This window comes from Glycine max, chromosome 3 (genome assembly GCF_000004515.6).
Source record: "Glycine max cultivar Williams 82 chromosome 3, Glycine_max_v4.0, whole genome shotgun sequence".
In the NCBI taxonomy this organism is placed as follows: domain Eukaryota; kingdom Viridiplantae; phylum Streptophyta; class Magnoliopsida; order Fabales; family Fabaceae; genus Glycine; species Glycine max.
In genome coordinates, this window is record NC_016090.4 from 15,236,999 (window position 1) to 15,309,087 (window position 72,089).

A 72,089-nucleotide genomic window follows, 5' to 3' on the forward strand; every position below is an offset into this window, starting at 1 on the left:
TAAAGATGGCACCCGAAGATGTAGAGAAGACCACTTTCGTCACCCTATGGGGACATTCTGCTATAAAGTGATGGCCTTCGGGCTGAAAAATGCTGGGGCAACCTATCAGCGTGCCATGGTGGCGTTGTTCCATGATATGATGCATAAGGAAATAGAGGTCTACGTAGATGACATGATTGCCAAGTCTCGGACTGAGGACGAACACCTTGTCAATCTGCGTAAGCTGTTTGGAAGGTTGCGGAAATACCAATTAAAACTAAACCCAACCAAATGCACCTTCGGGGTAAAGTCGGGGAAGCTGCTAGGATTTATCGTAAGTCAGAAAGGGATAGAGATAGATCCCGAGAAAGTGAAGGCCATCCTTGAAATGCCGGAACCACGCACGGAGAAGCAGGTTTGGGGTTTTTGGGCAGGTTGAATTATATCGCGAGATTTATCTTGCAACTCACCCCTACCTGTGAGCCCATTTTTAAGCTATTACGTAAGAACCAGGCGGTCCTGTGGAACAGTGACTGCCAAGAGGCCTTCGAGAAGATCAAACAGAGTCTCGCAAATCCCCCGGTGCTCATGCCACCTGTAACAGGAAGACCTCTTTTCTTGTACATGACCGTGTTGGACGAGTCTATGGGGTGCGTGTTGGGTCATCATGATGATTCTGGGAAAAAGGAGCAAGCCATCTACTATCTGAGCAAGAAGTTTACTGCATGTGAGATGAATTACTCAATGCTGGAAAGGACGTGTTGTGCTCTGGTATGGGCATCACATCGGCTTAGGCAGTACATGCTCAGCCATACCACATGGCTTATTTCCAAAATGGATCCCGTGAAACCCCAACAAAGCTCCAACCTTTGGTGCTCATTTCTGCTCCAAATCGCAAAAGGAGGGCATTTTCGGGGTCGTGAAGTGCGTGGCTACGAGTGGGACTTCGAAAATTCAGGTTTGGGTGGACTTCTTTCTCTCTTAAATTTCGTGGGTATGGGGTTTTGGTAGATATGATGGGTAGTCTTGCTAGGTTTCTGCTGTGTGATGATCATTTGTGAAGACACTTGTTGGAAGCATGTTAAAATTGCCATGTTTGGATGAGTTAAACATACCCATTCTGTTTTAGGGTTTTTATGATGATGCTTGTGATGTTCATGTGCTGAAATTGCTTATGGAAACTGTTAGAGATGAAGGGTAGAGTTAACTTGGGGTTAGAAAGTGAGAATGTGGTGTTGTGAGTGGAAAAAGAGTGAGGGTTTGAGAGTCGGAAGGTTAAATCTGGATTCTGTGGTAAATGGAGGTTAAAGTGAGTTAATCTTAGCTTGAAATGCCATTTAGGACTTATGAGAAAGCTTGGACTGTGCTAGAGAGAAAAACAAATGACCAAAGTGAACCAAGAGCCATTTCTAGGGCAAAATTGGGTGTTGAGGAGTCAAATTTTGATTCGGTGGAAATTTAGGTGTAAATCCAGTTTGAGCAAGTTTAGATTGATGTTATAGACTTGTGTGAGGTGAGAGTTTGCTCCAAATTAACCTCATTCTCAATTTCACTTTTCAAACCTTGAAAATCCATTAAAATGAGGGGTTTTGGACACCTAGATTTTGTGTTGTTGTGGTTTGAAGCTTGACTTTGGTTTAGACATGATTGATACATGATTTGGGACTTGTAGGATTTGATTTGGGCAAGATTGGATGAGGGAAGTGTGGTTTTCGAAATATGCTCTTTGTGCAGATTTTGCTGTAAAATTGTGCAGCAGAATTTTGCACAAGTGCAGAAAAATTCATGTATTTGCTGGTTGTGGAAAGAGTAATGTAGAATGAGTTCTGGATGTTTTCTAGTAGATCCCAACGGTCAAAATGTAGGCTTATGCACTATAGACTTCCAGTAAAATTTTGGAGTCGATCCAACGGTTAACGAATTGGATCGAAGGAATTGTTACTGGGGTCTTTAAGTGAGAAAAGCTGTGATTTTGGTTAGTGTGTTGAGCAGAGTTTTCTGCCTTTGCCCTGTTTTGCTTGGCTGTGATAGCTTGTGCTGTTTGAATTTTGTTTTGCTTGGATGTTGTGGAAGCTTGGGAGGATTGATGGGGACCCGGTGTTGAGAGAAACGAGGATATGGGCTACGTGGGAGTACGTGCGCTCAGTTGGAGGTGGGCAACAGGGGATGGTGGGTTTATGCGCACATTGTGGATGTGGAAAACTTGTTGAGCACCATCGCCCGACCGCCACCTAGTACCACATGTGATGGGTACCCCATAATCCTACAAGCTTGAGATGAGGAAGTGTTGAAGGGTGAAACTTCCTGCTTTTATTGTTGACCACAGAGTGGTACCTGGAGATATGTCGCGGGGGTCAGGAGACCTTGGGGACGTCAGGTGGGGTGCTATTGCCCAAAACCAAGCTTGACCAATCCCGACCCAACCCGGGCATAGTCGTCAGTGAGAACCTGTGATGTACCTAAGCAGGCGAGCTCCTGGCAGTCAACAGATAAAAGGAACAAAGACCACAAAGCAAGGAGGCTTGTGTGGTGGCTGGCCAGCTGTGAATTTTGTGTGATATGTGGATTATGGCCTCTGGTAATCGATTACCAAGGGTGGGTAATCGATTACAAGGCTTAAAATTGAAGACAGGAGGCTAAGATGGTCTCTGGTAATCGATTACCACGGGGTGTAATCGATTACCAGGCTTGAAAACGAGGTCAGGAAGCTAGGGAAGCCTCTGGTAATCGATTACCAAGGGGTGTAATCGATTACCAGGCTTAAAAAGGGAACTGGGAGATGGTGGAAGCCTCTGGTAATCGATTACCAGCCTGGGTAATCGATTACACAGAGGAATGGGTCACTGGTAATCGATTACCAGGCATGTGTAATCGATTACACAGTGCATTATTGCATATTTCATGTCCTGAGGCTGTGTAATTCAAGTTTAGCCTCTGGTAATCGATTACCAAGGCTGTGTAATCGATTACCAGAGATGGAAAGCCTTAAAATACCCTTTTACTTGCATGTAGTGGTTATGAGACAAATGGTGTGCAGTGCAGTTAGATTCTTGTGAAAGAGTCTACCCCTTTCTTTTCTTTCTTGTAGATCGTGATGGCGGCAACAGCTAATCCGTGATCGAGTAGAGATGGAGTGCCTAGAGGGAGCTTGGGAGACCCTCGAAGGCAACACAAGGTGCTGATTTCGGGGCACCATTCGATTCACGGCTACTTCTTTGGTGCATCCAGATGAACCTGCACGGACGCTTCAGCGCACGGTGGAGTGGACAGCTCCTTGGATTAGTTTTGTGTATTTTTTAGGGTGGGTGTATCTAGGACTGACTGTTAGGTTTACTCTTTTGTTTTGTATGGGTAGACTTGATGTATAGGAATTTGATTATTGTATACTTGTGGCTGAAGCCACCTCTATGGACACCTTTGCTCTGGATGACACTATATATTTTGTAAAACTCCCATATTTTGGACAGCTTTAAATGATGAATGCATTTATGATCGATCTTATTATTTGAAAAGAAAGCGTTAGCAACTTTATTTGTAAAGAGTTTATCGACCGTATTTTATTCTTTTATTTTCACGTGACGACCTAAAGTAATGGCTGGTACATTCTTTCTTTTGAAAAAGCAAAATAGTTTAGAGATTATGAGCGGTGAGAAAGAAATGACTCCGAATAGAGTTGTGAACTGGTCATTCAGGACTCTGCAGTGAGGATTTTCCTTCGAAACCTTGTTTTGGTGAAAAGAGAAAGAAATGAAAAAGAAAAAGAAGAAAAAAAAATTACCATGGTTTTTGTTAATTAAATCATTACTATTAAACCAGTCATTATTTTGGGGATGCCACAGCCCTCATGGGACGAATCGCTAGGTGGCAGGTACTATTATCTGAATTCGATATCGTTTATGTCACCCAAAAGGCGGTAAAGGGAAGTGCCTTAGCGGATTATTTGGCCCAGCAACCCCTCCAGGATTATCGGCCGATGCACCCCGAGTTCCCAGATGAAGATATCATGGCCCTGTTTGAAGAGAAGCGGACACACGAGGACATAGACAAATAGATTGTTTGCTTCGATGGGGCATCTAATGCTTTGGGCCACGGAGTAGGGGCAGTCCTTGTATCCCCGGATGATCAGTGTATTCCTTTCACGGCTAGGCTAGGTTTTGATTGTACCAACAATATGGCCGAGTACGAAGCATGCACCCTCGGGGTTCAGGCGGCCATTGATTTTGATGTGAAACTACTCAAGGTGTATGGAGACTCAGCTTTGGTGATACGCCAGTTGAAAGGAGAATGGGAAACTAGGGATCCGAAGTTGATACCCTATCAAACTCACATCTTGAGGTTAGCCAAGTACTTTGACGACATTTCCTTCCACCACATACCTCGGGAAGAGAATCAAATGGCTGATGCATTAGCCACCTTAGCATCCATGTTTCAACTTGCCCCACACGGGGATCTGCCGTACATCAAATTCAAATCTCAAGGCAGGACGGCATATTGTTATGCAATAAAGGAAGAGCGGGATGGGAAACCGTGGTATTTCGACATCAAACAGTATGTCGAGAACAAAGAATACCCACCAGGGATTTCTGACAATGACATAAGGACGTTGAGGAGATTGGCTACGGGTTTCTTTGTAAGCGGTACCATCCTGTACAAACGAAACCACGACATGACCCTCCTACGATGCGTAGATGCCAAAGAGGCGAACTTCATGATTGAGGAGATCCACGAGGGTTCCTTTGGGACACATGCCAATGGGCATGCGATGGCCAGAAAAATCCTTAGGGCCAGTTACTATTGGCTCACCATGGAAAGCGATTGCTGCGCTCATGTAAGGAAATGTCATAAATGTCAGGCATACGCGGACAATGTCAATGTTCCGCCACATCCTCTGAAAGTTATGTCCGCCCCTTGGCCTTTTTCCATGTGGGGAATAGATGTCATTGGGGCCATCGAACCCAAAGCGTCGAATGGTCACCGCTTCATTCTTGTGGCGATAGATTACTTCACCAAATGGGTCGAAGCAGCTTCTTATGCTAATGTCACAAGGAATGTGGTAGTTAGATTCATAAAGAAGGAGCTGATTTGTCAATACGAACTCCCCAGGAAGATCATTACTGACAATGGTACCAATCTGAACAATAAGATGATGCAGGAAATGTGAGAGGACTTCAAGATCCAACATCATAACTCTACCCCTTATCGGCCAAAGATGAATGGGGCTGTAGAGGCTGCGAATAAGAATATTAAGAAGATTGTTCAAAAGATGACAGTGTCATACAAAGATTGGCATGAGATGTTGCCTTTCGCCCTGCACGGATACAGAACCTCGGTGCGAACTTCTACTAGGGCAACGCCGTATTCCTTGGTTTATGGGATGGAGGCAGTACTCCCATTTGAGGTGGAAGTTCCTTCTCAGAGGATAATAGCAGAATCCGGCCTAGAAGAGTCGAAATGGGGTCAAGCACGCTACGACCAACTCAACCTCATTGAAGGTAAGCGTTTGACAGCCATGAGCCATGTGCGTTTGTATCAACAAAGAGTAAAGAACGCATTTGATAAGAAGGTACGTCCGCGCAAGTTCAACGAGGGGGACCTCGTGCTGAAAAAGATGTCCTATGCAGTAAAGGATAGTCGAGGCAAGTGGGCCCCGAATTATGAAGGACCTTTCGTGGTGAAAAGAGCTTTTTCTGGGGGTGCTCTGATACTCACCAACATGGATGGCGAGGAGTTGCCTTCGCCCGTGAACTCCGATGTAGTTAAACGATATTACGCTTGAAGTCTGGGGCAATCGAGAGGACCGTTGCATGTTTTTTATTTTTGAGTTTTTCTCGTTCTTCTTGGTTTCCTCTAGGGATTCCCATTCACTGTATTTGTCTCGTTTCTTTGAAAAGAAAAGATGTGCGAGGTTTCAGTCCTCCCTTTGGTTTCAAACCTTGTGTTTTAGATTTGTTATAACTTGAGCCCTCTTCGCTCAGTGTATGGGGTGCCCCAAACGCTTATCTAAAATTGAATCTAACCAGCCTTCACTAAGAAGGTCATCGCATTAGGAACATTCTTACATGCACATACACATGCATATTTTGTGGTAACAGGGGCAGGGCCTTCTTAGGTCACGGTTAGAAGTCGAGACAAGTTGACTGCGGAAATCAACCGAGGTAAGACGATGACCGGACACGATTGGCCATTGGATTTTTTGTTTCCTACTTACAGGTACATAGGGACGGATGCAAGTGGGGATAGGGTCACGACCAACCGATCGTTGCCCCTTCCCGACGCTAAACAAGCAGAGAACGTCGCTGCAAGGCAGCCCAATATCCTTTGCATTCGCAGTTTCTTTTACTATTGTTTGTTTTAAATAAGTAATCGACACCTAATTCTAATTTAAGTAGGTTCAAGTGGGCAAACGCTAACCCATAAGGAAGGAGGAGACATGGTTAATGTTCCCCTAAAAAAAAAATGGCAGGTTAGCTCGCCTGGGCGAGCAACCCCTGCACCCAAATTATAAAAACGAGGGAGGGGAACGTTTTTGTATCTAAAAAAAACATCCCCCCCCCTCATTCAAAAGATAAAGAACACAAAGGCTTGCGTTTTTGGCTCCCCTAAGCCACTTTTGATCGCGTTTTGCTTTCGTTTTTGGTGTTTCTATTCACTCCAACAAGTAAGTATTCAATCCTTGATGTTTTTAGCTTCCCATTGGTATATTTTCTTCATCTTTTGGTGCTCCAAATTGTGAGAATGTGCTTATATTTGTGGGACAGTTTTGGGTTGTTTTTATGCTTGATTTTTTTTTTAGTTGAGGATTTGAATGAGAAGGCCTTAGGCCTATGTTGTATTCTGAAGCAATGGGGCATGCCACATTGCCCCCATTCTCTTGCAATTTATGTCCAAACATGCGCCCATCAAGTGCTCGGTGAAATGCCCCAATGATATATGAATATGATTTTGCAAAATTGGGATGGTAGGACTGTTTTATGTATGTAGAGACAGCGTAGGAAAGTCAAAATAGGTGCCCAAATGCAATCCCAAGCTTAGGAACCCAAACTTTTTAGCTTCAATGCAAGAAAACATACTCATGACTAGGAACCCAAAATTTGGTTTTAGAATTAGAAAAGCATGAAAATAGGGACTTGCTTGTAAGAATTTGGGCTGCCCCATGATTGGTACTTTGCACCTAAGTAACGTGGGAAATGCTATTCAATGGTGTGTAGATATATGTGTAAATATAAGGGGCATAAAATTCCTCGCCAAGTATGAATAATTGTTTTCCTAAATGAATGTATGATAGCGTGGAATGCCTTTTTGAATGCAAATATGTGCAGGATGTAATTAGCTTTCCAATATGCATATAAATAAATATGAGTGCAACAATAAAAATTTGTATGGTGTACTTCAAATGTATGTAGGTAGTTTGTGATAGCAAATGTTTAGGATATAAATTAGGTGTAAAGTTTGACGCAACACTTTGAGCACGAAAGTGTGTTTTCTTTTTCATAATGTATATAGGTGTATGGCAATTAGAATATATTAGATGTTCTTGTATGTTGACATGAGTAATAGGATATTTTCTACGCTTGCGCGTGTGCATAAATGGATTACATGAGTTTGGTCTAAATCGGAGGGGTTAGCACGACATTTTTGCGTTAAGATAAGCATTATCTTGTAAAACTAACTTCCAAATGTTTGTTCTCACAGGAGATGGCCCCAAGGAAACTTGCCTCAAAGAGATCTAGGAAGGATAAAGCGGCTGAAGGAACCAGTTCCGCTCCCGAGTATGACAGTCACCGCTTTAGGAGCGCTGGACACTAGCAGCACTTCGAGGCCATCAAGGGATGGTCATTTCTCCGGGAGCGACGCGTCCAGCTCAGGGACGACGAATATACCGATTTCCAAGAGGAGATAGTTTGCCGGCGGTGGGCATCACTGGTTACCCCCATGGCCAAGTTCGATCCAGACATAGTCCTCGAATTTTATGCCAATGCTTGGCCTACAGAGGAGGGCGTGCGAGATATGAGGTCCTGGGTGAGGGGTCAGTGGATCCCGTTTGATGCAGATGCTATCAGCCAGTTCCTGGGATACCCTTTAGTGCTGGAAGAGGGTCAGGAGTGCGAGTATGGCCAGAGGAGGAACCGGTCCGATGGGTTCGATGAGGAGGCCATCGCCCATTTGCTATGTATACCGGGGCAGGATTTTGCCCGGACTGCTGCCGGGAGACGGGTGCGGATCATGCGCACCAACATGACCACCCTGACTCAGATCTAGATGACTTTGCTGCTCAGCAACATCCAGCCCAGCGATCATAATTCCGACCTCCCCTTGCCGAAGTGTCAGCTGGTGTATGCCATCCTGACACGGATGAGCATTCACGTGGCCCAGTTAATCGCTGATGCCATCTATCTATTTGCAGGTATGGCGCCTACCAGGCACCCTCTGGACCCGAATAAGTCCAATAGGGCCCTGGGATTTCCCGCCTTGATCACAAGACTCTGCCAGTCGTTCGGAGTCCCCGTCGCACCTAGCAAGGTGATTCGGCCGCCCATCACCCGAGCTTTTATTGAGAAGTATTGCACACAGAGACAGGCCCAGGGGGATGCTCCGCAGGCCGCAGATGCACCGCCACCTCATCAGGCTGGTCCAGTCGGATCGTTTGATACGGAGCAGTATTTGCGGCATTTGGTTCGCCAGCAGGCGGCCAACCACCGGGCTCATATACAAACTCATGATTGTCTTTACCAGATGAGCCTCAGCCTGCAGAGCCAGGGTTTTACTTCTTTTCCGTGACCTACTCCGGACCAGTTCAGGGCAGAGGTCGCATGGCCTAGAGATTGGCCTGAGGCCCGGGCAGGAGAGGCGCCAGCAAAGGCACCAGCAGAGGCTCCCGACGAGGCAGATGAGGCCCGCGAGGACGAGGAGATGACCGATTTACTTGGTTTCTTAGGAGGAAGCGGGGCCACATGATTGGGAGATCCCTTGATCCATATTTCTTTTTGTTTCCATTTTTCCTGTTATATATTTTTTTGTTTGACTAAGGGACTAACTTTTGTTTCATGTTGATTGACTTTTGTTTTGTACATACATATCGTTTGAGTTGTTACGTCGGTACTTCTTTCATTGTTGTCAATAGTGTTTATTGAAATTCCGGAACCGTGTAGAGTTTTGCATTTAGGAACGTCGTCCTAAAAATAAAATGAACCAAAATCATGATAAAAAAGAGAGAAGTGTAGTGAATAAAATGTCTGCGTATATAAAGAAAAAGGAAAATATGCATAGAAGGGTTTTTATAAAAAATAATGTATGGAAAGAAATTCTTGTGTGTGTGAGCAACGAGTGTATATAAAGAAACTTTTGTATGAATCGTAGGTGTGCGTTGGAGAAAAACGACAAAAAATCTTTGAATGTAAATAGGGTTTGACCATGTGACGTAAAGAGAGAGAGTTCCAATGCATATACAGAAAGAGTTTGTCATGTATAAGAGTATAGATGTACAAAGAAAGGTTTTCCTCATAAAGGACCACAGGTGTATAATTTTGTGAATGAAACAAAAAGGAAAAAGAAAGAAAGACCGCGAAGGTCGACATGTTATAGTTAGGAGTATAAATCATTCGTAAAGAGCAAACGTATCTTCTGGAAACAAGGGACTGATGAGAAGAGTTTATTTTCCAGAATAATCGAGATAAGAATGGATGAATTCATTGAACTGATAAAAGAACATAATTGGGAAACGTTGGGTCTGTTTGTGTAAATTCCATACCGTAGTATCACAATGCCATAAATGAGATGCTTGAGTTCCCACCTTGCTGTAGCCATGACTAATTTTGCACGTTGTTTTCAAATCATAATTGTCACGCGTGCCTTGTGGAGTAATATGGGAGTTTGGCCCGAGACCGACACCTTGACACCCAAATTTGTTTTGCCCCAGATATCAAGATTGGGTTCCCACGATAAAAGACCCCATTGAAACACAACCTTAGACGTCAGAAACTGTCGCAACCTACCCTTCGGCGGGAGGGCGACACGTGACTCGCGGGATGCGTGTTCCACGAAAGGAATACGCGCGGAGTCGCCACCAACGTTTATTTGAGGAAAACGTCGGAAAAACCGGAAAAGACGCGATCTACGAACTTTTAAGTGAAAGGTTCGGGAGTTGTATTTACGCACGGGGAAGGTATTAGCACCCCACACGTCCGTCCCAAGGGACGACAACCTTTAATCGAATGTGCAAACATGACTTTGATTTTTTTTATGTTCCCTTTTTATGTCTCTATATCCTTTATACCCTTTTTATATTTTTCTCTTTTTGTGGTCGACAAGGGTGTTTCCCTTTGCTCCTGCGTATTCCTCAATTTGCGATGAGGAAATCAGACCTACGTAGTTCTTTCTTATCAAGTGATTTTTTTTTACTTAAAAGGTGATCATTTTAAGGCGTTGGACCTTGAAAATGATCCATTTTACTTAGTGAGAAATTGAAATGATAAACTTCAAAAACCTATTTTTATGGACGAGCTTGACTAGGCGAGTTGATTTTAGCCTTAATTTCACTTTAGTTATTAGTCAATTCAATTAAGAATGAGAAATCCCAAAGAGAAAACGTCCGATTGATTTTCCGCTTTATTTTACTAAAAGACGTTTTTTTTTATTATTATATTATCATTTTACCCTTTTTTTTTATTTCCAACGTGGTTACGGCACGACCGAACGGTCGGAATTCATTTTAACCGAAGTTAACGGATAATACAATTCAAACGATCGGTGGAAATTTATTTTATTTTTAGCTTAAGCGAGAAATGACTTAAGTAAAATGGCTTAAGCACGTCAAGAGGGGGTATAAAAAGTAAACAAAACGAGAATAAAAATGCACGAAACACAATGTGAACCACTACGGGTACATAGAATGAATCGAAAAGCTTGGTTCGAGGTACTTACCCATTGAAGATCGAAGAACGATGAAGAACGAATGAAGAACGTCGAAGAACGGTCGAAACCTTCGCGAAATTCTTCACGGAAAACGTTACGGAAGCGCCTCGGCTTAGATTTTCTTCACGGAAACAATTTTTCCAAGCAAATTCGAAAGAGAGAGAAGTGCCTAAGGGGCTGAACCCTTTTCTTCTTCACTTCCTCCCCTATTTATAGCAAAATAGGGGAGGTGGTTGCCGCCCAGCTCGCCCAGGCGAGCCAGGTTGCTTCCTCCAGAAGCAAAAGCCTTCTGGAGGAATATTCTGGAGGGCCCAAGTGGGCCTGGGTGCTATTTGCACCCCCATTTTTACTAAGTACACCCCCTCTGCTTTTTTTGGTGATTCTTTTTTCGTAAAGTTACGGAAACTTACGAATTTCGTAACGATACTTGTTTTCTTTCCGTAATGTTACGGAACCTTGCGGATTACATAATCATCCCTTTTTTGACTTACGGAATGTTACGGAACCTCACTTAATTATGCAACGATGCTTCCATTTGATTTCCGGTGTGTCACGGAAACTTACGGATTGTGCATCAATATTTTTTTTGGTTTTTCGGCATGTCCTGGAATTTCACAAATTGCCTAATGATGGATGCCAAGCACCTCACAAGGACCAAAGAAAGGTCGCATGTCATCAAGCAAAGGTCCCCGGACGAAATTAGGGTATGACAGTTGCCCCTCTTTACTTGTCTTTTATTGGAGATAAAAGGGAAGTAAAGATAAGACACTAATTTTGTTCCTCTCGATTTGACGAGAGTCGCTGGTGACCATAAAATCTCCACATGCAAATGACTTGATGTTCCCGGAATTTCACAAATTGCCTAATGATGGGTGCCAAGCACCTCACAAGGACCAAAGAAAGGTCGCATGTCATCAAGCAAAGGTCCCCGGACGAAAATTAGTGTATGACACTAATTTCGCTCCTCTCGGTTGACGAGAGTCGCGGGTGACCATGACTTGTCGTTCCCGGAATTTCACAAATTGCCTAATGATGGGTGCCAAGCACCTCACAAGGACCAAAGAAAGGTCGCATGTCATCAAGCAAAGGTCCCCGGACGAAAATTAGTGTATGACACTAATTTCGCTCCTCTCGGTTGACGAGAGTCGCGGGTGACCATGACTTGTCGTTCCCGGAATGACTTGTTGTTCCCGGAGGGGTGCCAAGCACCTCACAAGGATGTCAATCTCTGCATGCTATCAAGCGTTCTGTCTTACAGATAGCAAAAGAATGTTTATACGGATAACCACTCGGGTATTTCCGGGGGACCATTCTTTCTAGTTCTGGGGGAAGTCCCACATCCTCGTTTCCTTCATCTTCCGTTTGATTCATTTCTTGCTCGAAGTCGATAGGCGGGTCCCAGGTATTAGTACCTTCGGGGGACTAGTCATCGGATCTGCCGTTTCAGAAAAAGAAGTAAACATGCAAATGAATGAGAATGGGTAGAGACATAGGAACAGATGAAGAAAGATCCTTGCATTATAAATTCAAAAACAAAAGACACAAAGCCTTAACAAAGGAAAAACTCTAAAGCCTAGGCCCAACTATAGAGCTTTTAAAACCGTAAAGGTTTACATTATGCTCGTTGCGTAAATGCCGGGGCGTTCTTCCACTCGCCAATTTCCCAGCTGGAAATCAGGAGGGCATGGTCGTACCAAATCCAAAGTACTCGGAACATCATCTTCGCATATCGCGAACACTTGACCTTTGTCTCCCAGACCCGCGCTTATAAAGTTTCTACTTATGTGGCAGGGCAGGCTTCCTTCACTTTCTTGTCTCCAACGCGAGCTTTGACCACTGTTCTTCCTTCCCGCGATGCTTCTTTTCATGTCCGCCTGAGTGGGCTTATAGCCTAAACCATACTTCCCACGATTTCCTTGGGTATTTATCAGGCTAGTTATGCCGCCGTTGTCTTTGCCTAAACCCATCCCGGGTTCATAACCGTTCCCCAACATAACTCGGGCCATCATTACCGCTGCATCGGACAGACAAGGCTGCCCAAAGAGGGAGTCCACGGAGGAAATGCTGACCACCTCAAAAGACTGGAAAGCAGTTTCTAACGATTCTTCTACGGCTTCCACATAAGGCATGGAGGATGGGCAGCTTACCAAGATGTCTTCCTCGCCTGACACGATGACCAAGTGCCCCTCCACTACGAATTTCAGCTTTTGGTGGAGTGTAGAAGGCACAACTCCCACTGAGTGGATCCACGGGCGCCCCAACAGACAGCTGTAAGGGGGGTTAATATCCATTATTTGGAAGGTGACTTGACATGTGTGAGGGCCTATTTGTACTGGGAGATCGATCTCTCCCCTAACCTCTCGGCGAGTGCCGTCGAAGGCACGAACCACCATTGAACTTGGTTTTAAGTGGGAAGCATTGAATGGTAACTTCTCCAAAGTGCTCTTAGGCATCACGTTTAAACTGGAACCATTATCGATGAGCACCTTGGCTACGATATGGTCCATATACTTGACTGATACGTGTAAAGCCTTATTATGCCCTCTCCCCTCGGCGGGGATTTCTTCTTCGGCGAAGGCAAGATAGTTGTTGGCAGTGATATTGTTGACCAGCCCTCTGAAACCTTCTACCAAGATATCTTGGGCCACATGAGCCTCGTTCAGAACTTTTACTAGCAGAGCCCGATGAGGCTCGGAGCTCATAAGTAACTCCAACAGCGAGACCCTGGCCGGGGTTTTGTTGAGCTGTTCGATAACCTTGAATTCGCTCTGCTGAATTATTCGAAGGAACTCGCTGGCTTCCTCTAGCGACACCTCCTTTTTACCATCCTTTTTCTCCGGGGGGCCCTTTGCCGGAATATCTTTATTCGAAGCGTGGGGTGCTTCGCCATCTTGTTCCTCCACCACTTTTCCTTTTCCCTTGACGTCCGCGGGTTGGACTGGTAGGTCCGGAGGCGCGAACACACGGCCACTACGGGTCACACCACTCAGTCCCGTGATATTTGTTACTTTAGCTGACAGCGAGCTGACGTCAGTGGCTTCTTCTTCCTTCTCCCTCGGAGGTGTATATCTCCACGGGACCGCGTGGCTATTTTGGTACAGGAAAGGAACAGGTTTGGCTACTAAGGGGTGTCCAGGCTTTTGCGAAGCCGCGCTTTTAGTGAAGTATATCACCAAGGGTTTGGGCTTCGCAATACCGCTCCCCTCCGTAGATTGCATGCATATATGCTGCTCTTCTTTTCCTTCAATGCCGACTTCCAGTCGACCTTGATCTATCATTCGCTGTAACAATTCCTCTACTCCCAAACACGTCTCCATGTCATGCAGCTCGCCGGAGTGTAGCAGACAGGAATCCTCCTTACACCCACTATGGGGAATCACACCTCCTTTTTGTAGGGCCTCAAAGATAAACCTCCTAGGGGTTGCCACATCCCTTAAAGGTTTAGACCTGTGCGGCCTATCGGACTCAACTGCATTAACCGCTCCCCCTCCATGATTGGCGAGCGGGTTGGTTCTCACATTGGGCCGATCCTCTTGGAAAGTCAGCCATCCAGCATCCATTAAATGTTGGACCTTGTATTTAAGGGCCAAGCATTTTTCAACGGAATGCCCTGGGACACCCCCATGGTACTTGCAGGTCGCGTTAGGGTCATACCACTTCGGGAAAAGCGGTTCGAGAACCCTTCCGGGAGTTACCACGGCCAAATGATTGGCGATGAGGGATGGCAAAAGATCTTCGTACGTCATTGGGAGTGGGGTGAATTCCGGAAATGGCCTCGGAGGGAAGTTCCTTGTCGTGTTGGAATTACCAGCCGGTCGAGTCGTGTTCGGAGTTGGGACTTGGGGAGCTTCCCTCTGGGTGGGTGCCTTAGGCTGCACGGGTGTTGAACTAGAGGCGTTCCCAGTATGAGTCGAGAAGCTTGGGTGATGTTGCGCGTACTGATGGGTACCATGAGGTGTTTGCTGGGGTTTGACCCACGCGGGTGTTGAAGAGACGGCATGGGTATCTCCTTCCTTCCTTTTTGCCCCTGTTGCCCCGATTCTTTTGGCATTCGCATTTGCGGAGGAAACGTAATCAAACTTTCCTCTTTTCAATCCTACCTCGATTCTTTCCCCGGCGAACACTAGATCCGCAAAGCTGGACGGCATGTAACCTACTAGCTTCTCATAGTAGAACACTGGCAGAGTGTCTACCATCATGGTAATCATCTCTCTCTCAACCATGGGAGGAGCTACTTGTGCCGCCAAATCCCTCCATCGCTGCGCATATTCTTTAAAGGTTTCACCCTCTTTCTTGAACATATTCTGCAGTTGAGTACGGTCAGGAGCCATATCAGAATTGTACTGATACTGCCTTAGGAAGGCAGTAATCAGATCCTTCCAAGTACGGATACGGGAAGCTTCCAAATTAGTGTACCACACTACCGCGGCTCCGGCCAAGCTATCTTGAAAGAAGTGTATTAATAGCTTTTCATCTTTAGAATGGGCGCCCATCTTACGGCAGTACATCTTGAGATGATTTTTGGGACAAGTCGTCCCTTTATACTTGTCAAAGTCCGGCACTTTGAACTTCGGGGGAATAACAACATCGGGTACTAAGCAAAGATCCGTCATGTCTGCGAACGGATAATCCCCAAATCCTTCCACGGCCCTCAATGTTTCCTCAAGGAGATCGAGCTTCCTCCTTTCTTCAGTTGCCGGAGGCGGCCCTTCCGTGGACAAAACTATTGGTGGTGCCGCGATGTTGGGTTGAGGCAACGTGCCTGGTGCCGGCCCTTCGGGGATCAGGGGATAGAACTCGACATCCCTTCGAGCATAGTCTTGAGGGTCTTTGTGGACTTCGTCGGGCTACTGAGGAGGCTCTCCTTCAACGACGGGAGAAGCAATGTGGCCCGCATCTTCTTGCAAGACGGGTGGTGAATAGTTGGGCGGCAATCCATAAGGGTAAGCCGCTCGATTGTATCCCAGGTGAGGGCTGCCATCATGCCCCAGTGTGTCCCTTCCCCGTCCTACTATGTTTGAGGGAGGATGGTGCACAGTTGCCAAGAGAGTCGGGTCTGCTTCGGCAGCCGAACTGACAGCGGCGGCGGTGGCCGCGTTCTTCTCTATGAGCTACTTCATACTTAACATGGCCTCCATCATGGAGGCCATTTGTTCTTTCAGAGCCGACATGTCGGCTTTCATCTGTTCCTGCGTCTCCTCTTGATCACCCATCGTTCTAGATTTGGATCTGGTGCGATAGGGATACCTTGCGGCGCGTTTAGTTATGGTGTTTTTCCCCAAAAAACCAAACGTGAGGAGTGGGTAAAGAAAGAAAATGCATGCTAGAGATGAAATGTAGGAGTGATTTGCACAAGCTTTTTGGAGTAGAAACATGGGACCAACTCATTTTATTTCAAAAAGGAAGTCGTATCTAGTCAAGGTTTGAGAGACCATACAAGTTTCCTAACGATTTCTAATTATGTGGGCCATTAAGTCTATCATATGCTGACAATAGCTGAGAAGCCCATGAATCTCTTCGGGGGCGGAGTAGGTGTCTGCCATCGCCTTGGCCTTGGCTAACAAGCGGGGAAGTTCTTGACTCCCGTTCAAGGTAAAAGCAAACCGATCCATCCACATGGTTGCCTCTTGGTGTAAAGAGTCGATCACCCTTCCTCTAGCCTCTTTTTCCGCGTATACTTGAGCATACTCGTCCGCGATTCTATGCTCGTGGGCCGTGGCTAGACCTAACTCTTCTTGGTACTTGGCGATGATAGCTAGCATGTTGGTCTCCGTCTCGCATAAACGCTGAGACAAGCTTCTTTTGGACCTTGAACAAGCAATTAACTCCTCTTTCAGAACCATGCTATATGCTCGTGACTGGTCCCTTTCTTCCCTTCGCAACTTGAGTTCGCTATTGCTACCCCATAGAGCTCCGCGAAATTTATTCCGGCCATACTCTTCCTTGCGAGCCCTCTTGGTCTCTTGTTCAAGGGCTCTTGCGGTAATCGCATTCTCTTCCCGTAACCCGGCACACTCCTTCCGAACGTGTGTAGCGGCCAACTTGAACTTCTCCTTGGCAAGTTTCGCCTTTCCTAACTCGCTTTTGAGAGCTTGGACTTCTTCGTCCTCTTCCGGTGCTTCAAAACTCTCTTCACTGACGACTTTTAACTTGGGGAGCCAATCTAAACCTCGTATATGAACTTTCAGCCATTCGTGGTACCCACCAATGATGCCATTACGAATGCCTCTAAGTTCTTGATCTTTCCTTAACGGGGTTTCCCATGCCTTATGGATTCTTTGTATAGACTTGGAATTTTGTGCGCCGAAATCCCTCACAAGGAAATGAGACATGCTTTCTTCTGTCGGTGCTCCCCTCATGGGGTACCCTAGTTGTCTTATAGCGAGCGCGGGATTGTAGTTAATACAACCCCTCGTTCCTACCAGCGGAATGTTTGGGTATCCTCCACATGAGAAAAGGACTCCTTCTTTTCCTTCCTTCCATCGGGGGAACCAACTGATTGTTCTACCTCCTATCCCGGCCAAAAGCTGGTCCCAATCTATTCTCCTCTTTTCAGTACACGAGCGATGGCTCAGGAGCAGACATGGATGTCTTGTGTCTTGTTGGAACAAGTGCGAAACCAACCAAACACAGAGGGCGGGCAAGCAACAGATGATCCGTGCGCTACTCTTTTCGCACCTTCGGTCAAATGTGTCAAATAGATCTGCCAAGACAGCTACCACCGGACTTTCCTTGCTATGGTGGTAGGCAAGGAAAGCGTCGATTGCTGCTAGGTCCACCAAACCATCCACGTTTGGAAAGAGGACGACCCCAAAAATTAGCAAAGCTAACACATCCATAAACGGGACCCAATCTCCTTGATCGGCCATACCTCTCGCCTTGTCTTCTAGGTACCTCCGTGGTAGGCCCGCCATGCCGTTCCGAGTCTGTTTTATGCTGTCCAAACCTCTTGCTGAATCCTTGACCACAGTTGCAATTCTGCTCAAAGAGGGGAGACACCCGGATGAAAGATATGGTTTTCTTCCCCCGAGAGGACATCCTAGAATTTCCTCAAATTCTTCAATGGTTGGTACTAATTGGAAGTCTCCGAATGTGAAGCATCTCAAAGGCTGGTCGTAGTATTGGGTGAGTGATGCAATGGCTTCTATGGATACCTCTGCTAAGGTCAACTCTAAGATCTTTCCGTAAGTCTTGCGGAAGGCTTGCATTTGGAGAGGTTCCATCAACCGCCCTAATTCCTTGATGCTGGTGGTATCTAGGCTTTTAACCTTGACTTGGTAAAACCTCTTGCCGGTTTGATTTGTCCCCATGCTTACTAAAGTGAGACAAAAAGCTGGTGCAAATCAAAACTCTGATATCTCATGGGTGGAATGGATGAATGCATGAAGGAATGCATATAACACAGATGCAATCTAGGAATGCGGGGGTCCGGGGAATTTGTCCCCTTCCTAGATACGACGCCTAGGGGTAGCAAAATGCCCCAACGTACGTTTTTAAGAAGGCGACACGGACCCTCCGTTGGTTTGTTTACAGAAGGGATCAAGACAGAACCCATATGCGATGCCCATGCAAAAGACACAATGCGGGAATGTACACAGTATGACAATATTCACTGAACATAAGCAAAAGGGTATATGGTACTTATGCATGGCAGTTGTGAAAAATGGCACGCAGCGTATTCGCTCCGTGCCCCTATTTAAGGGACCTATAAGGGAGAGAACTAACTAGGCATTTTAGTGATAACCCCCCAAGGTAGTCATATCTCTTTTGATAGTTTCTAGAGGTATTATCCTTTTCGAAGAACATATTGTAGCAGTAGGGACTACTAGCAACAATAAGTTTTCAAAGAAAAAAAGCTCTAGATGAGGGTTCACTGTAATCAAGCAAGTCAGAGACCTAGCATGATCACAGATTCACCTCCACTCCTTATGTTCCCACGAACCCGGGTATAGGGCCCTTTTTCACTCACAGTGTGTGCAAATAGTGTTGGTGTTTGTGTGCATCAAATGAATAAATATTTACCTCATGCATACATTTTAAAGCGCACTAAAAGCAATACAGAGCTTATACACATAAGAATATAATGAAGGAAAACTAACAAAGGGATACGTCATGGTAAAACATTGCACAAGATTAAATGCCCTAACTCTCTAAAAACAGTCCCCAGTGGAGTCACCAACTGTCGCAACCTACCCTTCGGCGGGAGGGCGACGCGTGACTCGCGGGATGCGTGTTCCACGAAAGGAATACGCGCGGAGTCGCCACCAACGTTTATTTGAGGAAAACGTCGGAAAAACCGGAAAAGACGCGATCTACAAACTTTTAAGTGAAAGGTTCGGGAGTTGTATTTACGCACGGGGAAGGTATTAGCACCCCACACGTCCGTCCCAAGGGACGGCAGCCTTTAATCGAATGTGCAAACATTACTTTGATTTTTTTTATGTTCCCTTTTTATGTCTCTATATCCTTTATACCCTTTTTATATTTTTCTCTTTTTGTGGTCGACAAGGGTGTTTCCCTTTGCTCCTACGTATTCCTCAATTTGCGATGAGGAAATCAGACCTACGTAGTTCTTTCTTATCAAGTGATTTTTTTTTACTTAAAAGGTGATCATTTTAAGGCGTTGGACCTTGAAAATGATCCATTTTACTTAGTGAGAAATTGAAATGATAAACTTCAAAAACCTATTTTTATGGACGAGCTTGACTAGGCGAGTTGATTTTAGCCTTAATTTCACTTTAGTTATTAGTCAATTCAATTAAGAATGAGAAATCCCAAAGAGAAAACGTCCGATTGATTTTCCGCTTTATTTTACTAAAAGACGTTTTTTTTTTATTATTATATTATCATTTTACCCTTTTTTTTTTATTTCCAACGTGGTTACGGCACGACCGAACGGTCGGAATTCATTTTAACCGAAGTTAACGGATAATACAATTCAAACGATCGGTGGAAATTTATTTTATTTTTAGGTTAAGCGAGAAATGACTTAAGTAAAATGGCTTAAGCACGTCAAGAGGGGGTATAAAAAGTAAACAAAACGAGAATAAAAATGCACGAAACACAATGTGGACCACTACGGGTACATAGAATGAATCGAAAAGCTTGGTTCGAGGTACTTACCCGTTGAAGATCGAAGAACGATGAAGAACGAATGAAGAACGTCGAAGAACGGTCGAAACCTTCGCGAAATTCTTCACGGAAAATGTTATGGAAACGTTTCAGAAGCGCCTCGGCTTAGATTTTCTTCACGGAAACAATTTTTCCAAGCAAATTTGAAAGAGAGAGAAGTGCCTAAGGGGCTGAACCCTTTTCTTCTTCACTTCCTCCCCTATTTATAGCAAAATAGGGGAGTTGGTTGCCGCCCAGCTCGCCCAGGCGAGCCAGGTTGCTTCAGGCGAGCCAGGTTGCTTCCTCCAGAAGCAACAGCCTTCTGGAGGAATATTGGTGCTATTTGCACCCCAATTTTTACTAAGTACACCCCCTCTGCTTTTTTTTGGTGATTCTTTTTTCGTAAAGTTACGGAAACTTACGAATTTCGTAATGATACTTGTTTTCTTTCCGTAATGTTACGGAACCTTGCGGATTACATAATCATCCCCTTTTTGACTTACGGAATGTTACGGAACCTCACTTAATTATGCAACGATGCTTCCATTTGATTTCCGGTGTGTCACGAAAACTTACGGATTGTGCATCAATATTTTTTTTGGTTTTTCGGCATGTCCTGGAATTTCACAAATTGCCTAATGATGGATGCCAAGCACCTCACAAGGACCAAAGAAAGGTCGCATGTCATCAAGCAAAGGTCCCCGGACGAAATTAGGGTATGACAGGAGGAAAACAGAGTAATTCTCGATCAATGAAAGAAAGGGAATGGAAAATCTTCAGACCAGATAAATTTTCGACAAAAATAAGTGACTGTCGGCAAAGGAAAAGCCATTTTTGGTGTCTCTTCCTTTCGAATTGCCATTCAAAGTCATTCTCGACTGGTGATATCCCACCCCACATGAACAAAGAGGAAAAGACCTAAACACCCAGCTTCCTCTCCAAAAAACACTACCCTCGAGAAAATCCTATTGGTCTGTGATCGTACGTTTGATCTTTGATTCGATAGGAAGTCGTGTGCAAAATAGAGTCATGGTGCAGTTATGGTTTGGGAATAGGATAAAACACTTGCCTTGTGAGTTTTATACACTATGAGTGATTTATTTTCAGCTTAGCCCGATGTTTCCCCTGCATGTTCATTTAAAAGCTAAAAGTTGACGTCCTGCCCTTCATTCTCGGTTACAAGGAAGATTACCCTTGGCACAAGTATATTGTTTCTCTAAGATATGGTGCTCTCGCGAATGATTTATTTTTCTTTACAAAAAGCATGTTTGCCTTTCAAGTGGAAAAACCCGGTGGACCTTTCGGTCCCGCCAACCACCTTTTTCGGAGCCCCATGAATGTTATTGCCTAGCACTGTTCATCTGTCCTCCACCTTCGAGTTTGGAGCTATGCTTCATGATTGCCTAAGTGCGGACCCTCAAGGCAATCCTCCATTCTCCCCCTTTTTTCGGAGCCCCATGAATGTTATTGCCTAGCGCTGTTCATGTGTCCTCCACCTTCGAGTTTGGAGCTATGTTTCATGATTGCCTAAGTGCGGACCCTCAAGGCAATCCTTCATTCTCCCCCTTTTTCGAAGCCCCATGAATGTTATTGCCTAGCGCTGTTCATGTGTCCTCCACCTTCGAGTTTGGAGCTATGTTTCATGATTGCCTAAGTGCGGACCCTCAAGGCAATCCTCCATTCTCCCCCTTTTTTCGGAGCCCCATGAATGTTATTGCTTAGCGCTGTTCATGTGTCCTCCACCTTCGAGTTTGGAGTTATGTTTCATGATTGCCTAAGTGCGGACCCTCAAGGCAATCCTCCATTCTCCCCCTTTTTCGGAGCCCCATGAATGTTATTGCCTAGCACTGTTCATGTGTCCTCCACCTTCGAGTTTGGAGCTGTGTTTCATGATTGCCTAAGTGCGGACCCTCAAGGCAATCCTCCATTCTCCCCCTTTTTCGGAGCCCCATGAATGTTATTGCCTAGCGTTGTTCATGTGTCCTCCACCTTCGAGTTTGGAGCTATGTTTCATGATTGCCTAAGTGCGGACCTTGAAGGCAATCCTCCATTCTCCCCCTTTTTTCGGAGCCCCATGAATGTCATTGTCTAGCACTGTTCATGTGTCCTCCACCTTCGAGTTTGGAGCTATGCTTCATGATTGCCTAAGTGCGGACCCTCAAGGCAATCCTCCATTCTCCCCCTTTTTTCGGAGCCCCATGAATGTCATTGCCTAGCGCTGTTCATGTGTCCTCCACCTTCGAGTTTGGAGTTATGCTTCATGATTGCCTAAGTGTGGACCCTCAAGGCAATCCTCCATTCTCCACCTTTTTCGGAGCCCCATGAATGTTATTGCCTAGCGCTGTTCATGTGTCCTCCATTATCAAGCGCGGAGCCTCTAGTGATTGGGAAATATGTTCTTCTGTTGTTTTCCGGATCGGTTCCTTCGCCAAACATGTGTATATGTGTATATGTATATTATATTCGTTGTTCTTGTTGTTGTTTGTATTTTGTTTTGTGTTGTACAGCAAAAAAGAAGGAGTAGAGACGAGAATCATCATCACGGAAAGGGCAGGATGGACGAAATCAGTGTCTTATCTTTGATTTCCTCTTATCTCCGATGAGAGGTAAGTAAACAGGGGCAACTGTCACACCCTAATTTCGTCCGGGGATTATAATTTGATGATATACAACCATTGATTGGCCGCTTCGAGATATTTGGCACCCTTGGTTGCACAATATGTGAAGTCCCGAGACGTGCCGAAAATCAAAAGGAAGCAGGCTTACGCGATCCGTGAAAATTCCGTGATGTGACGGAAATCGAAAGGAGGAATTTTTCGCAATCCGTGAGTTTTCGTAACTTCTTCGAAAACTAAAAAAGAGTAAATACATAATCCGTAAGGAAAATAAGTATCGTTATGAAATTCGTAAACTTTCGTAACGTTACGGAAAAAGAATTACCAAAAAAGGTAAAGGGGGGTGCATTTAGTAAAAGGGGGGTACAAATAGCAATCAGGCCCACTTGGGCCTTCCAGATTCTTCCTCCAAAAGGTTGTTGCTTCTGGAGGAAGCAACCTTGCTCGCCTGGGCGAGCTGGGTGACAAGCTCCTCCCCTATTTTGCTATAAATAGGGGGAGGAGTGAAGGGAGAAAGGGTTCAGCCTTCTTGGCACTTCTCATTCTCTCGAAATTGCTGAGGAAAATGATTTCCGTGAAGAAAATTCAAGCCGAGGCGCTTCCGTAACGTTTCCATGAATAATTACGCGAAGATTCTCGACCGTTCTTCAACATTCATCGTTCGTTCTTCGTTTTCTTCAGTCTTCAACGGGTAAGTACCTCGAATCGAGCTTTTCAATTCATTCTATGTACCCGTGGTGGTCCACATTTTGTTTCATGTATTTTTATTCTCATTTTCATTCGCTTTTTATACCCCCTTTTGACGTGCTTAAGTCATTTATTTAAGTCATTTCTCACCTAATCTAAAAATAAAATAAATTTCCACCGATCATTTGAATTGTATCATCCGTTAATTTCGGTTAAAATGAATTCTGACCGTTCGGTCGTGCCGTAACCACGTTGGAAATCAAAAAAGAGGTAAAATAATAATATAATAATCAAAAAATACCTTTTAGTAAAATAAAGCGAAAAATCAATCGGACGTTTTCTCTTTGGGATTTCTCATTCTTAATTGAATTGACTAATAACTAAAGTGAAACTAAGGCTAAAATCAACTCGCCTAGTTAAGCTCGTCGACAAAAAATAGGGTTTTGAAAGTTTATCATTTCAATTTCCTACCAAGTAAAATGGATCATTTTTAAGGTCCAACGCCTTAAAATGATCACCTTTCAAGTAAAAAGAATCACTTGATTCACGCATAAGAAAGAACTACGTAGGTCTGATTTCCTCTTCGATGGAGGGTACGTAGGAGCAAAAGCCCCGCTTTTGTCGACCTCAAAAAATAAAAAGAAATAAAAGTTAAGGTAACACAATTTCCACGATTCTAAAAAATAGGTTGTTGTCCTTTGAGACAAACGTGAGAGGTGCTAATACCTTCCTCAAGCGTAAATACAACTCCCGAACTTAGAATTTTCATTTTGACCGGTTTCCTTCGGTTTTTCCGACGTTTTCCACAAATAAACGTTGGTGGCGACTCCGCGCATCTTTCCTCCTTTGGAAAGCGCACCCGTGAGCCTCGCCTTCGCTCGCCCGCAAAAGGGCACGTTGCGACAACTATATATATGTGACTTCATTTATCTCTACCTGTTTAGAAATGTGAGAACTCACTTCCTATGTGTTGTTTGTGTTTGGATCCTGTGATGATCTCAAACCTTGTGTTCGTGGGAGAAGATGACTAGGTGGATGACTTTAAAGAACCTCATGCTATAGGACGCTGGAACATAATGCTCTAATAAGATGTGACATTGGGGCACAGGTTTCTATTTCAATTGCATGAAGTTCCAAACATGTTATTTTGCTTTATTTTATTTCGTTGCTTAACTTGAGTTCTTTTGTAAACTTGGATGGCCTTGTTCTGAGCTGGAGATGTTTTTAATAAGTTTTATTTGGTAACAGTGAAGAGAATGTGACCCTTTTACCCATGTGAATTTATTTACGTGATTTGAATAGAATTGATTTAATTAAATTCAGCATTTTACATGTATGTCGGGGGTAAAGGGTTTAATAACCAAACTTTATCTATGCTGCATCAAACTTTGTAGTTGGTCACTTCTGGCTAAATTCATATTTGGGAAGATCAGATAAGGAAAGACATATTTGGAAGGTAATGTGGTGCGCAATAATTTTTCACATTTGGAAAGAAAGGAACAACTGCATTTTTAGTCAACAATTTATGGATTGGAAGCTTTTGGTCCAGGATATTATGTTTTTAGTTTGGTTTTGAGCTCTTTATCATCTTTGTTTAAATTCTCATACGTGCAGTGGTGTAGTAATATTCAAGCATGCTTGCTTTCGTGCAAGGGAGAGGATAATGGATTGGATAAGTTGAATGTATAGGATCGGTATAATTTAGGGTGGGATGACTTTGTTTTGGAGTTGCATGTGTTGGGTAGGAGGGTGAAATGACTGAACTTTTGTTATAGTTCTTAGGTTAACTCATATTTACACAAGTTGTTAATATTGGTTATAACCTAGTGCTTAGAGGTGGCCTCCTGCAGGATACTTGTATTTAGGTACCTCTAGTACCATGCCTTATTAATATATTATACTTATTTGCTTATTTAATAAAAATAAAAAATAAAAGAAGATAATATTATTTTAATTTTTTAATATACTAACCATATAATATTAAATAAAATAACATTATATATTGACAATAGTAATAATTATTCATTAATATATTTTCACTATACAATTGTTTTATTAAAAAAATGGTTCAACTTTGCGTTATCTAGTCATGAATTCAAAACTAATTCATTTAAAACCTTGAAATTGGCGATAACTTCATGTTCTCACATCACTATCATGAGTCTCATTTTTTAAGGAAAAAGGGCAAGCAAAGTAGGCAACTTTTTATCCTTGAAATTAGTCATGATGTAAAAAGTGAAAAAGTATCGTCGAATACTTACAAGCATAGTAATTAAACTCGTCTCGGATTGTCTAGTTGACCCATTGACTTGGGAACTAGGAAACCAACCAATTCGAGTCACATGTTGAAACAGTTTTGCATATGATCCGGTTTGACTCGACACGACCTAGTTGACTAAGCGAGTCAAGCATTTTTAAGGTTTTTTTTACAGTTGAACATCACTCATATTAGAAAAATAAATTTATACCTTACACTTGAGTTGTTTATATACTTATATGTTTTACCAAACATAACCACATCTTGAAATTTGAGACGATAAAATTGCTACCATTTTCAATTTTCTTTCACTAATTTTTGTGCGTATTAGATTATGTTTGTTATTGTACAACAATAATATATATATATATATATATATATATATATATATATATTAAATCCTAACTTTAGGTAGTTTATATATACTTTCTAAAAAAATATTTTGCATTCTCAAATTTTAAACAAGTTCATAGCTATGCTTCTAAATATGTTGAATTTTATAAAACTTTAAATCTTAAATGTACAATTTTACATGTTATTAATTTTTTATTATAGACCGAGTCATGTGGGACAACTAATGACTCAATGGGTAGACTCCTGACCCAGTGACCTAATACCTTGACTGAGTCAATGATTGGGCCAAGTCTGATAATACTGCTTACAAGTTACATACTACAATGTACTTTTATAGTTTTTTATATCTATTCAAAAGACGTATATAGCCTATAATGTCTATAAAGGATAGAGAGATTTCATTGAAACCCATCACTCTTTGTGTGAGTCTAGCTACAAAGAAACCCATTTTTTATTATTATAATTAAACTACATCAATTATCAGAAACACCCATTCATCATACTCCAACAATATGATGAGCCAAGATTCCATGGCAGCCACTTACAAGCTTTCTCACCCCAATACCATCTTCATCTTCCTCGTTCCTCCCTAGTGGTCATCATCCCGACTCACAACTCATAGGCTTTCTCACTCCCTCGTTTTATCTCATTAGGTTGTTACTAGCGCATGAGAGTGTCACTGTCACAAGGAAGCCTTTCTCATAGTCTATCGGTGCCACTGATTCATCTTCTTCTAACAACTATTTCACTAGTTCACATGTTTAACACAAGTTTTTCTGGTTTCTATCCGGTTCTTTAACAAGGTGGTTTTATGGTTCATTTGGACCGGCCATCAAGGTGATTCACAGTTGAACCGGCTAGTCCGATCCGATTTTGATAACCTTGAAAATTATGCTAATTGTTATGAGTTTCTCTGAATTTTCATTATTTTTGAGATTTTTTTGTATAGTTTTTCTTTGAAATTCAACATATAAATTTATTACCAGCACTAGTATCAACTTGATGGCACCAACCTTACCAAGTTGGTCGATTAAATTTGCCCTTATCATATTTCCCTCATAATTGAGAATGTCCCATAGGTCACTTGCATTGGAACAACCTAATGGTTTTTCTTGCCTGTTGAACTTCAAGTGTGAAAGTGAAGTTCCATATTGGGTAGAAATGGACAAGTTAAGTAACATATATGTGAAAAAGACCCACAAACCTAATGTCTTAAGGTTTGGGATTGAAGGTGTTGTCAAGTTCCCTTGTGTAGTGTGCTTGTGGACTATTGATGAAGATCTTCTTAGAGTTTAAACTCATCGGTTTTCCAACAATTTGTATCATCAAGAGAATATTGGAAGTAATGGTTAAGCTCTAATGACCTAACAACAAAAAGCAAAATGGCAGCCACAGCTAAGCTCTAAGGGCCACCATTTAATACTCGTGGATTGAAAAAGCTTCCACTTGAGGGGGAGCTACCATGTAGAAGAAACTAACACTTGAAGGAAGATTGTTAGAGTTCAAGTGTGGAGGTGAAGTCACTATTAGGTATAAATTGACAAGTTGAGTAACATAAGTGAGAAACACCTAAAAACCTAATGCCTTTGGCCTTATTCAAGGTGGTTTCTAGTTACTAGTTTTATGTTTTAAAATGAAATTTCAAAACGGAAAAGTGTTCGAAAAAATGGGACTGAGTTGGTTTTTTTACATCTTTTCAAAACAATAACCATAAAAATTGGTTTATTGATTATCAATTTGTTTTTACACTCTTACACTTCTTCCTTCACGTCTCTTCACCTCCACTGCACTTTGTCGCCTTCCATTTCTTGACGTTGGTCATCCACCAACGGTGGCAGCATTGGACCTTAGGCCACCACCAACGCGACGGTGTCATTGGACATTGTAACTTCGCATGCATCTTCATCGCCCACCACCATCGCAATACCACTAGCCTTCTCGTTACTAGATCCAATCACCAAAACCACCATCGTGCCACTGTAATGACCCGTCTTGTCGCTACAATCACTTACTATAAAATGTGACATTTCAACTTTTAAGTGAAAACTCCATTAATTTGATTGTGAAAACGATGGTAAATTTTTTGTGATGTACATTCATCCAACAACTCACAAACACGTGAACAAATACATATATATATATATATATATATATATATATATATATATATTACACCACTACTCATCTTTCAAATGTCAGAACATAATTCAGACAATCAAAAAGATTCAAGGAACCAACTAAGGAAGAGTTCATAACAAAACACAACTCTCCCCCAAAATAAATTCCAACGTTATCACATCGGCTGCGCGGCTCCAACAAAAGACTTCCCTCCAAGTCACCTACTGCTGCTCATCTACTCCCACGAACGAAAGTTCAAGATCATTACAAGCACCAATCACACGGTACAAAAATTGCAAAGTTGAGTTTATTATAAAAGATCAACAAACACCAAAAGACAATGATTAATAAGAAAACAATAACAGTGACCAAAATCATTCTTAATAACCCATCAGTTCAACGTTCACTTAACAAACTAGTCATCAACTTTACCATAATTCAAATCATATATGATTAGAATGATGCATGCACTTGACTCAACTCTAAAATGCAATGTGATGCCATTTATCCAGAAATAGCCAAAGCGTGTCCACATGACACTCTCACTTAGGAAAACTAGGCAGCAAGTTTCGAGGTCACCTTGTCGTGCACAGGCAACTCCCCCCCCCCCATGGTGATCAACCTGAGTCTCAAGGAAGTTCCAAACCGAGTGACACATCCCCAAGTACAAGTATTTTTCCTCATGAAAAACTATGAGTACTTATTGACAAAGTTTGTACTATTTCCATGCAATATGAAGTATGAATCATGAGCATCATCAATGCACTGACCATGGATAATTAAAGATTCTAAGCCATCCCCTTCTTTCTCTAGGAATGCTTAAAACTCTTTAAAACACTCTATTTCTGTAACGACCCGCCTCGTCGCTATGATATCACCACTCTAAATCGCGAGATTTTCAATTTTTTTTATATGAAAACTCTATCAATTTGCTTATGAAAAATTAAAGTAAATTTTAATTTCATGATATATATTCCCAAACAACGCACCATTACTTAAATGAACACACACACACACACACACACACACACACACATATATATATAGTAACTCAGTACACATCATTCACATAATGGAAAGTAAATTTGTTCATACATATACCTAAATCTGTGATTTACATCCTCAATTCAAAAAAAAGAATTATGTAACCAACTACAGAGGAGTTGATTAACAAAATACAACTCTCTACCAAAATAATCCCAACGTCATCATGTTGGCTCGACAGCTCCACAAAAGAATCTCACTTCTCCTACTCTACTGTTGTCATTCTGCTCCTACGAACAAAGGTTCGTGATCATCACAGGTACTAACCACACGGTACAAAAATTGCGAGGGGTGAGTTTATTATAAAAGAAATTAATACAAAAATCAAATAACCACAATTAGTAAGAAACATTAACAAATATCACAAGCTTACACTAACATTCAGTAGTCCAACACACACTCAACAAATAGTCATGATCAATCCATAGTTCCAATCAATCATGCTTAGTATGATGCATGCACCTGACCTCAACTCTCAAATGCAATGTAGTATCATCCCTAAGGAAATAGCCTAAGCGTGTTCACATGACACTCTCACTTAGGAAAACTAGGCAGTAAGTGTCGAGGTCACCCTGTCGTGCATAGGCAACTCCCCCCCCCCAGGGTGATCAGCCTGAGTCTCAAGGGAGTTCCAAACCGAGTGACATGCCCCTAAGTACAAGTATTCCTCCTCATGAGAAACTACAAGTACTTACTGACAAAGTTTATACTATTTCCATGTCATATGAAGTATGAAACATGGGGCACCATCAATGCACTGACCGTGGATAATTAAAGATTCTGAACCATCTCCCTCTAGAGAAGCTTAAAATTCTTTAACCACTCTATTTCCCCCACCAGGGATATCCAACAAGGTCACTGCACCCCCCATGTACATACACAACATACATCATCACAATGACATTTTCAACATCATCAACATCTCACCTCAATATCATTATCTACATCAACATTGCCTCATCTCATTTTCAATGCATTATCAACAACATCAACATCATACCATATTAACATAATCATCAATAACAACATCAACTCATATCATTATAATCATCAATGACAACATCATCTCACATCAATTAATATCCTTAATAATAGTATCATTAGTAAGTTGCATTCCGCATATACATCCATGTATAGTTCATGCCTGAGGTTCACACTCCCTAGGTCTCCAGACCATAAGTCTAATAGAAATAATAATGTTATTCATCAATAATAGATATATCAAATCCCATTAGTCAAAAACATTATTTTCTTGAAAACCAGCATGTAACAGGGACAGGTATACATCCCCACAGTTAGGTTCCCTGACCCCAACTATGGTGTTAAAAACTGTAAATGATAATAAATTCCCTTTACCTATTGTGAGCTCTATGTCAGTTTCTCTTTGCGTCACTCAGAGACCTCTCTCATTCACGTTCGTCAGTCCAAATACAAGGTTCTATATACCAAATTGAAGGAAATTTAGTATAGATTTCAGAAACAAGGTTAATGATAACATTCGGGGTCAAATACCCCTGTGAAAACATAAAGGGTTGAGGGGTATTTCGGATTCTACTAAAAAAATACATCATTTTAAAATTCCGATCATGCCAATGTGACCGGGGTTCAATGAAGGTCACGAAAATAACATCAATGTTATAAAAATATAACTTTTACAATGTCTCATTTTCAAGGGGTTTTCAAAGGAAGTGTAAAAATATCCAATAATGGTTCCCAAGTCAGAAGAGATGCAAAGATAGGCTCAAACTAACAAGGAGAGGGCTTAGGATCACGGTTACCTCGAAGAAACTGTGAAGGAAGGATTGGAGGCTTTGTTCTCTACCGAATCCTCGAGTTGAGTTTCGAAGATTCTGCTCCAATTAAAATATTCTTCTCCGTGCGGTGATCCGACGACAAGCAAAGGCGGCTTGTGGCGGTCATCGGTGGCCAGTGGTGGTGAAGGAGGAGCTTGGGGTGTTGGGGGAGGGTTTAAGGGAAGAGAAGGAGGAAGAAAATGGCTCTTTTACGTTGTTGGGCGTATTTGTAGCCTGCAACACTCGCCCCTCCAGAAAAAATTTGAAGACGATCCAACGGTTAACGAATCCGGGATGACGATTTTACTGAAGTAGGTTTAGGTAAAATATGAAATCTCATAATTTCAACTTAGCTCAACAAAACTCCACATAACTCAACATCCACATCAAGAAATTCACACATGACTAATTCAAGACATACCTCAACTTATTCAAGTCATACCTCAACCATATAGTCAAGTAACACGATAAATACAATTAAACATCAATTTATAATTAGTAATATTTCATGGTGTTACAATTTCCCCCTCTAGGGATATCCAACATGGTCACCACACCCCCCATGTACATACACAACATACATCATCACAATAACATCATCTCATCTCAACATCATCATCAACATCACAAGCAACCACATTCCACATACACACATATAAATTCATGCCCGGGATTCACATTCCCCAAGTCTTCAGGCAACATAAACCTCATACAACAACAATCTACAATACCACGAGACTCATATTTTTAAGGAAAATTCTAAATTAAAGAGGAAAACTATGGTATTCAAAACAAACTCTTATGCCTATTTAAAATTTAATAAAGAAGTAAATAGAAGAACAAATATAAAATTTTGGGTAGAGTCTCCTCTATAATTAAGACTTTTCCCAAAAAATTTCAATCAATACAACAACAACATCATTAACAATTTCAATCATCAATAGTAAACCTATCACATCCATTAGTTAAAAACACAGTTTTTCTTGAAAACCAACATGCACATCAATAACAAATATATCACATCCCATTAGTTAAAAACACAGTTTTTCTTGAAAACCAACATGCACAGGGACAGACATACATCCCCATAATTGGGTTCCCCGACCCTAACTATGGTATCAAAAGTTATAAACAAACAATAAACTCCCCTCACCTATCTATACCTCTTTTTTAGTTCCTTGCGGCGTTGTTCTAAGATCTCTTAGGTTCACGTCCGTTCATCCAAACGCAGAGCTCTATATACCAAATCAAAGATAATTCAGTATAGAAATCAAAGACAAGGTTAATATTAACTTTTGGGGTCAAATACCCATTTAATTTAAAAAGGGGCTAAAGGGGTGTTTTGAGATTCATATCAAAGAGAGGTCATTTTGAAATTCTGATCACGCCACTATGACCAGGGTTCAACAAATGTTATAAAAACAAAGTTTATTTTATAAAAAGGAAACTTTTACAACGTCTCTTTTTTAAGGGTTTTTCGAAGGAAGTGTAAAAACATCCAATAATGGTTCCCAAGTTAGAAGAGATGCAAAGATAGGCTCAAACTAACAAAGAGAAGGCTTAGAAATCATGATTACCTCAAAGAAACCGTGAAGGAAGGATTAGAGGCTTCGTTCTCTACCGAATCCTCGAGTTGAGTTTTGAAGATTCCGCTCCTATTAAACTAATCTTCTCCGTGCGGTGGTCCGACGGCAAGCAAAGGTGGCTCGTGGCGGTCACCGGTGGTAACTGGTGGTGAAGGAGAAGGTTGGGGGTGTTGGGGGATGGTTTAGGGGAAGAGAAGGAGAAAGAAATGGCTCTTTTACACTACTAGACATATTTGTAGCCTGTAACACTCGCCCAAGCAAAATTTGGCTCGCCTGGACGAGCTGATCCAACTCAAATTTTACTGCTTCGATTAAAATATCATATCTCATACTCAAGATATTGCAAATCCCAATGATCAAAATGTGGAGAATTGGATTGCAAGCCTATAGTCCAAATTTGAAAGCGATCCAACGGTTAACAACTCTATGATTGTGGTTTTAGTGGAACAAGTTTAAGTAAAACTTGAAATCTCATAATTTCAACCTAAGTCAATAAAAGTCCACATAACTCAACATCCATATCAAGCAAATCGCACATGGCTAATTCACACAATACCTTAACTCATCCAAATTAATCAAGTAATCAAATAACATAAGAAAAACATCAAACATCTATTTTCAATTATCGAAATTTCAGGGCGTTACAGCCACCACCAACCTCCCCTTCACTAGATCTGTTTGTCCAAACATCCTCGCATTAGCCTCCCTTTCACTAGATCCTACCAAGTGGCTCCAACTGGGGTCATTCACACACTTTATCTCGAAGCACACCCTGCAACACAACCTGTTATTGAACAATGTTGTTGTGTTCACATCATACCCTTGGTTGTATAAGTTATTGTACTTGCATGCGCTACCTATTTTCCCTAACATGTTCTTGTCGTCGTACAACATCATGTGCATGCTTTCCCATACACTATCGTTGTACACGCCCAAGATCCTCGCCTCGGTGGAAGTCAGAACAATTATGAGGTTAACAATGCCAATAAGAGAAAGGTTGACCAAAGCCATAATGGTGAGTGGAAATATTGAACAAGGGTTTATGACTTGTGAGCAGAGGAAAAAACTCAACTCAATTAGGAGTTTATGTTCTGATTTGCAGAGGAAGGTGTAGCATGGCCACTTTGATTTTGAGTTCTTTTTCTATTTTGCAGTTGGGTTTCATAATCAGAGTTGAAATTAAACTGAATTCTGGTTTGATTTTCAATTATTTCAAAACTAAAAATGAAAAACTACCCTCGAACAAGGCCTTACAGTTTTTAGTTGAAGGTAGTGTCAAATTCGGTCCAATTATTAGGAAACATCAGTAGGAGAGAGAAAAACACATGTAATATGTGGGGCCAACCTGACAAGTGTTTTCCAAAATTGGAGAGGAATATTTTTCGTCAAATTCATTTTTGTAATGTGCTCATAGCATATTGGTTAAGATCTATTCAAAGTTTTACCCCTTTGGTTTCCCTACAATTGGGATGGTACATCACCCCCTTAGTTTCCCAAAAGATTATGGCTCTCAGTGCAACACTTTGTTAAGGTGTTAGACAAATTTGGCATGAGTAATGTTAAGTTGACAAGTACTTAACTTAAGTGAAGTACTCACTAACTTAACATTACTCATGTCAAACCAATCCAATGCCTTGTCAACATAGTCATAATCTTCTGGATCTCTTGATTCGGTAACCGCCAAGACTTCTCCCTTATATAAGGTTGACTCGAGATTTTTCTAAAATTAATCTCAACAAATCATATTTTAAAAGAACTAAAAAATAATAAAAGTATTTAATAAAGAAATGTAAATATTTACAACCTTAAAAACTTAAAAACAATTTAATATTTATTTATGAATAATTAAAATATATAATAAAATATATTTTTCATTAACTTCTTTAGATGACGTGTGTGCTCATGTCAGTCTTTCACTTTCGATAGTTTTCGTGAGAAGACCAAACACCGCGGATTTGAATTTGCCAGTTAGTGTTTCTGTAAATACCTATAGAATCAAACTTTAACTAAACTCAACATCCATCACTAGTTTTTTATATATTTCTAACTAATTGTGCTTATCCTTATTGAGAGAAAAAATGGCCAAATCAATCAAATTCTTTGAGTTGAACACAGGGGCCAAGATTCCTTCTCTTGGGTTAGGGACTTGGCAAGCTGAACCTGGTGTTGTAGCTGAAGCTCTCACCACAGCCATTCAGGTAAGTAAAACTCTTGAGCGTTTTTTTTTTTAATTGCCATGTAAAAAAATTCATAGGTTAGTTATGGCTTTTTTAGTTTCGATTTGTTTTGGTCAACTTTTCCGTAGTTTTAATTTGTCCTAGTTTGAAGAGATAACTAACTTTAGTGTCCGGTCACCGTTGTTCAGGTTGGATACAGGCATATTGACTGTGCTAGTGCGTATAAGAATCAAGCAGAGGTAATAATATTGTTGACAACGGTTATATAATTATGGGTTTTTTTTCTCTTTTTTAATTACTTTTTTTATAATATTTGGCTTTTCTCAACTATAAGAATTAAAAGATGCCAATTGTTGTTTATTTCCCCAATTTATTGGTGTTGCTAGTACGTTATATGATTTTGTTTTGCAAAATAGCTAGAAAACAGTAATTTTTTTGCTAGCCAATTGACATTTTATTTTTTTAATTTTGGTTTTTATAGATTGGTTCTGCTCTTAAGAAGCTTTTTGATGATGGTGTGGTGAAGCGTGAGGACTTATGGATCACTTCCAAACTCTGGTTTGTTGTCTTTTAGTAATTGTGATCTCTTTTTGAATATTGAGAAAGATTGTATGTGTTTGGACCAGTTTGGTTGCTGAATGAAGGATCCTTTGATTTGTTGGCTATATTTTTAGGTGTTCAGATCATGCACCAGAAGATGTGCCAAAAGCATTGGATAAAACATTACAGGAATTGCAACTTGACTATCTTGACCTCTATCTGGTATGCATGTATTATATTTACTGATATGTGAATTCATGTTGAAAATTTGGGGGAAGATTAAGGGTTTGTTTAGTACAAGGAAACATTCATTTTTACTTTTTGAATGAAAAACTTTCGAACCAACTATTTCAAGTGGAACTAGGTTTGGACTCCTCGAGTAAATTCTTATGTTAGAGTTTTTCAAATGAAAAAAAACGTGATTAAGAAGAAAAACTTAATTAATGTAGCTAATCAGGTTCCTCAAAGGTGAAAATTAGTCAAATAGGATTCTGACCCCTCAAGCAAGCTCTCATGTTTAAGCTTTGTGAATAGAAAAAATTTGGTTGGGAGGACAAACTTCATTAAAAGTAGCTAGCTAGTCAGGTTCCTCGAAGGTGAAAATTAGTCAAACAGGATTCTGACCCCTCAAGCAAGGTCACATGTTTAAGCTTTGTGAATAGAAAAAATGTGGTTGGGAGGACAAACTTCACTAAAAGTGGCTAGTCAGGTTCTTCAACGGCAAAAATTAGTCCTCAACAAAGTTGATTAACGTAATAACATGGTAACTTGATAGTATTTTAAACTGAAAATAGGAGAAATAAAAACGTTTTCTCTGCCCCTAAGTGCTTTAAATTAAAATTACGCTTTGAGCAAAGTGCATCGGTTATACGCATTCATGTAATGCAGAGTTTAGTTATCAGGGGTTGATTTCATTTTCATCAATTATTCTGTCTTAAAACAAACTAAATTGGTTTCTGCTGTAGATCCACTGGCCAGTCCGCATGAAAAGTGGAACATTTGGATTCAATAAAGAATATCTTGAGCAACCAGACATTCCCAATACATGGAGAGCAATGGAGGCACTCTATGACTCAGACAAGGCTAGAGCCATAGGAGTGAGCAATTTCTCTTCAAAGAAGCTTCAAGATTTGTTAGATATAGCAAGAGTGGTTCCTGCTGTTAACCAAGTGGAATTGCACCCAGGATGGCAGCAGCCAAAGTTGCGCGCATTTTGTGAATCTAAAGAAATTCATCTATCTGTAAGTATGGCATATATGATATATACTTTCACTTAAAAGACTTGATATTCCTAAATTATCAAGAATTTAATGGTGATGCACTCACAATGTAAAGTAAGCTTGCATTGTCAACTAATTAAAACTGAGTGTTGGTATGACTTTTAAAGTAGTTATCACAAAAGTCAACAAACTCACTATACATGGTGTTTTGTGATTGAATGATAATGTAAAATTACTTTAATTGTCAGTATATAATCCATTTTCTCAACTATCAATTGCAAAGAAAAATTATCACTTTCGGTGAAATTGTCTTGAGCTAGTTGAAAATGATTTCGGTGTGCACTCAAAGATGGAGTATATATGATGAATTTCTTTTCAGGGATATTCTCCACTAGGTTCACCAGCAGCTCTCAAAAGTGATATTCTTAAGAATCCTGTTGTCACAGAGATTGCAGAGAGATTGGGGAAGACACCAGCACAAGTTGCCCTTCGATGGGGCTTGCAAGCAGGTCATAGTGTGCTTCCTAAGAGCACTAATGAGTCCAGAATCAAGGGAAATTTTGATATCTTTGACTGGTCTATTCCTCAAGATTTGATGACCAAGATCTCTGAAATTAAGCAGGCAAGTAGTTAGATACTTCGTATGATATTCTTTTTTGTTCTTTTTCTTGATTCTTACTATTTCCTATACATCTTTTACTACATCAACAAAAATGCTAGTTAACACATGGAGTTTACTCATGCAGGAAAGGCTAGTTAAGGCCAGTTTTTTTGTTCACGAGACCTATGGTGCCTATAGGAGCATTGAAGACTTCTGGGATGGTGAACTCTGAGCAATATGCATCTTTGAGACGTTGAAAAATACATTGCTCCTAGAGCAAATTTATTCTGCCTTATACCCACTAGTTGTAGTGATTCAAGTGAGATTTTGAGAAGTGTTACTATTGATGGTAACACCGAATAAGTAGCCAAGAGTTATTTTTCATTTAATGATTGTATCTTTTATTCAATATAATAAAGTGAGTTGAGTGAATTTGACAGGTCCACTGACTAAAATAAATTGATATTCATATTCCTTAATCTAATCAATTTAACGGGTATTAATTAATGTGAATATATTGTCTTGTAATATGAGATGTGAAGGCTTAAATTGTTAAAAAATGACAGACATATGATTGTGACAGTACCACGCTGGCACATCACAGACATATATGATTGTAAAACAATGTTATAGTTTTGTACTTGTACATAGAATATGACAATAAAATCTTGTTCCGATTTTTATTTGAGAGACAAAGTTGAACAACTCTTCCTCCTTTGTAGATAGAACAATGCAATAAAATACATCAAGAGCTACAAAAATAAGTACAATGCATCGATAATATTGTGATAATCAAATATCTTATATACCAATTGTAGATAAAACACACTGTAGAAGATGAACAAAGTGAGAGTCTCGGCTTTCAATTGATTTGCCGGTAGTTTTTTTTTACCTGCAAAGTTGAATAGTTGATTCCTTCTAAAGAAGTGGCTTGCTAAAAAAAAAGTTGTCTAATCTAAGTGGTCTGTTTGGAATAGTTCCTGGCTTGAATTTTGAAGCTTCATGCCTTGCCAGTTCAGGTGGAATGGGACTCTTACATTGAGGCTATGTTTGTTTCAAAGGAAGGAAATAATATACAAAAAAGAAATTGTATTATATTTCGTCAGTCTATTTTAATTCAAAAATTGCTCTTCTATTTTTCTTCTCTAAATCAAACACGCCTACAACATGTCTAATACTGTGCGTGTAAATTTCAATATTCCCGGGCATATCATAGTTGATGGCATGAGCCACATCAAGTTTGTCATTAATCCAAACGTATAACAACATCATTAGCAACAAGAACATTATATCTCTTGGTCCTAAACCCTTCAAGACTTCAAGACTTTAAAAGAATTTTTTTATATAAAAAATACCCCTCAAGCCCTCCATGTCCATTGCCCCTCCACCTCACTATGGCAAAACAGTCTCGGTTACCCAGCATTTCCTATCCTTCAGCATGCATTGAAAAAATCTCAAATCCTAATAAAGCCATCCAGTGGTCGTTGTGTTGATTGTTCAGGTAGAACGAGTCACAAGCTTCCATTCAATAAATCGAGTCCTACTAGTTCTAGTCCTCTTCATATTATTTATTCTGATGTATGGGGTCCAACTTCAATAAATTCAATAAATGGATATTCCTATTATGTCATTTTTATTGATTTATTTTCACATTATGTTTGCTGGTTGTATCCAATGAAATTCAAATCCGAAATTTCCATTATTTTTCCAGTTTTTAAATCCTTTGTTGAAAACCAATAAAATGTCAAAATTAAAATTTTTTATACTAACAATGATGATGAATACATTAAGTTACGGTCGTTCCTTCTAACTTATGGAATTTCTCATTTAACAACTCCCCATACCCGTGAATATTACGGAATTTTTGAATCGTAAAAATTGTTGGACAAGTGGCCTTAATAACTTAAGGAGGGTGAATTAAGTTAAAAAATTTCTCGTTTAATTGACTTCTAAATCCCCTTTTAAATCTATAAGTTAAGAATGTTGAAGATGAAAATTAAAGTTATATCAAAGGAATACTTCAAGTGTGTAAGATAAATAAAATATGCAAGATAAAATAATCAAGATAGCGAAGAAAGAAATGCAAACTCAGTTTATCCTGGTTCGGCCACTTTCTGTGCCTGCGTTCAGTCATCAAGCAACTCACTTGAAATTTCCACTAACTTTGTAAAAATTCTTTTTACAACTTCTGAACACCCGAGGGATCCCTTTCCCTTGTGTTCAGGAAACTTACAGTTCAAGAGACAATTTGTCTCTTGATCTCAATAAGTCTTTAAAGAAAGTATAAATGTTTTTTGTGACATCCTGAAAATTTCTACCCGGAATTTTGTAAACGATATATTTTAAATAATTATATATATATATATATATATATATATATATATATATATACTCCTGGTAGAAGTATGTACATTGGGGGAAAGATGTGCGGGTTAGGCTAATTAACGAAGAGTAATTCATAACTGGACAGTTATAGATTAATTCTCAATTAATTAGTGATGGAAGCTTGCTTGTGGAGCTTCTATGGAGGCTGGATCTTTGAGCTTCAATGAGGTCCTTTAATGGTGATTTTCCACTATGGAGATGCAGCGGAAGACAAAGGAGAAGAGGTGAGAGGAGGCGCCATCCACTAAGGAATAAGCCATGGAAGAAGGAGCTTCACCACCAAGATGAGCCTTGGATAAGAAGCTTGGAGAGGATGCTTCAATGGAGGAAAAGAAAGAGGGAGAGAAAGAGAGATGGGGGAGCACGAAATTGAAGGAAGAAAAAGGGAGAGAAATTGAACTTTGAGTTGTGTCTCACAAGACTCTCATTCATCAAAGTTACAACAAGTGTTACACATGCTTCTATTTATAGACTAGGTAGCTTCCTTGAGAAGCTTTCTTGAGAAAAATTCCTTGAGAAGCTTCTTTGAGAAAATTTCCATGAGAAGATAGAGCTTAGCTACACACACCCATCTAAAAACTAAGCTCACCTCCTTGAGAAGCTTCCTTGAGAAGCTAGAGCTTAGTTACACACACCCCTCTAATAACTAAGCTCACCTCCTTGAGAAGGGAAGCTAGAGCTTAGCTACACACCCCTATAATATCTAAGCTCACCCCCATGACAAAATACATGAAAATACAAAAAAAGTCCCTACTACAAAGACTACTCAAAATGTCCTGAAATACAAGGCTAAAACCCTATACTACTAGAATGGTCAAAATACAAGGCCCAAAAGAAGAAAAAACATATTTTAATATTTACAAAGAAGAGTGGATCCAACCTTGACCCATGGGCTCAAAAATCTACCCTAAGGTTCATGAGAACCCTAGGGCCTTCTTTAGTAGCTCTAGCCCAAGCCTCTTGGAGTCTTCTATCCAATACCCTTGGGGGGTAGGATTGCATCATCCCCTCTACCTTGGAAAGGATTTGACCTCAAATCCTGAGGTTCTTCATACTCTGGGCTCCTTCCCTTGACACCTGTAAAAAGAATAAAAACATATGTATTAGTGGTGTTGGGTATGTTAGAGTAGGGTAAGGTCTGAAAACTCCTTTCATGGACATCTTCCCGTGAGGGAACATGGTTCCTCACCAACTCAATGAGTGGTGCTACAAGTATAGAAAAATATGGGATAAACCTTTTGTAAAAGTTTGTTAAGTCATGGCAGCCCCAGATTTCCCTTATACTTGGTGGAGTGGGCCAATCAGGAATGATCTTTATTCTCTTAGGGTCCTTGGGAACCCCTTGATCACTATTTAAAAAATTAAGGCAAATAATGCAATAAAGCGTACCTTTTTTCTGTATTTTTATGTTGATTATTCCTACAAAAAAATATGACAAACCTAAGGTGTCCCATATGAGCACCTAAGTTTGTATTGAAACCAAAAATAAGAACAAACCTACCTAATGAGTCCCTATGTGCATGAATCATGAAGACGTTGGGTGCATGACTGATTTTACAAAAGAGGGTTGCAACACTCAACAAATTCATCATATCACTTATTGTAGGGATTTGGTGCCTAATAATACCTATTTTGGGCACCAACAAAGCACAAGGATTTAAGCTCTTACGAACCAAACCTTCATCCAACAACTCCTTTACTTGAGGAATAACCTCAAGCCCAAGAGGTGTGGCAGTGCTAACAAGTGTCTTTTTACAAAAGAGAAAATGTGGAGGTTGTCTAAGAGGGAAAGTTTCTTTAATGTTTGTCTTTACTGTAAAATGAGTTTCCTTCTTAGCTAAACTCTTGGAGGAGACACTTACCTCCTTATACTTCTCTTTAACCACTAATGGTTGTCCTTCTTCTTGGGGGTAGATTTCTTCACTAGATTCTTCCCCTTTTGCTTCTTCACTTTCACTAGAGGAAGGTGAAGTAGTAGCCTCATCTTCATGATTTTTGTGGTGGGGCATTGAGAAGTAATGTGTCCTCTTCCAAGACATTTAAAGCACTTTATAGAGCTAGTTTTCTCTTGCATACTAGCCTTAGGGGCTTGCTTTTCTATTGTCTTCCCCTTATCATCTTTGGGCTTAGAAGGTGTCACCCCTAAGATGCCTTGACCTTGGTCTTTCTTTGGATAAGAGTGAAAGCCATAAGATTTTGAAGTAGACTTCTTTTTAAGTTGTTGTTCTACCCTTATTTCCCAATCTAAGTTATCCTCTACATTATCCTTCCCATGGAAGTATGTGAGGTTAATGTTAGCCTCTTGAGGCTTTCTTTCCTTTTCTCTTCTATGGGAGTGAGGTCTAAGATGTGACCTATGCCTTCCTTCGTAATAGTCACAAAGTTCTTCACTTAGGCTCTTGCAAGAGTTATGACTACTATAGGAGACATGTTTTTCTTTTTTCATTTCTTTCATTATTTTTCTTCTTTCTTCCTCTCTTATTTTCTTTCTTTCATCTTGACTTATTTCTTCCACTCTTTTTTTTCCTTTTTCTTTTCTCTCTTGTTTTTCTTTCCATAACTTCAAGGAACTCAACTCATCTAAGATTCTAGATAAAGGGTCTTTATGACTAGTACCCTCGCCATTAACACTAGATGAATGATGACTCATGTTGATTCCTAAGTTATGGTTCTTTCTTGTTGGAGGTTTGAAAACAAAAGGTAAAAGAAACTATGGTTGAAACTAGCCAAAATAAACACTAAAAGAGGTGTGAAAGATAAGGTAAAAAACTAATTGGTAAAAGGAAAGCTATCTAAGCGGTTTGATAATGGAAGGTAAAGGAAATAAGCTATGAAAGTAAGCAAGAAATGTAAACTAGGTGAATCCTAAGAGTGTTTGGATGACCACATTCAAGGTTCCCAACAAAACACTCACTATCCTAAGGAAAAAATTGCCTAAAATTATTACACACAAATGGAAGTTTGGTAACCTATTGGAGGCTCCCAACACACTTCCAATGAAAGGCCTTTTTGTTACAAAACTTGAAAGCAATGAAGGTAAGTAAATTGTAAATTACAAAATTATAAAACGGTCCTCAATTTTGGTGGTTGTTCTCTCTTTGGTGATTCACTCAATTTGGAGTGCTTCTTAGTCCAATAGCTCTTAAGGTGGTGGGCCCCATTCTTCTTGACTCAAATTCTTCAAGGGATGGCACCAATCCTCCTTCCAATTCCCTATATGGCAACCCACAAACAAGGAAACAAAGAGACAAACAATAACCAAAGACCAAAAAAAATGAAATGAAAGCTAAACCAATGGAGTTTTAACAAGACAATTTTTCAAGGATTACTCAACAATTAAAGCAATGAAAATGACATAGAAGTAAGCTAGGACTCAAAGAGAAACTTAGAATAGCTCTAGAGTAGAGTAAAAAAGCTGAAAAAAAAGACTCAACAAACCTCTAGCTTTGGCACTTGTTTTCACAGTAATTTTCAATTGAAATTTCAGAACTAAGATTGGTATAACATAGGCACCAATTATAGAATAAATTTTGAGCCAAAACAATAAGCACACTTCCCTTTCACTTTTTTTTTCCTGGATACTGATTTTTCTGCCAACTTGTGTTACTTTTAGTATTTTTTACTTTTATCAAAATCACTTGGTTCTTTTTTTATAACTTTTTTCCAGATGTCTAGCAAATTCAGTAAAAAGTTCAGATCAAAATTCGAAGTAACCAATTCTGAGTAATTTTTACAAGTTTGTATGTCCAAGCTGCCAGCACCAGCGATTTTTTTTAAGCATGGTATATTGATTGCCTTGGGCTTACTTTCAACCTTCCTATGTATGTTGAACTCACTAGGATTGTTTACCACAGTTTTAGGAGTTCAATATTCACTTAGGATCAACATTTCAGCCAACAATTCAATCACCAAAACTCAAATTCACAATAGACACAATCATAAGGAAACCTAAAAGTTCAAGAAAAGGTTCACAATCAAAGACTCTCTAAGAATTTTGCATGAACATGTTAAGGACTAATTAACATGAAAGATTTGACTCAAATCAAATAATAGGCTAAAAGAATTTCATACACTCATGAACAAATGAGTTAGACAAAGAAACAAGAAAATAAAATTCAACACAACATAAGAAATCTTATGTGACAAGTTTCATGACTAGACATGACTTCTATGACAAAACTACAATAGGTGAACAAGTCACTCTAGATTTTTGAGGTTTTCTTCTACTTTAATATTTTTGTAATAATTTTATGGTTTAGGTTTCAGCCACAAAAATAACAAGACAAAACTCAAAGGAACCTAAACTCAACACAATTCATGGTTCAAGAACAAGAACAATAAATTTGAACCATAGAAAATAAAATCTAGCTTTTATAGCAAGTTTAATCGGTGAAAACTCTAAAGAATCATGTTAAAAACATTTAGCACAAGACATTTGAGGAGATACATGGAGAAAAAAATGAAGAAAAAACAATGGAAGAGAAGGTAAAGCAAAAAATTAATGGAGGTTTAAGGAGCACCTACTTGAAGCTCTTGTGCTCTGATTACCACTTGATGGAAGCTTGCTTGTGGAGCTTCTATGGAGGCTGGATCTTTGAGCTTCAATGAGGTCCTTTAATGGTGATTTTCCACCATGGAGATGCAGCGGAAGACAGAGGACAAGAGGTGAGAGGAGGCGCCATCCACTAAGGAATAAGCCATGGAAGAAGGAGCTTCACCACCAAGATGAGCCTTGGATAAGAAGCTTGGAGAGGATGCTTCAATGGAGGAAAAGAAAGAGGGAGAGAAAGAGAGATGGGGGAGCACGAAATTGAAGGAAGAAAAAGGTAGAGAAGTTGAACTTTGAGTTGTGTCTCACAAGACTCTCATTCATCAAAGTTACAATAAGTGTTATACATGCTTCTATTTATAGACTAGGTAGCTTCCTTAAGAAGCTTTCTTGAGAAAAATTCCTTGAGAAGCTTCTTTGAGAAAACTTCCTTTAGAAGATAGAGCTTAGTTACACACACCCATCTAAAAACTAAGCTCACCTCCTTGTGAAGCTTCCTTGAGAAGCTAGAGCTTAGCTACACACACCCCTCCAATAACTAAGCTCACCTCCTTGAGAAGAGAAGCTAGAGCTTAGCTACATACCCCTATAATATCTAAGCTCACCCCCATAACAAAATACATGAAAATACAAAAAAAAGTCCCTACTACAAAGACTACTCAAAATGCCCAGAAATACAAGGCTAAAACCCTATACTACTAGAATGGTCAAAATACAAGGCCCAAAAGAAGGAAAACCCTATTTTAATATTTACAAAGAAGAGTGGATCCAACCTTGACCCATGGGCTCAAAAATCTACCCTAAGGTTCATGAGAACCCTAGGGCCTTCTTTAGTAGCTCTAGCCCAAGCCTCTTGGAGTCTTCTATCCAATACCCTTGGGGGGTAGGATTGCATCAATTAGTCTAAAAATTGTCGTTTTGCATGCAACTAATAATTTAACAAAACCAACCTCTGAACCACGCTCAAGGTTTCATTCTGAGCGTTTTGATATATATATTGCCTACTTTCGAAAACGGGTCCCAACGGGTGCAGAGAAACGCAAGGAACTGGAATCAGAGAAGTGGCACGCAAACCAAGGCAGTATTTTAGCATTCAAAAGGTCAAACTTTTCTCTCCTTGTGGCTGAGTATGAAGTCACCTCAAAGGGAAGAGGTGGGCCCCTTTTTGCTCCACTCAAAATGAGACATGTGGCATAGCTTTTAGGAAAAGGAAAAAGAAAATCTTTTTAAAATAAAAGCCACGTTCTCTCTCTTCATTCAGTAGAAATTCAGAAAGTTTTTCCTCTCTTCCCACGTAGCTTTTTCTTCTTCCTTCTTCTCCACCTTTGTTCTCCATTAAAGCTTCAAAATTGCTCATCACTTCTACTCCAAATTGCAAAAGGAAGCCATTTTCGGAGTCGTGAAGCGCACCTCTACGTTGTGGGACTTCGAATTTCAGGTATGGGTGGACTTCTTCTCACATGAAATTCGTGGGTATTGGGTTTTTGGGAGATATGATGGGTAGTTCTACTAGGTTTATGCCTTATGGTAGTTATTTGTGAAGGAATTTGTTGAAAGCATGCTAAACTTGACATGTTTAATGTGAGTAACGCTACCCATTCTGTTTTAGGGTTTCATGATGATGCTTTGTGATGTTTGTGTGCTGAAATTGTTGGTAGAAAACTGGTAGAGATAATGGGGAGAGTTAACCTAGGGTTAAATGTGAGAATGGTAGTGATGTGAGTGGAAAAGTGTGAGATTTTGAGGGTTTGAAAAGCTAAATTTGGGGTTAGTGGTAATTGGAGGCTAAAGTGAGTTGATCCTAGTTTAAAATGTCAATTAGGACTTGTAAGAAAGCTTGGGCAAGAGCAAATGAGAAAAATGAGTGATAAATGTGAATGCAAGAGTCATTTCTAGGGTAAATTGGGTGTTGAGGGGTCAAATTTTGAATCGGTGGAGTTTTCGCCGTAAAACCAGTTTGAGCAAGTTTAAATTAATGTTATAGACTTGTTTGAGATGAGAGTTTACTCCAAAATTACCCCATTCTCATTTTCACTTCTCAAACCTTGAAAATCCACTAAATTGATGGGTTTTAGATACCTAGATTTTGAATTGCCTTGGTCTGAAGCTTGTTTTTGGTTTAAATATGATTTATACATGATTTAGGACTTGTAGGATCCAATTTGAGCAAAATTGGATGTGGGTAAGATGAATTTCGAAATCTGCCAAATTGTGCAGCAAAAAGCTGTCAAATTTGTGCAGCAGAATTGCTCAACATGTGCAGAAAATGCTTGTGCATTGCTGGTTATGGGAAAGGTAGTACATATTAGGTTCTGGACATTTTCTAGCAGATCCCAACGGTCAAAATGTAGACTTATGTACTAGGAACCTCCAGTAAAATTTTCAAGTCGATCCAACGGTTAACGAATCGGAATGAAGAGAATGTTACTGGGGTATTTGAGTAAGGAAAGTTGTAATATGTGAGTGTGTTTTGGGCAGAGTTTTCTGCCTCTGCCCTGTTTTCTTGGTTTAGGGTAGTTCATGATATTTGGAAATTGAATTGCTTGGATATTGTGGAAGCTTGGAGGGGTTGATGGGGACCCGGTGCTGAGGGGAACGAGGATAAGAGCTACGTAGGAGTACGTGAGCTCAGTTGAAGGTGGGCAACTGGGGATGGTGGGTTCATGTTCGATTTGTGGAAGTGGGAGAGTTGATTTGCGCCATCGACCGATCGCCACCTAGTACCACATATGACGGGTACCCCATAATCCAACAAGCTTGATGTGAGAAAGCGTGGAAGAGTCAGTCTTCCTACTTTTGTTTGTTGACCACAGAGTGGTACCTGGAGATATGTCGCGGGGGTCAGGAGACCTTGGGGACGTCAGGTGGGGTGCTATTGCCCAAAACCAAGCTTGACCAATCCCGACCCAACCCGGGCATAGTCAGTCAGTGAGAACCTGTGACGTACCTAAACAGGCGAGCTCCTGGCAGTCAACCAATAAAAGAATAAAGTCCACAAAGCAAGGAGGCTTGTGTGGCGGCTGGCCAGCTATGAATCTTGAGTGGTATCTGGAAAATGGCCTCTGGTAATCGATTACCAAGGGTGTGTAATCGATTACAGGGCTTAGAAATGGAGACAGGAAGTTAAAATGGCCTCTGGTAATCGATTACCAAGGGTGTGTAATCGATTACAGGGCTTAAAAATGGAGACAAGATGTTAAGATGGTCTCTGGTAATCGATTACCAATGGTGTGTAATCGATTACACAGAGTAACAGGGCACTGGTAATCGATTACCAATTGGGTGTAATCGATTACACAGGGAGATAGGACACTGGTAATCGATTACCATTTAGGTGTAATCGATTACACAGTGTAATTTGTAGATTTCCATGTGCAGAAGCTGTGTAACTCGAGTTTGGGCACTAGTAATCGATTACATACTTTGGTAATCGATTACCAGAGTGGAAATCCCTTGAGAAGGATATTTTGACTATGCGTAGCCGTTATGGGACGCGTTGTATTGTTGTCTGTATTTAGATTTCTTGTGAAAGAGTCTACCCTCTTTCTTTTATTTCTTGTAGATCGCGATGGCAGCGCAGTTAATCCATGATCGCGTGGTGATGGAGTGCCTAGAGGGAGTTTGGGAGACCCTCGAAGGAAATGAGAGGTGCCGATTCCGTGGCACGATTTGACTCACTGCTACTTCATTGGTACATCCAGAGGAACCCGCACACACGCTTCAGCAGCCTGTGGAGTGGATACTACCTACACCTACTCCATATCGACTAGTGGAGCCAATCCAAGTGATAGAGGTGTCATCCTCTGAAGAAGATCCTGAAGAGGACCTAGAGGAGCTACCTCCTGAACTTGCTATGGATGACCTTGACTTACCTGAGGATGATGAAGACCCTCTCCCTGATGTTGATTCTCTAGAGGATATCATGTCAGCATCTGAGGCAGACTCTACACAGGAGAATGGCCCTAGAGGGACAGCGAGTAGTGAAGACTCTTCATCATAGCAGACGACTCCTTAGACTAGGTTTACATACTTTTTGTGGGTGGGTGTATCTAGTTCAGACTGCTAGGTTTACTCTTTTGATTTTTGGGTGGGTAGACCTATTGTATAGAAATTTTGATGATTGTATATATGTGGCTAAAGCCACCACAATTGATACATTTGCTCTGGATGTCACTATGTATTTTGCAAACTCCCATATTTTGGACAGTTTTAGATGATGAATGTAATTATGTTTAATCTTGTTATTTGAAAAGAAAGTGTTAAAATTTTTTATTGAAAAGAGTTCATCGACCGCATTTTATTATTTTTCACGTGACGACCTAAAATGATGGCTGGTATATTTTTCTTTTTGAAAGAGCAAAATAGTTTAGAGGTTATGAGTGATCAGAAAGAAATGACTCCGAATAAAGTTGTGAACTGGCCATTCATGACTCTATAGTGATAATTTTCCTTCTGGATTTAATTACCGTGAAAAGAGAGAGAAAAAGAAAAGAAAAAAAATTCCCATGGTTTCTGTTATTTAAATTATTACTATTAAACCAGTCATTATTTAGGGACGCCACATTTTTCTCTCTTTGAGAGAAGAAGATACAATATGAAGTTCTTAGAAGAATCCTTAATTGATTTGCAAGTGTTTGACCAATGATTTGTTTTTGAGAGGATAAGATAAGACAATAAGGTTCTAAAAAACTCTCAAAACTTTTGTAGATAAGTCACATATTTATAGGCCCTTGGTGGCTTTTCAAAAACTTATGAAAAGATGTGACTTTTCAGAGTAACTTTTAAAATTTCCTCACTAGTAATCGATTACAACTATTTGGTAATTGATTTACACAGTTATGTAATGAAAAGTCATGACTTTTCAATTTAAATTTTTGTAGTTCTGTTACTGGTATCGATTACAGACAAGTGGTAATCGATTACACAGTTTTCAAATTTCAAATTTCAAACTTTCTGAAAAAGCTTTTTAAAATAATTTTACTTCTTGTACTCAATTATAATGCCTGATAATTGATTTCCAGTGGAAAAATGCCTTTTTCAGAAAATGTTAAAAATATTTTTAAAACCTTTTTATAATCCATTTAAAAACTATGTTGTGGGGCCAAACCTTTGCAATCACTAAGAGACTCTTTTAACAAAGATAAACTAAGACTTAGCTTTCTTCTTGATCTTTGTTTTCTTGGTCTTGATTTGAACTTGAAATAAAACTTGTGTTACTTTTGTCTTGGCATAATCAAAACCTTCATACACATACATTCACATTCTCTACATTTTTTATGATGACAACCAATTGAAATCATTTACTGAATAATATTTCTTTTGCGAGACGATCACTCCCCCTTAATTTTGCAATCATTGCTTAGCAGAAAATAGTTTGTAAAAAAAATATATACCCTGTACCTTACATGATTCTCTCCCCCTTTGGCAACATCAAAAAGATGAAATCATCGAAATAGAAACAATCATTCACACAATAACCAATCATTCACAGAGGAATCAACCAAGTGCTAAATATACCAAACAAAGCAAGTCGAAAATAGTATTTATAAATGACCAAAGCATTCATAGAAAAATAGCCAAAGAAGAAATAAACAACAAGTCCAAAACAAAAATATAAAGAACCAAATCCAAAATAAACCCAATGCAAAAAGTTTGAAAGATCCATAAAATTAAAGACAGATAATGCAAGAAATCAGGACAAATATGTGATTATAAGCAATCAATATAAAATTAAGCAATCAAAAATATTTATAAGTATGAAAAATCACGAAAAACAACCATCAAATGCAATTATTATAAACATTCAAAGTAATCAATCATCATAAACAAGCAAAACAACCATTAAAAACATAAATTATAAACAATCAAAGCATTATAATCAAACAAAGTGGCAAGGAATCTAAGTTAATTGGGTCTATGAGTCCTAATTCTCTTCTAATAGCAAAGAAATTTTCTTTGGGAAGTGGTTTTGTAAAGATATCAGCTAACTGATTCTTTGTGTCAACAAATTCTAACGCACAATCCCCTTTTTGAACATGATCCCTCAAAAAATGATGTCTTATTTCAATATGCTTTGTTCTAGAGTGCAAAATAGGATTTTTAGATAGATTTATTGCACTTGTGTTATCACACCGAATGGGAATATGATCAAGCTTAAGTCATAATTAGAAAGTTGTTGTTTCATTCAGAGTATTTATGCACATAACTTCCAGCATAAATATATTCTGCCTCTGTAGTGGATAATGCAACACTATTTTGCTTTTTACTATGTCATGATACTAGAGCAGAACCAATGAAATGACAAGTGTCACTAGTACTTTTTCTATCAATTTTGCTTCCACCAAAATCAGAGTCAGAGTATCCTACTAAGTTATAAGAGGACTTCTTAGGATACCAAAACTGTAACATCCCATTTTTCGCAAATAAATTAAAAAGGTTTTTTAGTAAAAAAAATAGAGTTTTAGAAAATGGTGAGATTTTATAATTAAAAAAAATAAGGAGAAATAAATGTATTAAAATAATGGTTTGAAGGGAAAAAAGGGAAAGATACTTGATTTATTGATTTGATAGGAAATAAAATAGCGTATTTGTTTGTAAAATAATAAACAAAGAAAAATAGAGTAAATAATTGGTTGTGAGTACCCTAGCTATAAATAGAGGCATCTTAGGTCAGTTTTCATACTGACGATACTCTCTACGCCTCCTATTCCTCTCAATTTCATTTTCCCTTCTCCTCCTCCCAAAACCCTCTCTTTTCCCACATACCATCAAACCTGTCTCAGAAAAACAATGATCTCAGACTCATTCACCGTTGGATCATTGTGACATTTTAGCAGCAGGTTTGGAACTCATTTCCTAACACTCTCACCATTGGGAATAACGGAAACATGTGGGAGCTGAGAGAAATACCCTTTGTATCATAGCTTTTTCTTTTCCCACAAAAACCCAAAACTATCTCAGTAAAACTATGATCCTGGATTCGTTAACCGTTGGATTGTCGTGAAATTTTGATATGTGGTTCACGGTTCATTTCTCACATCTTCCCCATTGGGATTTGCAAAATAATGTTTGTGGATGGAGAAATAGTCATCACACGTAGATAGTGGAATGAAGGCTTCAATCCCTTCTCCTTCTCTCTAACGTTTGGAAACTCTATCAGAGCAATCAGAGAAAAAAATTGAGGAATCTCAAGAAACCACTAGAGATGTCTCTATCGCTGTCACAATACACACGTGAGCCCGCTTAGAGGTAAGGGATGAGTTTATCACAATTGGAGTTAGAATGAACATGTGTAGGGATCCTTAGAAGATTAAATTGGGTTTATTTTGGGATGTTTGTTGAATTTTTCCTTTATGATTATAAATACAATATTGATGTCCTGATGTGAATTGGATGATAAAATTGAGTTCTCTTGGTGTTTTTTGTTTTTCATACCTATGATTTTGATATAATTGTGCGAAATTATTTGAGGGGTTTTACTTCCCATCTTGTGATAAATCTTTTATATAAATTATTATATTGAGATTATGAAATTGTGATTCAAATCATGAGTATGTGATAAATTGAACATGTGATGAAAGGTGAAATACATGTGTATTAAGATGTGTGTATTGAGTTGTGAGCTATGAACTGTGTAATCACACAATTGTAAAATCCTTTAAGGGTGATGAGTATTGTGATGGGATCCACTATGGGAACCCGACGACTTTAATCACAAGCACGATGAATTAAAATGATTTTGAAAACAATCGAGTAGTTGTGTGTATTGCATAGTTCATAGGTAAAGTGTATATGATTCATGAGGCATGATAACATGCTACTTTGGGATTATATCATTGTGATTGAGACCGAATATATGTAATAAATTCAGTATGTATTGACTTGTAATATATATATGCATTGAGATGTTGTGTGCATTGAGTTGTGAGCTATGAATTATACAATCACACGACTATAAGACCCTTTAAGGGCGACGAGTTAATGCTAAGACCCTTTAAGGGCAGTGAGTTAATGCACGATGAGTATTGTGATGGGAACCACTGAGGGGACTCAACGAGTTTAATCATTAGCGCGACGAGATAAAATTATTTTGAGAACAATTGAGGAGTCGTGTGTTTTGTACAGCTCATAGATAGAGTCTCTAAAATATTTTTTGGGTTGGACCTGAATCAGGAGGGAGAGGCCCTGATGGACTCTTCGGAGTGTAGGCCTTGGGGGTAAATACACCTGGTTTGAGTGCTCCTTTAAGTCTGTGCCGATCCCACATGGTTGGAGCATTCTTGCAAAATAGTGTGACCCTGACTAGTCACCCTATGATTTTACCTAGTGAGAGTGACCTGACTTACTAGTGTGTGGTTTATCTTGTCATGTACTCCTAGGCGCCCGATGAGGTTTTTAACTGACATGGTACCACATTGCATATAGGATTGAGTCTTAGTGTATATGTTGCATAACGCTTGTCTATTGATCGATATTGATTGACTTGGTGATATTTTGTTTTGATCCTTGAGTACGTGAATGTTGTGAAAATGAATGAGACGTGTTATGTTGTGATATGATGTTGGGCGACAAAGTGGTGAAATAACGTGAGTTATGTTTAAGTAAGTTTTATTTTGTTTATATGATATTTATACCTACATGTTGTTTTGTTTCTCTCTATTAGTTAGGAATGTGATAACTCATTCCCCGTGTGTTGTTTGTGTTTGGATCCTATGATGATCTCAAACTTTGTGTTCGTGGGAGCAGATGACTAGGTGAATTGCTTTAAGGAACCTTGTGTTGAAGAACGTTGGGACACAATGCTCTGATAGGATGTGATATTGGGGCATGAGTTTTGTTTAATTACATGATGTTTTGAGCAAAAAAAAATGTTTCTGACAAGTTTATCTGGTAATAATGAAGTGAATGTGAGCCTTTTACCCTTTTGAAAGGATTTTATTTAAATGAGTTTTAAGAACTTTTAATTAATTATGATTTCTTATTTCTTTTATTATTAGTACATATATGTGTGGGATAGAGGGCTGTCATACCCTAATTTCGTCCAGGTACCATTTGTTTGGTGGCATGCAACCTTCGCTTGACTGCTTCGGGGTACTTAACACCTATCATTAGACAATCCGTGAAGTTCCGCGACATGCCGGAAGTCGAAAGGAAGCATTGTTGCGCAATCCATAAAGTTCCGTAACATTTCAGAAGTCAAAGAGGGGATGGTTGCGTAATCTGTAAAGTTTCGCGACATTACGGAAAGAAAACAAGTATCGTTACGTAATCCGTAAAGTTCCGTAACGTTACGGAAAAAGAATCAGCAAAAAAAGTAAAAGAGGGGTGTATTTAGTAAAAAGGGGTGTGCAAATAGCAACCAGGCCCACTTGGACCTTCCAGGGTGTTCCAACAGAAGGCGGTGCCTTCTGGTGGAAGCAACCAGGCGAGCTGGGCGGCAACCACCTCCCTCTTTTCCCCTATAAATAGGGAAAAGAGGGCAGAGCAAATTTGTTCAACCCTCCTGGTATTGAGGATTCACTTGAAATTAGTGAGAAAAATTGTTTCCGTGAAGAAAATCCAAGCCCAGGCACTTCCGCAACGCTTTCAAGACGTTTCTGTGAGCGATTTCGTGAAGATTTTCCAGCATTCTTCATCTTTCTTCGGTCTTCAACCGGTAAGTTCCCGAAATCGAACCTTTCAATTCCTTCTATGTACCCTTAGTGGTCCCCACTTGTTTCACGTGCTTTTATTTTTATTTCGTTTACTTTCTGTACTCCGTTTTGACGTGCTTTAACCATTTTATTTAAGCCGTTTTCTCACCTAATAAATAATAAAATGAATTTCAACCGATCATTTGTGTTGTAATATCTTTTAATCTTTGTTAGAATAAAATCCAACCAATATTTCATGTCGTAACCACGTTTAAAACCAAAAGAGGCAAAATAATAATAAAATAATCGAAAATATCTTTGAATAAAATAATTAAAAAAAATTAATCGAACGCTTTTCTTTGGGATTTTTCTTAATTGAATCGACTAATAACCAAAGTGAAACTAAGGCTAAAATCAACTCATAAATCAAGCTTTGCCCATAAAAATCACCTAAAAACCATTTTTAGGTCCAACGCCTTAAATGGTCCTCTTTGCTTTTATTGGTTAAACATGGACTTTCGAAAGCCTAAAATCAACACATAACTTTGTCACCTCTTTCAAAAACCAAGAGATCATTAATGGTCCAATACCTTAATATTTTCTCTCCTTTCAAAAAAATCAAAAGATCGTTTAATGGTCCAACGCCTTAAACGAATTTTGTTTGGTCAAAATATATCTTGCAAAAAAAGATAAAAATAACTTAACCAACGTTTAGTTCTCGAAGAACTACGTAGGTCTGATTTCCTTACCACAATTGAGGAATACGTAGGAGCAAGGGAAACACCCTTGTCGACCACAAAAAGATAAAAAACATAAAAGGAATAAAAAGACATAAAAAGCGTAAAAGATAAAATAACACAAATCGAAGTCATGTTTGCACACTCGATCAAAGGCTACCGTCCCTTGTGACAGACGCGTGGGGTGCTAATACCTTCCCCGTTCGTAAATACAACTCCCGAACCTTTCACACTTAAAGTTCGTAGACCACAGCTTTCTGATTTTTTCGACGTTTTTCTCGAATAAACGTTGGTAGCGACTCCGCGCATTTTCCTCCCATGGAAGACGCACCCGTGAGCCCCGCGTCGCCCTCCCGCCGAAGGGTAGGTTGCGACAAGGGCGTTATAATAACCCTAGATTTATAATGCCTAACAAATATCTCATTATTCTTTTAACGGCACTAAGGTGAGATTCTTTGGGATTTGCTTGATATCTTGCACATTTACAAACACTAAACATTATATCAAGTCTACTTGTTGATAAATAAAGAAGAGATCCAATCATACCTCTATATTTCTTTATGTCTATTGACTGATCAATTTCATCTTTATCTAGATAGCAAGCAGTGTTCATAGGAGCGGCCATGTGTTTAGCATTTTTCATCCCAAACCTGTTAATTAGTTTTTTGCAATATTTTGACTAACTAATAAATATTCCATTCTTTGTTTGCTTTATTTGTAGTCCAAGGAAGAAATTTAACTCACCCATCATGGACATTTCAAATTCATTTTGCATATCTCGAGAGAATTCTTTGCATAGAGAATCATTAGTTGACCTAAAGATTATATCATCAACATATATTTGTACTAAGAGAATATCATGCGATTTTCTTTTGATAAAGAGTGTGGTATCAACATTTCCTCTTGTAAAGCCCTTTTCTAAAAGAAATTTGCTCAATCGTTCATACCAAGCCCTATGGACTTGTTTCAAACCATATAGAGCCTTTTTCAATTTAAAGACATGATTAGGCTTTTCTGAGTTTTCAAAACCAGGAGGTTGATCAACATAAACTTCTTCTTGGATGAAACCATTTAAAAAAGAACTTTTAACATCCATTTGATAAAGTTTAAAATCCATTATGGATGCAAAGGCTAATAACATTCTAATGGCTTCTAATCTGGCTACTAGAGCATATGTTTCTTCATAATCTATTCCTTCTTCTTGATTATACCCTTTAGCCACTAATCTAGCCTTGTTTCTAATAACTATTCCATGTTCATCCAATTTTTTTCTAAATACCCATTTAGTTCCTATGATTGGATGATCATTAGGTTTATCAACTAATTCCCATACTTGATTTCTTTCTAATTGATTCAACTCTTCTTGCATAGCAATGATCCAATGTTCATCAATTATGGCTTCATTTAAGTTTTTAGGTTCAATTAAAGAAACAAAAGCCATATTATTGCATGCATCTTTGAGAGAATGTCTAGTTGTTAACCCTTTTGATATGTCACCGATGATATTATCAAGAGGATGATATCTTGAAGTTCTCCACCCTTTTGGAAGATTTGTATTTGTACTTGTTTTAATTTCATCAATTTGAGAGTCTTCATTATTTCCATTTCCTTTGCCTTTGTGCCCTTTCTTATGAATGTGCATATCTTCTAAAGAATCTGTAATATCATCAAGTGTTTCCTTTCTTGACCTTATAGGGTTAGTCTCATAAAAAACAACATGAATAAATTCTTCAATAATCATAGTTCTTTTGTTTTAAATTATAAAAGCTTTACTATTTGGGGAATAGCCAAGGAATATACCTTCATCTGATTTTGCATCAAACTTACCTAAGTTGTTTTTCCCATTGTTTAACACAAAACACTTGCATCCAAAAACATGAAGATGAGAAATGTTTGGTTTTCTTCCTTTGTACAATTCATATGGTGTTTTCTTTAAGATAGGTCTAATTAAAGCTCTATTCATTATATAACATGCAATATTAATAGCTTCAGCCCATAAATACTTAGGAAGATTTGTATCATTTAGCAAAGTTCTGGCCATTTCTTCTAAAGACCTATTTTTCCTCTCAATAACTCCATTTTGTTGAGGGGTTCTAGGTGCAGAAAAATTATGTTCAATACCATTTTCATCACAAAATAATTCAAAATATTTATTTTCAAATTCTTCTCCATGATCACTCCTAATGATCCAATGTTAAGATTTTTCTTGATTTGAATTAGTTTAGCAAGTTTCTTAAAAGCATGAAAAACATCACTTTTGTGAGTAAGAAATAATGTCCATGTGAATCTTGAATAATCATCAACTATAACAAGGGCATAGTAATTTCCACCAAAACTCATGATTCTAAAAGGACCAAAGAGATCCATATGCAAAAGTTGTAAGGGTTGAGTGGTAGAAACAATATTTTTTGATTTGAAAGAGACGCTTACTTGTTTTCCTTTTTGACATGCATCACATAATCTATCTTTTTCAAATCTGAGTTTTGGTAACCCGATTACTAAATCTTTAGAAATTAATTTATTTAAATGATCCATATTTATATGAGCAATTCTCTTATGCCATAACCATGAATCATTATCTTTGCTTAAAAAACATTGAACATGATTTGATGTTTTATCTAAATTTATCATGTATACATTATTAGTTCTATATCCTTTATGTTTTATATTCTTGTCATCTTTATTTTCAATAAAACAATTGTGAGAATCAAATGATACTAGAAAGCCTTTATCACATAATTGGCTAATACTTAGTAAACTATGCTTGAGACCATCAACAAGTAAAATATTTTCAATGGAGGTAGATGGATTTGTACCTATTTTTTCAACTCCAAGAATTTTACCTTTGTTGTTGTCATCATAAGTCAGATGTCCACTATTATTGGGAGAAATATGAGTAAACTTTGATGTATCTCCCGTCATGTGTTTAGAGCATCTGCTATCAATGTACCAATTTTTCTTCAAAGAGTCATTCATTCATATAATCATACTTTTGACTTAGGTATCCAAATTTTATTGGGTCCTTGAATGTTAGTTTTGATAAAAGATCCTTTTGGAACCCATATCATTTTAATATTATTACTATTTTTCCTAAAATAGCATGTAGATGCACTATGTCCTTTCTTACCACAGTAAAAACATGTCAAGAAAGGAGAACTATTCTTTTCTTTTGAGTAGATGCAAAGAAGTTTTTATATAATTTTTGTTGTTTGTCAGGTCTATATCCTAATCCAGCCATATCAAACACACATCTTTGCTTTCCTGGTATAATATCTAAATTATTTTTGCCAACGGTAAATTTGGCAAGAGAATTTTTCAGATCTTTGATTTCTTCTTTAAATTTGTTACAACATTTTACATGAGTTAGATGCTTCATTACTATCTTGTATCAATTTTATGGTAGAAGAATGATTTGTATTAATGGGTTTTAAAGTTTTGATTTCAGTTCTAAGATTTTCTAATTCTTCATTTAATTTCAAAACTTCCTTTTCTAAATTTGAAATAGTTTTCTTAGAAAATGAAACTAGTTTGGCAAGTTTGATTGATTCTTTATGTAAGTCATTGAATGCATCTTGAAGTTCTTCAAAGGAAATAGATAAGTTATTGTTAGAAGATGTTACCTCTTCTTCGCTTTTATAGTTTTTGGTCATGAGACTTAGATTCACGACTTCATTTTCTGATTCTTTGAATGAATCCATATCGTTATCTTCCCAAGTGATGTAAGCTTTCTTTGCTTTCTTATCTTTGAAGGTTTTCCTGTCAGTTTTTTCCATTCTTTTCTTGAAACTAGGGCAATTAACTCTCAGATGTTCAGGTTGATTACATTCATAGCACTTTGGAACAGAAGATGAATCTTCTCCTCTTTTCTTTGAATTGAAGTTTATTCTTCTTTGATTTCCTTTGTTCCTTAGAAACTTATTGAATCTGTTTACAAAGAAATTGAAACCATCATCTTCTTTTATTTCATTCAAGTCCTCTTTGTCACTTTCTTCTTGAATAGAAGATGAGGCTTTAAGTGCAATTCCTTTATTTTTCTTGTCATTTTATTCATGTTGGTTTAGTCTCATAAGTTCCATTTCATGTTCCTGAAGCGTTCCAAAAAGAGTTGCAAGAGACATGTTTACAAAGAAACTAAAATCATCATCTTCTTTTATTTCATTCAAGTCCTCTTTGTCACTTTCTTCTTGGATAGAAGATGAGGCTTTAAGTGCAATTCCTTTCTTTTTCTTGTCATTTATTCATGTTGGTTTAGTCTCATAAGTTCCATTTCATGTTCCTGAAGCGTTCCAAAAAGAGTTGCAAGAGATATGTTAGTGAGATCTCTTGATTTTGCAATTGCAGTTATGTTTGGTTGTCATTCCCTGCTTAAACATCTTAGTACTTTGTTAATGAGATCCTCATTAGGAAATATCTTTCCTAATGATGCAAGATGATTAACTATATGTGTGAATCTCTTTTGCATATCCTATATGGTTTCATTTTGATTCATTCTAAAAAGTTCATATTCATGTGTTAGGGTGTTTATTCTAGATCTCTTTACATCAGTTGTTCCTTCATGGGTTACTTGCAATGTATCTCACATTTCTTTTGTATTCTTACAATTTGAGACTCTAAAGTATTCATCCAATCCTAATACAGAGGTAATTATATTTTTAGTCTTTAAGTTATATTGTACCTTTCTTCTTTCCTCTTCATCCCATTGTTCCCTAGGTTTTTCTATAGTTGCATTTCCTACTACCATTGTAGGGATGTAAGGACCGATTTCAATGGCTTCCCAGATGTTTAAATCTATAGCCTCTATGAAGATTTGCATGCGGGTTTTCCAGTAATGATAACCCATACCATTTAATATAGAAGGTCTATTAATGGAGTTTCCTTCAGGAAATAGGAAGTTTGATGAGGCCATAATTATTCTTGAAGTTTCTAAACTTTATACAAGAATCAAGCTCTGATACCACTTGTTGGACAAGTGGCCTCAAAAACTTAAGGGGGGTGAATTAAGTTAAAAAAATTTCTCGTTTAATTGAATTCTAAATCCCCTTTTAAATCTATATGTTAAGAATATTGAAGATGAAGATGAAAGTTATATCCACAGAATACTTCAAGTGTGCAAGATAAATAAAATATGCAAGATAAAGTAATCAAGATAGGGAAGAGAGGAATGCAAACTCAGTTTATCCTGGTTCGGCCACTTCTTGTGCCTATTTCCAATCCTCAAGCAACCCACTTGAGATTTCCACTAACTTTGTAACAATTCTTTTTACAACTTCTGAACACCCGAGGGATTCCTTTCCTTTGTGTTCAGGAAAATCACAATTCAAGAGACAAACAACCTCTTGATCTCAATAAGTTTTTAAAGAAAGTACAAATGTTTTTCTCTCTTTTAGAGAAAAAGATACAAGATGAAGTTCTTAGAAGAATCCTTAATTGATTTTCAAGTGGTTGGCCAATGATTTGTTTTTGAGAGGATAAGATAAGACAATAAGGTTCTGAAAAACTCTCAAGACTTTTGTAGATAAGTCATATATTTATAGGCCATTGGAGGCTTCTCAAAAACTTATGAAGGGATGTGACTTTTCAGAGTAACTTTTAAAATTTCCTCACCGGTAATCGATTACAACTCTTTGATAATTGATTACACAGTTATGTAATGAGAAGTCATGGCTTTCAAATTTGATTTTTTGTAGTTCTGTTACTGGTAATGGATTACAGACAAGTGGTAATCGATTACACAGTTTTCAAATTTCAATTTTCAATTTTCAAATTTCAAATTTCAAACTTTCTGAAAAAACTTTTTAAAATAATTTTGCTTCTGGTAATCGATTACAATGTCTTGTAATTGATTGCTAGTGGGAAAATGCCTTTTTCAGAAAATGTTAAAAATATTTTAAAACCTTTTTATAATCCATTTAAAAACTATGTTGTGAGGCCAAAGCTTTGCAATCACTAAGAGACTCTTTTAACAACGATAGACTAAGACTTAGCTTTCTTATTGATCTTTGTTTTCTTGGTCTTGATTTGGACTTAAAATAAAACTTGTGTTTCTTTTGTCTTGGCATCATCAAGACCATCATACACATACATTCACAAACATCGCTATATTGTCGTAACAACCCATTGTCTTTTGAACCATGGATCCCTCCCACTCAAGTTTTGGTGTTATGCATTGTAAATCGCAACGTGTCTCATCAATCGGATGCCCTCTCTCACACTAAACGAAAAGTCTCCATTAGAAGTCTTGTTTCATCATCCATCAAATTATAGTAAACTAAAAGCTTTTGGTTATCTTTGTTTTCCCTGGTTCACTCCATATACAACTAACAAACTTTAGACCAAGTCCGTACCATGTGTTTCTTAGGTTACAATCTTACTCAAAGTGCATATCTTTTGTTATGATCTTTCAGAGTCTAAGTTGTTCACCTCCTGTCATGTTGAATTCATTGAAGATGTTCTTTCGTTTTCCTCCACTTCAAGTCAACAACACATGATCCATAACCCTCAAATTCAAAATTCACAACCGAATCTTCCAAATCCAACCTCCACCAATTCCAACAAACAATTCAAATTCCAGCTTATATTTTAATATCAACATTGTACCCACCCAAGCACCTCAATATCAACCACCTTCAAATTCAAATTCCACCTTCTCACAATTCCAGCTTATCTTTTAATATCAACATTGTACCCACCCAAGCACCTCAATATCAACCACCTTCAAATTCAAATACCACCTTCTCACAATTCCTGCTTATCTTTTAATATCAACATTGTACCCACCCAAGCACCTCAATATCAACCACCTTCAAATTCAAATTCCACCTTCTCACAACTAACAATTATCTACTGCCACCACTGAACCTATCTGTTAGTCGTCATCTATGACTAACTTTTGTATAGAAAAGTGTTATAAAATGTTTGTCTTTCCCCAATTTATGGTTCTTTCTGTAGGTTTGTACATATTTTTACGTTTAGCTTAATTTTGTTCAGTAGAAATGCCCAACATTGTGAATGTTTCAACTTCAATTTCAAGTAAAAAGGATGAAATTTGTGAAAACCAGCAGCTGGTGTCTCGCTAAGCGAGGCCTGTGCACTTAGTGTGAGTCATGTGCTAAGCGAGGCACTCAGCCCGCTTAGCGGGTTGGGAGAATCTGAGAAGCACATGTGCGCTCAACGCGTCATCAGCTCGCTTAGCGAGGCATTTGTCTCTTCATGTGCTAAGCGCGCCCAGCTCGCTTAGCGGATATTCACTAACTCGCACTAAGCGTGAAAATGGCGCTAAGCGAGCCTTCGAGGTCAGAAAGCCCTTTTTAAGGCTGAAGTTGGAAAACTCAAGAGCGTGAGAAGAAGAAGAGAGAGCGTAACAGAGGCACAAAACAAAGCAAGGAAGCCAAAAATCTCAGTTTTCAAGAGGATTTTAGGTTTAGGAGTAATTTCTAGGTTCCTAGAGGTGGAGGAGACATCCCCACCACTGTGTAATCTATTATTTTCTTCTTAAACCCTCATCTTGTAGCTGAAAGGTGCTGCCTTGTGATGGAAGGCTAAGTATCTTTGTTGGGAAATTCTACTGGAACTTGATGTAAATTCTTAACTATCTATTTAAAGTTGTTTTATGTGTTCACTGCTTCTATCTGCACTTAATTATTGCATATTTTTTGTCTGATCACCCATTGGTGTGTAAAGTTAGGATTTTTAGCATTGGAAAATAGATTAATCCTTAGAACTGGATAGAGCAGGGCTAAATAACTGCATTGCTAGACATAGAGTGCAGGGTTTTAGTTTTTGTTATGTTGTGATCGTAATGCTATTCAATTAGGCTAAGTTCGACGAGACATCCGAGAATGAGGTTTAATTAGAATTAGTCCATTCACGTAAGGAATCGGTGATTGGTATTTTAGTCCTCAGCATAGAACACAAAAATAACATTAAATAGAGAAAAATATTTTAGTTACATCAAACGCTCAGTAGAAGGACCCAACGTTTTAACCATATGTTTTCTCTCTCATTTTGATAAGTGTATTTGTAGTTCTTTTAGATTTACAGCACATACATTTTTTATTTAATTCTGTTTACATGGCTTTATATCAATGTCTGCTGATTGAATGAGAGTTCACCAAATGAAACAAGTTCCCTGAGATCGACACTCGGTTCTTACCATTTTATTATTACTTGCACGACTCGGTACACTTGCTAGTTAGATTTATGCACCCATAATAACAAGCAACACCAGGGCATGAAAAAAGTTTTTGGCACCGTTGTCGGGGAACTTCTTTCCATTTGGAGAAGTCTAGTTCTGTTTGTAGGCATCAGTTCTTTATTCGTTGATTATTTGTTTGTGTGAATATTTAGTTAGTTTAGAAATTTGTTTTTCTCTTGAATTGGTTAACCACTCTTTTTGCTAGTGATTTATATGCGCCGTAGATCTTTTGCAGGTGATTTGGTTGATTTGGACTTGGAGATTGAAACTACTTGTAGAAGAAACAACGCAGAAAGGCAGAGAAATTTTTTGCAAGAAAGGGCAGTACCAATTCTAGAGGAACCTCGATCTTCTGAGTTGTCTTCCAGTTTTCCAGAAACAAAGGAATCCGAAACTGCAGTCTGAAGCTGACATAATGGCTGAAGAGCAACCTACAATAGTAACCCTTGAAGACTACTCAAGTTCTATGGTGCCGCAGTTTTTCACTAGCATTGTGCAACCAGAGGTTCAAGCACAGAACATTACCTATCCACATTCTTTGATTCAGCTTATACAGGGCAATTTGTTTCATGGATTGCCAAATGAAGATCCTTACGTGCACCAAGAAACATACATTGAAATATGCAACACTGTGCGAATTGCTGGTGTGCCAGAGGATGCTATTAGGCTTAGCTTATTTTCATTTTCACTATCTAGAGAAGCCAAGAGGTGGCTACATTCATTCAAAGGTAATAGCTTAAGGACTTGGGATGAAGTTGTGGAAAAGTTTCTGAAGAAATATTTCTCGGAGTCCAAGACTGCAGAGGGAAAGGATTCCATCTCTTCCTTCCACCAATTTCCAGATGAATCCTTGAGTGAGGCTCTGGAAAGATTTCGTAGTCTTCTTCGGAAGACTCCCACGCATGGATTCTCTGAGCCTATACAGCTGAACATTTTCATTGACAGGTTAAGGCCGCAGTCGAAGCAACTACTTGATGCTTCTATAGGAGGTAAAATTAAGTTGAAGACTCCTGAAAAAACCATGGAATTAATAGAAAACATGGCTGCTAGTGATCACTCTCTTTCGTGACAGGACACATATTCCCACCAATAGAAGTTTTCTTGAGGTATCATCACAGGATGCTTTGTTGGCATAGAACAAGTTGTTGTCCATGCATCTTGAGGCTCTAACTGAAACACTAAGTAAGTTGTCAACTCAATTAAATGCTAGTCAACCTTTACTTTCTACTGTTTTGCAGGTTACAGGTTGTACTATTTGTGGTGGTGCTCATGAGTCTAGCTTATGTATTTCCACTGATGAAAATGCTCATGAAGTAAATTATATGGGGAATCATCCCAGACAAGGTTATAATGCAGGCGGATACTCAGGTTTTCAGCATGGTTTGAATTTTAATCCGCAGCAAGGGCAATGGAGAGCCCACCCTGGCAATCAATTCAACAAAGAGCAAGGTGGACCATCTAATAGGCCTCAACAACAAAGGCCTAGACTATATTAGAGAACCACAAAAGCTGGAGGAGAGCCTTGCTCGGTTTATGCAGGTTTCAATGTCCAACCATAAGAGCACGGAGTCAGCCACCAAAAATCTGGAGATCCAGGTGGGGCAGTTAGCTAAGCAAATAGCTGACAGCTCTTCCAGCAAATTTGGAGCAAATACAGAAAATAATCCAAAGGAAGAGTGTAAAGTTGTGATGACCCATGGCAGGATGGCAACCATGGCGGAAGAAGAAAAGGATGAAAAGATGGTGGATGAAGACAAACAGGAGCTGGTAATTGAACCAACACCTGAACCGGTGGACCCTTTTTGTGAACTTGAGGAGGTGGAAGATGAAGAGAATGACCAAGAAAAAGAGACACCAATAAGTGTGAATGAAGAGGAGAATAAAGAAAAACAAAAACAAAAACAAAAAGAAAATGAAAAAAATGAAAAAGAGAAAGAAGAGAGGAGAAAAACTAAAAGTGAGTTGGCTCGGGAAAAGAAGAAAGAGGCAGCTCCAACTGAAGGGAGAGAGGTGCCATATTCATTGGTAGCTTTTAAGAAGGATAAGGAAAGACATCTTGCTTGGTTTCTTGACATTTTCAAGAAGTTGGAGATCACTATGCCCTTCAGAGAAGCTTTACAGCAGATGCCGCTCTACTCTAAATTTTTGAAGGATATGCTAACCTGAAAGAACAAGTATATCCATGGTGACATAATTGTAGTGGAGGGAAACTATAGTGCTATGATTCAGCGGATCCTTCCACCAAAGCACAAAGATCCTGGAAGTGTCACTATACCATGCTCTATTGGTGCCGTGTCTGTTGGCAAAGCTCTTATTGACTTAGGAGCTAGTATAAATTTAATGTCACTCTCTATGTGTAGCAGATCGCTCCATCACCAGGGCGTATGGAGTGATAGAGGATGTTTTGGTTCGAGTTAAGCATACTACTTTTCCTGCAGATTTCGTTGTAATGGACATCGAAGAGGACTTTGAAATCCCTTTGATCTTGGGACGTCCCTTCATGTCAACCGCCAGTTGTGTAGTAGATATGGGGAAAGGTAAACTAGAATTGAGTGTGGAGGATCAAAAAATTTCATTTGACTTATTTGAAGCAATGAAGCACTCAAATTATGAGAAGGCCTGTTTTTATGTGGAAAAGGTGGAACGGGAGATAGAATTAGCAGCTACAACCATGGTACTACAGTCTCCTTTGGAAAAAGCATTGAATAACCATGTAGAATGTCTGACCAAGGAAGAGGAAGAAGAGGTGCAGGCTTGTATTGAAGAATTAAATGGTGTAGGGGAAAAGTCTACTCGACATGCAGTGTTCGAAGAATTGAATAGCAGTAGGCCAACAGAAAAACCCAAAGTAGAATTGAAGACTCTGCCTGCACACTTGAAATATGTATTCTAGGAGGAAAATAAAGCCAAACCGGTGATAATTAGTAGCTCTTTGAGGAAGGAAGAAGAGGATCATCTGGTACAAGTTTTGAAGAAGCACAAATCAGCTATTGGATGACACATTTCTGATTTGAAAGGTATTAGTCCATCTTATTGCATGCATAAGGTTAACATGGAAGCTGGTTACAAGCCAGTGAGACAACCCAAAGACGACTGAATCCAGTTATGAAAGAAGAGGTAAGAAATGAAGTACTCAAATTGCTGGAAGCAGGACTCATTTATCCAATTTCAAATAGTACGTGGGTTAGCCCTGTGCAGGTTGTTCCCAAAAAGGGAGGTATGACAGTAATTAAGAATGAAAAAATGAACTAATTCCCACAAGGACTATCACCGGGTGGAGGATGTGCATAGATTACAGGAAATTGAATGACGCCACTAGGAAAGACCATTATCCATTTCCCTTCATGGATCAAATGCTTGAAAGACTCGCAGGGCAATCATTTTATTGCTTTCTAGATGGATATTCTGGCTATAATCAGATTGCAGTGGATCCTAAAGACCAAGAGAAGACAACTTTCACTTGCCCCTTTGGTGTGTTCGCTTATAAGCGTATGCCTTTTGGTTTATGCAATGCTCCTACTACTTTTCAGAGGTGTATGATGGCAATCTTTTTCGATATGGTGGAGAAATGTATCGAAGTTTTTATGGATGATTTCTCTGTCTTTGGCTTGTCTTTTGATTGTTGTTTATCGAATTTGGAAAGGGTGTTGCAGAGATGTGAAGAGTCCAACTTGGTGCTTAACTGGGAGAAATGTCATTTTATGGTTTAAGAAGGCATTGTGTTGGGGCATAAAATTTCTGTGAGAGGAATTAAGCTAGACAAAGCAAAGATTGATGTCATTGAGAAACTCCCCCCTCCAGTAAATGTCAAGGGAGTAAGAAGCTTTCTAGGACATGCTGGGTTTTATAGGCGATTCATAAAAGACTTTTCAAAAATTGCCAAACCACTCAGCATCCCTCCTCCAGTAAATGTCAAAGGAGTGAGAAGCTTTCTAGGACATGCAGGGTTTTATAGGCGATTCATTAAAGACTTTTCAAAAATTGCCAAACCACTCAGCAATTTACTGAACAAGGATGTTGTGTTTGCATTTAATGAAGACTGTTTGGAAGCTTTTAATGCTCTCAAAACCAGGCTAGTATCTGCCCCTGTGATTACAACACCAGATTGGGGGCAAGAGTTTGAATTGATGTGTGATGCTAGTGACTATGCCGTAGGTGCTGTACTTGGGCAGAGAAAGGGCAGAGGTTTCCATGCCATCTATTATGTCAGCAAAGTCTTGAATGATGCACAAATCAATTATGCTACTGATGTGCCATCATTTTCTTCTATTTCTTAAACCCTTTTTGCACCATTTTAATTACTGATTAGTCTTAATTGTCAAATTAATTAGGCAGTTTTATTATTTGGGCTCATTTAGCTAATTTGATGTTTTTAATCTAATTTCAGGAATTAATAAAACATTGGGCTTAATCCGGATTTTGGTTGTGGACTTGAAGAGGGCAAATAAAGCAGCGCTTACCTCAATTAATTTCTAATTAGGAGATTGCAATTTTATTTTATGTGGTTCAGTGTTTATTTCATTTTGGGCCAGAATAATGTAATAGGGCCCAGTGATTTTGAGTGACTCTTCTAAATAGCAGCCTTGGGATTCATGCAAGGCTATTCTGTTAGACTATTATTCAAAGCATAGGGTTAAGGGTTTTATGTTTTCTGTTCTAATGCTACTGTTCACGTAATGCAATTTTTCATTTTCTGCTTCTAATTACAATTTCGTTCTTGTTTATTCTTCTGCCTTTAATTACGATAAGAGCATAAAACGTAAATGCTCTTATCTTTATTTACGTTTTTCGTTGAAATTATGGAAGGCTAATTTTCTGGTGTTGTTTCCTTCTGAGAACGAAGCTTAACTCTCTTCGAGGTTTTGTTTATAATGTAGCTTCCTGGCAGTTTTCCCTTCACCAATTAACCCACATTCGTTAATATTAATCTATGCACGCTTCGTGTTCGATTAATTGCCTCTGAGCCTAACTTGCATTAATGCTTAATGGACGAAGGGTTAATTGGTGTATGTGTTGCCTAATCATGTATTGACAACCCTAAGTTGGTTTTCGCTTAGTAAATTAAAATAGGGTTGGATTAAGTGGTTAACTGTTAGGGACGAATTCTCCATAACCTAGGACAAGATAGTGACTTTTGAATCAGAGGAAACAGCTCGTTTTTAATACTATTAATTTTGCATTCTAGTTCGCTTGTTCTTTATTTCACAAAACAAACAACCCCCCCCCCAATCGTTACTGTTACTGCAAATATATTATGAACATTTGGTTTATCATTACTCGTTGGGAAACGACCTAGGATCACTTCCTAGTTACTGCATTTTAATGTTTATTTGATTTGGGTACGGCCTCGATCAAATTTGGCGCCATTGCCGGGGAGCAGTGTCCAAAGGTTCATAATAGCTAGTGTCGTGTTAGTGTTTAATTCTTTCATGTTTTATGTTTAATTGTTAGTGTTGTGTTAGTGTGTGTGTGTTAGTGTCGTTTAGTGTCTTGGTATTTTGTTTAGTGTGTGTTCTGTTTTAGTTTTTCTGTTAAGCGCTTCCCCTGTTTCAGTTTTGGGTGTTTTGTTGTGAATAGTGTTTTGTGACGGATTTAGCGACCACTTTTGCTTGCGGCAAAACAGAGTAGTAGTGGAAATCATGTAGCGACGGATTTTAGGGACCACCCTTGCTGAATTATTTGGGATTTTTTTGTTTAAGTAGCTAGAGTTGTTATTTTTGGCTGAATTTTTTTGTGGTAACTTCTTTTAATCTATATTTTGTGGGAAAAATAGCTAGAGCCTTTAGTTTGGTCAGATTTGAAAGTTCCAAAAAAGTAGCAAATTTTATTTTTGTCAAAACTTCAAACGGCCATAACTTTTGCTCCGGTTATCAGAATCGCAATTATTATATATGTATTTGGGGTAGAAAAAAATTTCCTATGCCTTGGTAGCCTGCCATAGGCTGGCTGAGGTTTCCATCATCCAAAAAAAGTGATTCTGTCAAAAGTTTTTTATTTTTCAAGTTTTATTCACTTATTTTTCTTAACCTGCCATTTTTAGCTTCCATAGTTAGACTTTGAATTTTTGTTTGAAATTTTATGTGCTATCTTCTCATCATTTTATAAGGTTTCTCACAAAATTTCAAGTCATTTGGATATCATTTGAGGGTAGCTATAGTTTAAACCTACACCTTTATTTACATGAGAAGGCAACTAGTTGTGCATGCTGAATGTAGTGTATGACTAGAGGAAATCCATCTGACTTACAACCCTTTGATCCTGAGATAGATAGGACATTTCATAGATTAGTTAGGCATCATTTTGTACCTTTTGATCATCTTGAGCATTCCATTACTGGTGAGTCTGTGCATTCTGTTATTGGTGATTTTGAACATCCTGATTTTGAGCATTATAATTTTGAACATTATGAGAACATGGCACAACCTCCACCCCAAGAGAGGACTCTAAGACTGCGTTTGGATAGAGAATTTTAACTGAGGAAAGTAATATATCAGAGAATTTGAATTTCTGTAATTTAGAATTCATTGTTTGAATGCTTTTTATGAAGAATTTAAAATTTTGGAATTTTAAAACAGAATTTTAAACAACTAAAAATCTGGAATTTCAATTTCCTTCTAAAAGGTGAGAAATTAAAATTCTTTTCTTACAGTCTTCTCCGTCTGAGGTCCTAAAATATCGATCGGGTGTGAGCATAGAGGAACACATATAACTAGCACATCAACTATATTTTCTTTTTTTTTCATTCATTTTTTTCATTCTCATAATTTTAATTTTTTTATCCAAACACAAAATTTTGAAAATAAAAGAATTTCAATTGAAGTATTTGAAATTCTTAGAATTTAAAATCTCTCAGAATTTTAAATTTCTCCATCCAAACACATTCTAAGGGAAATGGCTGCACCTAATTTCACCTACGAAAGCTTGTGCATCCAATACCCTGATGAGGATGTCCCATATGTTCTTAAAACTGGACTGATCCATTTGCTTCCAAAGTTTCATGGCCTTGCAGGTGAAGACCTGCACAAACATCTGAAAGAATTTCATATTGCCTGCTCCACCATGAAACCCCCAGATGTCCAAGAGGATCACATATTTTTGAAGGCTTTTCCTCATTCTTTAGAGGGAGTGGCAAAGGACTGGCTGTATTACCTTGCTCCAAGGTCCATCACGAGCTGGGATGACCTCAAGAGAGTATTCTTAGAAAAAATGTTCCCAGCTTCCAAGACCACGACCATCAGAAAGGATATTTCAGGTATTAGACAACTCAGTGGAGAGAGCCTATATGAATACTGGGAGAGATTTAAAAAACTATGTGCCAGTTGCCTTCACCATCAGATTTCGGAGCAGCTTCTTCTCCAATATTTTTATGAAGGACTCAGTAACATGGACAAAAGTATGATAGATGTTGCCAGTGGTGGAGCCCTTGGAGACATGACCCCTGCTGAAGCCAAAAATTTAATTGAGAAGATGGCTTCCAACTCCCAACAGTTTAGTGCCAGAAATGATGCTATAGTCATTAGAGGAGTGCATGAAGTAGCCACGAATTCATCTACAACAGCTGAAACCAAGAAGCTTGAAGGTAAACTAGATGCCTTAGTTAACCTGGTAACCCAGCTAGCCTTGAATCAGAAATCTGTACCTGTCACAAGAGTCTGTGGTTTATGCTCCTCTGCCGACCACCACATAGACCTTTGCCCTTCCATGCAGCAACCTGGAGCAATTGAGCAGCCTGAAGCTTATGCTGCAAACAATTACAATAGACCTCTTCAACCTCAACAGCAAAATCAACCACAGCAGAATAATTATGACCTCTCCAGCAACAGATACAATCCCGGATGGAAGAATCACCTTAATCTCAAATGGTCTAGCCCTCAACAACAACAACAGCAGCCTGCTCCTTCCTTCCAAAATGTTGCTGGCCCAAGCAGACCATACATTCCTCCACCAATCCAACAACATCAACAGCCCCAGAAACAGCAAAAAGTTGAGGCTCCTCCGCAACCTTCCCTCAAAGAACTTGTGAGGCAAATGACTATACAAAACATGCAGTTTCAACAAGAGACCAGAGCCTCCATTCAGAGCTTAACTAACCAGATGGGAAAATTGGCTACACAATTAAATCAACAACAGTCCCAGAATTCTGACAAGCTGCCTTCTCAATCTGTCCAGAATCCCAAAAATGAGAGTGCCATTTCATTGAGGTCGGGAAAGCAATGTCAAGGACCTCAACCAGTAGCACCTTCCTCATCTGCAAATGAACCTGCCCAACTTCACTCTACTCCAGAAAAAGATGATGACAAAAATTTAAAGAGTAAGTTACCTAACAATTTCTGTGCAGGTGAATCTTCCACTGGTAATTCTGATTTGCAGAAGCAGCATATCCCTCTTCCATTCCCTCCAAGAGCAGTTCCCAAAAAAAAATGGAAAAGGCAGAGAAAGAGATCTTGGAAACATTTAGAAAAGTAGAGGTAAACATACCTCTGCTGGATGCAATAAAGCAAATTCCAAGATATGCTAAATTCTTGAAGGAGTTGTGCACTAATAAGCGGAAGCTTAAAGGAAGTGAACGAATTAGCATGGGAAGAAATGTCTTCGCATTGATTGGTAAATCTGTACCCCAAATCCCTGAAAAATGTAAAGATCCAGGTACATTCAGCATACCTTGTATTATAGGGAATAGTAAGTTTGACAATGCCATGCTAGATTTAGGAGCTTCTGTTAGTGTTATGCCTCTGTCTATTTTTAATTCTCTATCTCTAGGTCCCTTACAGTCAACTGATGTGGTAATTCATTTAACTAATAGAAGTGTTGTCTATCCTGCTGGTTTCATAGAAGATGTCTTAGTTAGAGTTGGTGAACTGATTTTCCCTGTTGATTTTTATATTTTGAATATGGAGGAGGGATTTTCTCAAGGATCAGTCCCCATCATTCAAGGCAGACCCTTTATGAAAACTGCTAGAACTAAGATAGATGTATATGCAGGCACACTATCTATGGAGTTTGGTGATATAACTGTTCATTTTAATATTCTAGATGCTATGAAACACCCATCTGAAGATCTTTCTGTATTTTGTGCTGAAATAATTGATCATGTTGTTGATGAATACATGACTGATCTTTATTCTAATCTGCAAGCCTCTCACTCTTCATGCATTGAGTTTGAAATTGTACTTGATCATAGATCTGAATTTAATGTTGAGAGTGCATCTGAAATTGATATTGATTGCATGTCTGGTGGTGTTTTACCTCTTGAGATTGATTTTATAGAGTCAGATAGAACTAACCATGTTTCAAGAAGTACACATACCTCTGACTTTCTTTATGAGGTACAGGCTGAGAAACCATCTCCTTCTACCATTATCCAGCCGGCCACACCAGAACTGAAGCCTCTGCCATCAAATTTAAAATACGCTTACTTGGATGATAGCAAAAGTTTTCCAGTAATTATATCTGCATCCCTTGCTGGTGAGCAAGAGGAGAAGTTTTTATCTGTTCTCAAGAAGCATAAGAAGGCTATAGGCTGGACCCTGGCGGACATTCCTGGTATTAGCCCATCCACATGTATGCATCGAATAAATTTAGAGGATGGAGCTAAACCA

General features: G+C 38.9%; 2 protein-coding genes and 1 non-coding gene across 3 annotated transcripts; 1 reads left to right on the top strand and 2 right to left on the bottom strand.

The window, feature by feature from the left end:
* Positions 1-33,088: 33,088 nt before the first annotated feature.
* LOC102660378 (expansin-A6-like) lies at positions 33,089-33,466 on the bottom strand. Its single transcript, XM_006577444.1, has one exon. It carries the CDS (start codon positions 33,464-33,466, stop codon positions 33,089-33,091), a length of 378 nt encoding a protein of 125 aa, XP_006577507.1.
* Positions 33,467-34,411: 945 nt separating this feature from the next.
* Positions 34,412-37,425, top strand: LOC100792657 (NADPH-dependent aldo-keto reductase, chloroplastic). Its single transcript, XM_003520857.5, has 7 exons — positions 34,412-34,653; positions 34,821-34,871; positions 35,114-35,190; positions 35,307-35,394; positions 36,138-36,413; positions 36,772-37,014; positions 37,139-37,425. Exons 1-7 carry the CDS (start codon positions 34,534-34,536, stop codon positions 37,223-37,225), a joined length of 942 nt encoding a protein of 313 aa, XP_003520905.2. The 5' UTR covers positions 34,412-34,533; the 3' UTR covers positions 37,226-37,425.
* Positions 37,426-69,720: 32,295 nt separating this feature from the next.
* Positions 69,721-69,827, bottom strand: LOC113001284 (small nucleolar RNA R71). The gene has a single exon (XR_003266603.2). It is a non-coding gene; the product is annotated as a small nucleolar RNA R71 (small nucleolar RNA).
* Between the last annotated feature and the right edge of the window lie 2,262 nt (positions 69,828-72,089).

What these genes read in the sequence shown, in the direction of transcription:
- LOC102660378 (XM_006577444.1), bottom strand. Translation starts at nt 33,466, where the DNA reads ATGGCTTTGGTCAACCTTTCTCTTATTGGCATTGTTAACCTCATAATT.
- LOC100792657 (XM_003520857.5), top strand. Translation starts at nt 34,534, where the DNA reads ATGGCCAAATCAATCAAATTCTTTGAGTTGAACACAGGGGCCAAGATT. An exon ending in TGGATCACTTCCAAACTCTG is followed by an intron (nt 35,191 to 35,306) that starts GTTTGTTGTCTT and finishes CTATATTTTTAG; the next exon opens with GTGTTCAGATCATGCACCAG. An exon ending in ACTATCTTGACCTCTATCTG is followed by an intron (nt 35,395 to 36,137) that starts GTATGCATGTAT and finishes TTTCTGCTGTAG; the next exon opens with ATCCACTGGCCAGTCCGCAT.